Source organism: Scyliorhinus torazame, chromosome 9 (genome assembly GCF_047496885.1).
Source record: "Scyliorhinus torazame isolate Kashiwa2021f chromosome 9, sScyTor2.1, whole genome shotgun sequence".
Taxonomy (NCBI): Eukaryota; Metazoa; Chordata; class Chondrichthyes; order Carcharhiniformes; family Scyliorhinidae; genus Scyliorhinus; species Scyliorhinus torazame.
This window is the reverse complement of record NC_092715.1, coordinates 178905553-178975464: the sequence shown is the minus strand read 5'-3', so window position 1 is coordinate 178975464 and position 69912 is coordinate 178905553. Positions and strand designations below refer to the sequence as shown.

At 48.5% G+C, this 69912-nt stretch overlaps 1 long non-coding RNA gene across 1 annotated transcript; it reads left to right on the top strand.

Annotated features, from left to right (window-relative positions):
* Positions 1 to 33275: 33275 nt before the first annotated feature.
* LOC140430045 (uncharacterized) lies at positions 33276 to 44419 on the top strand. The gene is made up of 3 exons (XR_011949295.1): positions 33276 to 33352; positions 36701 to 36785; positions 43964 to 44419. It is a non-coding gene; the product is annotated as an uncharacterized lncRNA (long non-coding RNA).
* Positions 44420 to 69912: the final 25493 nt, after the last annotated feature.

Here is a 69912-nt window from a genome sequence, read left to right as displayed (position 1 = left end):
TTTCGTAGTCCACCTTTGTTTTCTAGCCATATCTGTCACTTGCCTGCAAGTTGGATAACTTCTTAAATTTCTACCTTCATACTTCAGGCATTAAGCCATAAGCTCGGAGAATAGCACACGTAATTGTGTTGCCGACAAGGTTGACGTGAAAAATGCTACAATGTTTAAAAATTAATTCATGGGATGTGTGCGTCGCTGGCTGGGCCAGCATTTGATGCCCATCCCTGAGGGCATTTAAGAGCCAACCACATTGCAATGGATCTGGAGTCACATGTAGGCCAGACCAGGTAAGGACAACTGATTTCCTTCCCTAAAAGACATTAGTGAACCAGATGGGTTTTAACGACAATCGACAATGATTTAATGGTCATCATTTGACTTTTGATCCCAGATTTTTATTGAAATCAAATTTTATCATCTGCCATGGTGGGATTAGAATCCTGGTTCCCCAGAGCATCATTAGCATGGTATCTCTGGATTACTGGTCTAGCAACAATACCACTATGCCCCTGCCTCCCCATGGAGGCAATAAATATATTGAAACTTCTGTAAATTGTTGACCCACCCAGTACTGGACATGCAGTTAAATCACAAGTATGTACAGTTGTTATAGAAGTACATCTAATGAAAGTCTCTACACAAGGGGCTGAGATGTGGGCATGTTGCCTCCAAAAAATTAGAAAAGGAAAGTTAATTGAGCTGCTTAAAGAAACTTGGAACGACCACCAGGCTAGCTGGGTGAGCTAGTCTGCGGAAGCGGGGTGGGGGGGGTATACAATCAGATTAGGGATGGGGTTAGGTTACAGAGTTTTGTTGCTAGGTGGGGGGGGGGGGGCGGGAAGGATTTGATTTTAGAAGTGGAGAAGAGTAGGGGATGGGTGCTGCCAGGAGGCGGGGCTACAGAGGCGCGGGGCAGGGGCTGGGGGCAGGCCCAGGAAAGGGGATAGCTGACTGGCAAGGGGGAGGGGGCGCGGTGCCCCCCCCCCCCCCCCCAAACTAGGCTGGTCACGTGGAACGTTAAGTGGGCTTAAAGGGCTGGTGAAGAGGGCAAAGGTGTTCGTGCATCTTAGGGCTCTAAAGGCGGACGTGATAATGTTGCAGGAGACGCACCTAAAGGTAGCAGACCAGATTAGGTTGAGGAAGAGCTGGGTTAGTCAGGTATTCCACTTGGGGCTAGATACTAAGACCAGGGGGGTCAGAATTCTGGTGAACATGCGGGTGCAGTTTGAGGTGGGGAGTATTGTTTCAGATGGGGAGGTCGTTACGTTATTAGCGGTAAGCTGGAAGGGAGGAAGGTGGTCCTGGTCAACATATATGCGCCAAACTGGGATGATGCGGATTTCACAAAGAGGGTGCTGGGGAAGATACCCGACCTGGATTCCCACAAGCTGGTTATGGGAGGGGACTTTAATACAGTTATTGATCCAGGCCTGGACCGGTCGTGCACAAAAACGGGCAGAGTGTCAGCAATGGGAAAAGAGCTGAGGGAGTTCATGGAGCAGATGGGGGGGATCGACCCGTGGAGGTTTGGCAGGCCGACAGGGAAGGAGTTCTCCTTTTTCTCGCACGTCCATAGGGTCTACTCCCAGATCGATTTTTTAATACTTAGTAGGGATCTACTGATGGGTGGTGGATGCGCAGTATTCGGCAATCACCATTTCCGACCATGCCCCGCATTGGGTCGAGCTACAGGTGAGTGAAGAGAGCTTCCAGCGCCCGCAGTGGAGGCTGTATGTAGGACTGTTGGCGGTTGGAGGGGTGTGCGAGAGGGTGAGGAAGTGTATATAAAACTACCTGCAGGTCAACGATATGGGGGAAGTCTCAGCAGGGGTGGTGTGGGAGGCGCTCAAGGCAGTGGTGAGAGGGGAGCTGATTTCAATCCGGGCTCACAGGGACAAGACGGACAGGGTAGAAACGGACCGACCGTTAGCGGAGATCCTGCAGAATAACAGGAGGTATGCGGGGACCGCAAGTGCGGAGCTCTTGAGGGAACGGAGGAGGCTGCAGGCAGAGTTTGGGGTAGTGTCCATGGGTAAGGCAGTGGAGCAGCTCAGAAAGGCAAGGGGTGCGGTATATGAACATGGAGAGAAAGCCAGCAGGATGCTGGCTCAGCAGCTCAGAAAGGGAGGTGGCTAGGGCAATAGGTAAAGTGGTGGATGGAGGCGACCCTGGGGGAATTCGGCCGGTTTTCGGTGCACAAATTGAATATGACAAAAAGCGAAATGTTTGTAGTTCAGGAGAGGGGCCAAGGGGACCGGCTGAGGGAGCTGGCATTCCGGTTAGTTGGGGACAGTTTCAGGTACCTGGGAATACAAGTGGTGCGGGATTGGGGTTGACCGTACAAGCTGAACGTGTCCCGGCTGGTAGAGCAAATGCGAGGGGAGTTCCAGAGGTGGGATGCGCTCCCGCTGTCGTTAACTGGGAGAGTACAGACAGTTAAAATGACGGTCTCCTGAGATTCTTATTCGTGTTCCAGTGTCTCCCCATTTTCATTCCACGTTCCTTTATTAAGAGGGTAAGCAAGATAATTTTGGGCTTTGTGTGGGCGGGCAAGTCCCCGCGAGTGAAGAGGGTGATGCTTGAGCCGAACCGGGGCGAAGGGGGGCTTGCAATGCCGAATTTCAGCAACTATTATTGGGCGGCCAACAGCCATGAAGTGGGTGGTGGGGGAGGGTTGGCTTGGGAGCGGGTTGAGGCAGCCTCATGTCAGGGTACTAGTCTGGGGGAGTTGGTGATGGCGCCTCTGCCGTTCCCGCCGGCGCACTTCTCCACCAGTCCTGTAGTGGTGGCGGCCCTTCAGATCTGGGGACAGTGGAGGAGGCATGTGAGAGCAACTGGAGCATTGGTCTTGTCCCCGATATGTGATAACCATCGGTTTGCCCCGGGGAGGTTGGACGGGGGGTTGGGGGTTTGGCGGAGGGTGGGGATTGACCGGATGGGAGATTTGTTTTTGGAAGGGAGCTTCCCTAGCTTGATGGTGCTGGAGGCCAGGTTTGGGTTGACGAGGGGAAATTATTTCCGGTATATTCAGGTGCGGGACGTTTTGCGCAGGCAGGTGCCATCTTTTCCACTTTTGCCACTAAGGGGGATCCAAGATAGGGTAGTGTCTAGAGGATGGGTGGGGGAAGGAAGTGTCTCGGATATTTACAAGGAGCTCATGGGGGCGGAGGAGACGCAGACTGAGAAACTGAGGCATAAATGGGAGGAGGGGTTTGGAAGGGGAGATTGAGGAAAGCCTGTGGGCGGACGCGCTGAGCAGGGTTAATGGGACTGCAACATGTGCCAGGCTTGGCCTGATTCAATTTAAGGCCGTCCACTGTGCCCACATGACAGTGTCCCAGATGAGCAGATTCTTCGGCGTAGAGGACAGGTGTGTAAAGTGTCTGAGAGGACGGGCAGACCATGTCCACATGTTTTGGGCATGTCCAAAGCTTAGGAGATACTGGCAGGGGTTCGACGATGTCATGTCTAGAGTATTGAACACAAGGGTGGCAATGAGTCCAGAGGTGGGGATTTTGGGGGTTTCATAGGCCCCGGAAGTCCAGGGGGAGAAAGAGGCCAACGTTTTGGCCTTTGCTTCCCTGGTAGCCCGGGGACAGATACTTCTAGTTTGGAGGGACTTGTAGTGATCTGTACATACATCTGCACATACACCAGGGACTACAGACAGATGTAACAGCCACAGCATCACTAGAGGGCAGTATATAAAGGGTCCAGCCGAAGGGAGGATCTGCCTCTTTCAGAAGCAAAGGGCTAGTGAGCAGCAGCAGACAGAGACAGCTCAGCATGGGCAGTTTACCTTAGCTTCACTGGTCATACCTCTTGACTATTATATCTAGTTAAGCTCTGGAAACAGAACAAACCTACTGAATAAAGTATTTGTGTTAACTGGAAGTCTACATCTTTATTCAGACTTAGAGAATAACATATGATACCAGGAGTGATTTCAGAAAGCTAGCTAGACACCAGCAAGGGAAGAAAAACTTAAACCGGATATTTGACTGTGGCAGACTTCGCAGCAAATGGATCCTCGACGACTAACTGATTCGATGGAACTTGTTGGAACTCCATGGCAGCTGGATACAACCGGTAATTTAAGTTATAACTGGAAAATGTTTGAACAGATGTTCTAAATATTTATCACAACTAATGATTTAAGCACTGCCTCTGACGCAACAAAAATAACCCTACGACTTTCAACAGTAGGGCATGAAGCTAGAGAAATCTATAATTGCTTTAATTACTTAGAAGGCGAGGACAACACCAAAGTAGACGTTATACTCAAAACATTTGCTGAACGCTGTAACAGTCAATCCGGTGAGATGCTGGAACGAGTTAACTCTTGTCAGAGAAACAGAGGGCCCATCTCTGATTTTATTACAAATCTCAAGTTAATACCACAAAGCTGTGATTATGCTGATTTCAGAGACACTGTGATAATGCATCAATTAATTTCCCGACTATCTGATAATTTGAGGGAAGAACTTTCACAAAATAACTCTGGAAACCGCTATACAAAAATGCCTTGCTTATGAACAAAAAACAAAATCAGTACTTTGAGTCTCTACAAACACAGAATCATCAGTTAGAAAACAAAATCGGTAAAAATGGCGTGTACACTCACCACAAGGCGGAGACAGGGTTGAATCGGAGAAAAGTGGCAGCCATCTTGAGAAAGGAGCTGCACATGCTCAGTTGCGAAAAGAGGGCACAGTACAGGAAACTGGGTATGCGCATGGGTAATCGAGTCCTATGCATGACGTCGCGAGCGTCATGACATTAGAGGACCAAGACCACGCCCACTTAAATGGTAAATGCACGAAAATGAACAAAAAGAAACTTAAAACTTCAAAACTCAATTTCCTTGCCTCAAAAGACAGAACAATGCCCGAACTTACACCAGCAGTTGAAAATAACTTTCACAACACCCTGGAACAAGCAGTTAGCACCGCCCTAGAAGATGATATGGTCTTTGTAAACTACGACTCAGACGAAGATTTAATCTGGGGAGATGGCTACCCCAGTACCAAATCTGAACCGCAACTAGAGGTGTTGTACCGTGGAGACCCCGATGATGAGTTCTTCGGAATGGGAAACCTTCAGCCCAGCAGTTATGACATCCCGACTCGTGAGTGCAGGATTATGCTGCGGCCTGACGCCAAGAAACAGAGAGTGGTCCACGCACCACAAAGGGTCCCAGCCTCCACACAAGATGATTTGTTCATTGAACGATCACAACTCCAAAACAAAAAGGGATGATTTGTCTGTCGAACAATACACACAATACTACTCAGACATGGCTGAGTTATGGACTTCTGGTGACGGCGGGCGGGAGGCGGCCGCACAATGGAGGGCTCCTGTTCGGGAATGGCATTTTCGGGGCTTTAAGCCCGGTCCCAGGGTCCACGGAGATGGCAAAAGCAGGAAGAAACAGTGAAGGCAAAGTGAAGAAAAATGTCGAGGGTGAGCATAAAATCGTCCGTAAGGAAAACAGCTGAAGGTCCGTTGGGGAGTGGAAAGGTCATCGCGAGGTCACCAAGGAAAATGGAGGCTGGAGCACCAGGGGAGGCCTCATTGCTTACGGCTGAAGAAATAACTAAGGTGATGGCTGCGGAATTCGAAAGGCAGTTTACAAGATACATGGAGACAATGAGGAAGGAGATGAGAGAGGATTTGAGTGCGCTGGTGGAGGAGGCGATTTCCCTGGTGATGATGGCGGTGGCGAAGGTGCGAGAGCAAGGGGAGGCGCTGAAGGAAGTGGAGGAGACGTTATTGCAGCACGGTGATCAACTTGCCTCGACGGGGAAGGAGATGCAGAAGGTGATGGACATTAACAAGGATCTGCAAGGAAAAATGGAAGACCTGGAAAACCGATCCAGGCGACAGAATTTGAGGATTGTGGGGCTGCCCGAAGGAGTTGAAGGACCGAGGCCGATTGAGTATTTTGCCGCGATGCTGACAAAACTATTGGGGGAGGGGGAGGATCCCTCCCGATATGAACTGGATCGGGCTCATCGGTCGTGGAGGCCTGTACCAATGGCGAGTGAGCCGCCAAGGGTAGTGACTCTGTGCTTCCGTAGGTACAGTGTGAAGGAGAAGGTCCTGAGCTGGGCCAAGCAGAAGCGGGTGGTGCAGTGGGCTGGAGCTGGTATACGTGTATACCAGGACTTTACGGTAGAGCTGGCGATGAGGCGGGCTGCCTTCAACCGGGTGAAGAGGGCACTGTACATTAGCAAGGTGCAGTGCGGCATTGTATATCCAGCGAAGCTGAGGGTGACTTACAAGCTCAGGGACTTTTATTTTGGAACGGCGGAAGCAGCGGAGGAGTTTGCGAAGGCAGAAGGACTGTGGCAGAACTGACAAATTGAGGAATGGTCATGTGCCGATGTAACCTCATGACTGTATTTTCTTCTTTTTTTGTTTCACTGCGTGTGGGTGTATGGGCTAAAGGAGCCAATGTTGTATATATTTGGACAAGGGAAGTGATGGGGCTTTCACTTAAAATGAGTGCTCTTTGGGGTACAGGTGGATATGCGCGGTTTGTGTGCTAAAAGGGGGTTTCTGGGCTTTCCTAGGGCCGGGCAAGGGGGATAGGGACCCAGGCGGGGGCCTCCACGCTGGCCGGTTTAAGCCGGCCAGTGAACGGGAGTGAGGTGGGGGGAGGGGCTGCGGCCATCGGAGCCTGGCAGAACTGGGTCCGAGTGGTCTAGCCAGGGTGGAAAGTTGGGGGGAAGGAACCGAGGTTGGGGGGAGGAGTTTTACAAGAGGGCGTGGATGGGAGGAGTTGGAGACTGGGGGGTGGGGGGTGTACAACTCTTGGGTATCATGTATGGTACTCTTTCAGGGGTTGGATGGCGTTGAGTGTAGGGGGGGTGGGGGGGGAGGGGGAGTGGACTCTATAGGTCAATGGTGACCATGGGCGGTCCCGGACTCCTTTTTCTTTTTCTCTTTTGTTTTTTGTTTCCACCGTGGGAGGGTTTGTTTTATGGGATGCATATTTGACAGGTGGGCCGTTGTTTGGGGTGGTGGGAGGATGGGATCGTTGGTAATGTTAAGGGGATTGATTTTGTATTTGTTACCATTTACTGTTTGTGGGTGGGGTGTAAATTTGAAGGAAAATGTGAAAATGGAGAATAAAAACATTTTAAAAAGAGACATGGCTGAGTTATTCGGATATGCTGATCACAGCATCAGCAACATGGTTGAAAAACTCAATACGACTCTTCTCATGATAGATGAATCCAATACCATGGTGCAATGGCAGATCGTCGATACATTGGATGACAGCAATACCCAAGACGAAGATGACGCCACACAGAGAGCACAGAATTACTCTGTTGAGAGAGTACAGATCGATTCTACAGCGAGAACACTGCAAAACTCCACAGAGAGAGCGATGAAGGACTCCACAAAGAGAGCGACACAAGCCTCCACAAAGAGAGTGACGCAAGCCTCCACAGACAGCTCGGTGACAGACTCAAAAATGGAAGCAAGCAAACACTCCATAGCGAACGCCATGCAGGAACAAGACCATGAAGATCTATCAAGCTTATTTGAGCCTCCAAAAGAAGACACTAAATGTCTACCCACTGTATGCGAGACAAGTGACGAAGAAATCACAATTCCCATACAGGATGTGCAGGATCACAGTGAGACTGGCATATCTCAGCTCGTCTGCACAGAAGCACTCAATAATCAGAGGACGGCCACCCATGAGTCCAGAGAGACCACGTCAATTGAAATCGTGAAGATTTTGACTCCAGAAAAAGAGCACCACAACCCACAACAAAATGAAATTGTGAAGATTTTGACTCCAGAAAAGGAGCACAAAGAGATCGCAGATGATTCAAATGAACCAGAAATGACTCCAAAAGAGGAGCACCAAGAAATCAATGATAATTCAAGTGAAACAGGAATGACTTTGGAAGAGGAGTACCAAGTAAGCAAAGAAAAGGAATCGAATCCACCACAAATGACTGATGTCACCAACATCAATGCAACATCAGATCATTCTCACAATTCTCAAGAAGATACGCTCAATGTAGCAGATACCACAAAGGACACTGACACCAATAACTGTGACAATGACTCAAATCATCCACATGGCACACTCATTGAGCGCAACAAGAACAAAAAAAAAACGCAAGAAGCACAGCAGAAACAAGAACAACAGCAACAACAAAAACAACATGCAGCGCAACAAGAACGACAAAAGCAACAAGAAACATCCCAGAGACAACAAGCACGACAAGAAAAAGAACAAGAATAAAAGTGAAAACAACAAAAACAGAATCAACAAGTGCGACAAAAAGAACAACAAGAACAACAACAACAAGAACGTCAACGAAAACAACCAAGACAGAAACGACAAAAACAAGAACAATGCAACAACGACCTGTACAACATGGTACAACTTTGCACGTGAAGGACAATGCCACAGCACACTGCGAAACAATGACAAGACTACAAACATGAATGAAATGAAAATGAAATGAAAATCGCTTATTGTCACAGGTAGGCTTCAAATGAAGTTACTGTGAAAAGCCCCTAGTCGCTACATTCCGGCGCCTGTTCGGGGAGGCTGTTACGGGAATTGAACCTGCCGTGGCATGATAAAGAATCTCACAAATTCACATCTGCTCCAGAACAAACAAGCAAAACAGCTTTCACGAACGATGACATACAGAATCAATACCACAAACACAGGAAAATGTCAAGGTCAGACAACAGTGCGACACAGAATCGCTACCCGCAATAAAATGGAACAGGGGAAAAAGGTGTCCACATCATTAAACGGCTTATCAGCAAAGCAGCTAAGTCACGTTCCGACATCAACCTAGCTCTGTTATCGGACCGAGCAACCGCATTGAGCTCAGGACTGTCACCAGAGCAAATGCTCTTCGGCAGAGACATCCGGACAACCCTACCAGCAAAGCAATTCCGAGACCCCGGCAATGCACTGGTTCTCGACGACATGCGGACACTATGCTCCAAACAAAAACTACACTACAATCAACATGCAATCCCACTCAAGCCACTGACAATAAGTGACACCATCAGAATCAGTGACCCAGAAGGTGGACGGTCTGAGTCAGCCAAGATGATCAGGCAGGAGGCACCGCGCGGTCCTACATTGTCAAATTGGCTGCAGGAGTACTTTTTCGCCGTAACCGCCGGGATCTATTAGAGATTCGACCTACAACACCAGTATTTCCCACACTGGACTTGACCGAGTCCATTTGTCCACAGGACGCTCCTCGCCACACAATGCCAGACATCAAACCATCATCCCTATTACCACCGTTAAGACGCTCCAGCAGAAGCCGTAAGGCACCCGACCGGCTAGATTTGTACCGACACTTCAACACACGCACAAGACGAATATGGACATTTCTCACGATGGACTCACAACACAGTTAATTGTTTCTGTATTACTTTTATCATTTTCACAGTGTGCAGATTTGCATAATCTCACCACTTGTTATGTATAGTTTTCTTGAGGCCAGTCTAGAAAACATGTCAAATAAAAGGGGGGGGGGGGGTGTAGTGATCTGTACATCTGTACATACATCTGCACATACACCAGGGACTGCAGACAGATGTAACAGCCACAGCATCACTAGAGGGCAGTATATAATGGGTCCAGCCCAAGCGAGGAGCCGTCTCTTTCAGAAGCACAGGGCTAGTGAGCAGCAGCAGACAGAGATAGCTCAGCATAGGCAGTTTACCTTAGCTTCACTGGTCATACCTCTTGACTGTATTATATCTAGTTAAGTTCTGGAAACAGAACAAACCCATTGAATAAAGTATTTGTGTTAACTGGAAGTCTACATCTTTATTCAGACTTAGAGAATAACGTAGGACTCAAAGCCCTCAAAGTCGGAAATCTGGCTGTCAGACATGGCGAGTTTCCTGGGCTTAGAGAAAATCAAGTTCGCCTTGAGAGGGTCGTTGTTAGGGTTCGCCCGGAGGTGGCAACCGTTCATTTACTTCTTTGCGGAGAATTAATCGTCAGCGGGAGGGGGGGGGGGGGGCAGGGAGGGTTAGGGGAATGTAGTATAGGGGGTCAATAATTAGGCAGATCTGGGTGGGGCGGTCTACGGCAATTGCACTATGTACTTTGTTTACTGTACAGTCCTTTTGTTCTCGTTTTGTAATTCTACTGTTTACAATGCCAAACAATACCTCATTAAAATTGTTTATTTAAAAAAAAAGAGACTTGGAATTTAAAATGTTAAGGGAAATGCAGAACAGATATGAATCAAGATCAAAGAAATATAACAACTGTGGCTAACCAAAATACGGACACCTTTGCTGAAAGATATACACTGGGTCACTGTCTGTGCGGAGTTTGCACGTTCTCCCCGTGTGTGCGTGGGTTTCCTCCGGGTGCTCCGGTTTCCTCCCACAGTCCAAAGACGTGCAGGTTAGGTGGATTGGCCATGCTAAATTACCCGTAGTGTCCATAAGGGTTGGGAGGGGTTATTGGGTTGCGGGGATATGGTAGAAGTGAGGGATTAATGTGGGTCGGTGCAGACTCGATGGGCCGAATGGCCTCCTTCTGCACTGTATGTTCTATGTCTATATGTCTATGTCTACTTCTTTCAGCATGGATTTGAGAGAAAAACTTTGTAATATTGCAGTAACTGTTTTTTGCCTCTAGAGGGCAGTGCAGTATACGTAACAGCTTGTAATCAATAGTGATTGACAGTGAAAACTAGAATTTCAAAGCGCCCTCTCTGTTCACTATTGGTACCACATCGGGCCAGCAAGCTGACTCTTAATTTATTTCATTGGGAGACCTGAATATTTCTATTGATTCATAAAACAACTTTTTTGTGATTTTTAGGACTGCTGAACTTGGGATGAGGATGCCACGTGGAGGCCAGTTAGGGAAGATTTCAAATAATCTGGCCTAGAGATCACAATAGGTATAAGTGCAGGTTTCCGATATGGACGAGTGGAGGCCGGTAATGTTGTGAAGGTGGCCATAGGCTACATTGGTGTTGGAGAAAATAGGGGTTTGGAAGTTCAGCTGAAGGTCAAATACATGGTTGCAAACATTTGGTTTTACCCTGAGACCGAGAGGGATGGAATCAGTGGCGTGAGAACAGTATTCGTGATGGGGATCATAGAATCATAGCATTTGCAGTGCAGAAGGAGGCCATTCGGCCCATCAAGTCTGCACCACCCCGTGGAAAAAGCACCCCACTTAAGCCCACGCCCGTAACCCCACCTAACCTTTTTGGACACTAAGGGCAATTTAGCATGGCCAATCCACCTAACCTGCACATCTTTGGGAGGAAACCGGAGCACCCGGAGGAAATCCACGCAGTCACGGGGAGAACATGCAGACTCCGCACAGACAGTGGGTCAAGCCGGGAAACAAACCTGGGACCCTGGAGCTGTGAAGCAATTGTGCTAAACACTGTGCTACCCTGTTGCCCCTATCAAAGGGTACAGCTTCGGTTTTCCCAATATTTAATTGGAGGAAAAAGATGCTGGATGATGAACAAGCTATGTGGCAATTCTGAGGCAGCGGTGAGACTCAAGATATGGTGCAGTTGGTGTCGCCAGAGTGGATATGGAACCTAATATGTTTTTGGATGATGGCGCTGAATGGTAGCATGTTGAGAAATTGAAGCAGCCGAGAATAGATCACTGGGGATTCCAGTGGTAACGATGTAAAATTAACTATTACAAGTGTAGCTCTCAAGTTTTCAGCTAATCATTGTTTTTGAAAATTTTTAAACTAATTTTTTAAACAAATTTAATAAAAGATACTTTTCCTTTCTGTCATTTTGCTTCCTCTTAATCCAAATTTTCATTCCCGATCTTTACCCCAATATTTACTAAGGCAACATTTCCTAAAGGGAAGGTACAGGTATAGTAAGTAATTATGACTAATGGAATGCTATACTTTACCAAGAGAGGAATTAAGTACAAAAGTAAGGATACTATGGTTCGTGTATACAGGGCATTGGATAGACCACAGGCAGGATTCTCCATTCCTCAGATTAAATGTTGACACTGGGGCAGGATTCGTGGACTTCCACGACAGCAAAACTGGCACTGTACCTGGACAGATTCAGCGACCATGGAGGGGCTAGCACCAGCGCCATGTGGAACATAATCGATTCCATTGAGCAACGGTGCGGGATTTGCCAGGTCCGTGATTGACACTCCAGATCCGGGAAGCTGACATGCTGCAGCCGCATATGCACATTATGCTCATCCCAGCTATCAAGATGGCACTGTTTGTGCTGGAGCGTGCCTATCCTGCTGATGGGTTGGCTGGGGGCAGAGGGCATCTAGGGGGGGTGCCTGGGCAGGACACCCATACGACTTGTGGCCCGAAGTTCACAGTGGGCAGTCAGCGGCTTGCGCAGCTGCATGGCTGTCTTGTAGGCCTTGGCAATCGTGCTCCATGCCTGTCCACCCAACCCCACAGCCCATCTCCTGGCCATTCTCTGCTACTCTTTCCGGCTCTGGCAGAAGCCCCCTAGCCAGTGCCACAATTGTCAGCAAACTATGGAGATGTTGGACACTTTCCGTACCTCCTCTCTCTCCCTCAGCAGCCACCCGCTTGTTACATGATTTTTAAAAGCACAAGTCAACCGTGCCATCAGTAATTCGCCCCAGTGGAAGCAGAGAATCGCAGAGGCCCCGGAGAATACTGGGTCAGGCCCACTAATGATATGCCAATGGCGTTTACTGTGCGTGCGTTCTGGAACGCATTGGCACTGCTGCCGAGGCATTGGAGAATTGCGTTTTGGCGTGAAACTGGTGCCATCATAATTTTGGCGTCAAAGCCGATTCTCTGCCCAATCACTTTGCCCGATGTTAGCTGACAGAGAATCCTCCCCGTACACATCTCGAGTACTGTGTGCTCGAAAGAAGGATATAAATGTTTTGAGGTGGTTCAGAGGGTGTTTACTAGATTGATACCTGGACTGAGCAGGTTGTCTTATGAAGATAGGTTGGAAAGGCTAGGCAGGTTTCTCCTGGGGTTTAGAAGAGTGAGGGGTGATTTGATTGAAGGAGATAAGATCCTGAAAGGTCTTGACAAGGTGGACATGGGAAGGATATTTCCTCTTGTGGGTGAGTCCACAACTCGGGGGCACTGTTTTAAAATTAGGGGTTGCCCTTCAGGACAGAGATGAGGGGCATTTTTTCTCTTGAGAGTTGTGCGATTTTCTCACTGCCTCAGAAGGTGGTGGAGGCTTTTTAAGGTGGAGGTAGATAGAGTTTTGCTGGCAGTGGAATTAAAACATATCGAGAGTAGATGTGAACGTAAACTTAGAAACACAAACAGATAATCTTACTGAATAACGCAGCAGGCTCAAGGGACTGGAATTGACTACTTCTGTCCGATATTTCATTTGTCTGTATTTGAATACCATGGAGTTTTAACTCCACAGTGTTTATGTGCATAAGCTCCCTACCTTGAAGTCAGTCTGTTGATAGATTTGGTTTCCTATCTCGCGGGGAATGCTGTAGAAGAGGCTGAATCCAAGAGTTTGGGGGCAGAAATCATGAGTAAACTGGGCAGTGCATGGTTTAAAGAATCTATGATCATGGATTGAGATGAGAAGCAGTTCAAAAAGAGGGGTCAGGGAGAGATTGGAGGAAACAACGAGGGGATTAAATAGAGAGTCAGAGATCATAAGAGCCATTGCTCGTATGAGGGGATCCAAGGTGAGGTAAGAGTGTATGACCCTTGACATCAAGGCTGCATTTGAGTGAGTGTGACATCCAGGAACCCTAGCTCCTGGGGACAATGGAAATTGGGGTACGGCTCTCTGCTGGTTGAGGTCATGCCTAGCACAGGGCAAGATGGTTGTGTGGTTTCCGTTGTCTCAGCTGCAGGACATCACTGCAGGATTTCCTCAGGGTAGTGTCTTAGGCCTAACCATCTACACCTGCTTCATCAATGATCTTCCTTTAATCAAGGTCAGAAGTGCGGATGTTCGCTGATGATTGTACAGGGCGGAGTCTCCTAAAAATAAGCAGAGGAATGCAGGGGGCAGGTAAAATAGTAAGGAATCCACAAGTCCCAAAGGCAGCTTGCCCACCGTATTGTTCGACACGGTGCCCTATAAAAATGAGAGGATAGGTCATGCTGGTTGGGTGTCACCCCAGCAACATCTTCAGTTTGAGAAGATGAACATGCCAGTTCATCGAACACTAACCCCCACCCCCCCCCCCCCCACCCCCCACACAAGCACCCACACAACCCCCCATGGCAGTCGTCCCCCCCCCCCCCCGGCTCCCACCAACATGAACGGGTAATCTAATGGGGGGATGGGGGGGTTACTGTCGGGAGTAAAGACCTGAGAATCCTATTTAAATGTATTCAAATGGGGATTCTGACATTCAGCATCAGGATCCTGTTACATCATTGGGTGGGGTGGGGACAATTGGAAAGGGAAATCCCACTGATGTAAACAGCAGTTTGAGACTCCAGCGGGATTTCCCATTCCAGGCGCTGATCCGATCCCTTTCCCGAAAACAGAAGTGCAAAATCCCCCCGACAATGTTCAGCACCATTCCCGACTCCTTACATACTGAAGCAGTCAGTGTCCAAATGCAGGTTCTGGGGGGGGGGGGGGGGGGAGAATTTAAAATTGAATTCCAGGGATTCCCCCTGCAAACCTGCCTACCCAAACCCAGATGCAATTTCAAGTCGGGACGTGCAGGGCCTTAGGCCGGAAACCCACCGTTTCACCTACTAAGGTCTTTAAGTGGCTACTTTAGGTCCTTCCCCAAACCCCCAGCCTCGATTGTTAAGCTGGTGGGTAGGATGGGAAACAAAGAAGAAAACTATTCCCCATCATGAGCGGGAAGTGAGTGGGAGGTCTCAAACTGGAGGCCCCTGCAGAGTTGGGGTACTCTTCCCTCCAGGACCTTGAAGCTCCGGGCCTTCCTCCCCCGATGCTATGATCCCCGATGGTGGATGGATGTCTTGTCCACTCCTAATCAATGAGTCGGCTATAGCGGCAATCAGTCGACATTCTTAAAATTGTACCCCAAGATAATATCCAATCTTGGGTTCCATGTACCAGGCAACAAGAGAGAATTTAACCATTGCCCCTTGACATTCAATGGCATTGCTGTCACTGAATCACCCACTATCAACATCCTGGGAGTTACCATTGATCAGAAGCTCAATTGGACTAGCCATATAAATACTGTGTCTGTAAGAGCAGGTCAGAGGCTACGAATCCTGCGGTGAGTAGTGGACCTCCTGAATTCCCTAATGCCTGTCCATAATCTACAAGGCACAATTCATTGTATGATGGGATACTGTCCCCAAGCCTGGATGAATGCAGCTCCAACAACCCTCAAGAAGCTTGACATTATCCAGGACAAAGCATCCCACTTGATTGACACCCCATCCACAGGCATTCACTGCCTCCACCACTGATGAACAATGACAGCAATGTGTAGCAGCTACAAGGTACACTGCAGGAACTCACCAAGGCACCTTCGACAGCATCTTCCAAACTCACGGCCACTATCAGCTAGAATAACAAGGGCAGCAGACACATGGGAAACCATGATCTGCTGGTTTCCCTCCAAGTCACTCACCATCCTGGCTTGGAAATATATCACCGTTCCTTCACTGTCGTTGGGTAAAAATCCTGGAACTCCCTCCCTAATAGCATTGTAAGTGCACCTACATCACAGAGAGTACAGCGGTTCAAGAAGACAGCTCACCACCACCTTCTTGGGGGCGATTAGTGATGGGCAATAAATATTGGCTGAGCCAACAACACTCACATCCCGCAAATACATTTTGAAAAAGATCATGGGGTGAGGGGTCAACGGCAACAGTGGTCAAACATGGAAACCCTCTTCAAATAGTTACACAGCCTCCTTAAAATATGTCAATGTCTGACCCACCTTCTGAGAGTAGATTGGTCAAAGCGGAAGTTAAAATCTTAAGTGTGTGGGCTCAAGGAAGGTTCTGTTTCAGATTTTTTAACAATTTAACTCCCCACCCGACTCAATCCCAACCATTTTGAGGGCCTAAAATGACCCACTTTATTTCTCATTCTGTTCCTGATTAGACATTGAATTCACCCACTCTGATTTACATTTCCTAATTCTCTGTCTGTTAGTTTCACAATCCTTCAATCTAATTGGTTAAGGAAATGTGCAGTTGTTTGCCCTGTTTATTCAAATCTCAGATGCCCGGTTTTGTTTGCTGTAATCTAATAATCTTACCCTTTCAGCAAATTGCCACTCAAAAAATTGAAAAACCTAAACAAGCACAAGGAGGTTTAACCTTCGGCAGATGCTATTTGATGCCCAGATGCACCAAATCCTTGCCCCATACACATCTCTGACATGAAAATAAACTGCAGAGGGTTATCGCATTAAATGTTCTATGGTATTCCCAATTTTACGCACATTCACACAGCACACACATTGTGTGATATATGGCAGCCATTCCAAAGTTCGAAACAGTTGGAATCTTACTGTGCCAGGAGAGTAGTAGCATCTGGATGTGGAGTCTCCCAGACATTCCAGGAAATTTTAATCATTACTGTAATAATTATAGCCTTTGCAATGCACTTGTGTGCCAAGTTATAAAAATGTGTGGCACACAATGAGACTGAATTGGTAGATTTAAGTACACTTCAAGCTATCTATAATGATAAGTTTGACTCCTTTGAAGTTAAGCTTTTAGACAACAATGTTAATTTTTAAAAATAAATTTAGAGTACCCAAATAATTTTTCCAATTCAGGGGCAATTTAGTGTGGCCAATCCACCTACCCTGCACATCTTTGGGTTGTGGGGGCGAAACCCACGCAAACACGGGGAGAATGTGCAAACTCCACACGGACAGTAACCCTGAGCCGGGATCGAACCTGGAACCTCGGCGCTGTGAGGCAGCAATGCTAACCACTGCACCACCATGCTGCCCCACAGATGTTAATTTTGGTTATTGAACAATAATTTGTTGGTGCCTGCACTTGTAGTGTTTCTGATTTCTACTTATTGTTTAATTTCTTCATAAATGCAGTAGAATTGAATTAAGCTAATACATATTTCAGATTGGGAATGTTACTATCTTTACGGTAAGCTTGGTATGAAAGCCTATTAATACAATCTTCCTTTAGTGAGCACAATGCTTGCTTTATCTAGTTCTCCTATTGCCCAATGCATTTCAGGGAGATGCCAGAGAAGCAACTCAAATGGCTCAGTGTTGAGGCGCTTAAATTTCCGTCATCTGAACTGCAAAATTTAAGTTATTAATATTTTAAATAGAAAATTAGATTCTTTCCATTCCCACAAGCCATTCTCAATTGTATGTCAGGAGCCACAATTTATTATGCAGTTTTGGTTTTGATAATCTAGCTTTGTGATACGCAACAGGAGTTCTTTAGAAAAGTGCTTTGCCCTGGGAAACCGGGCACTGTGACCTGATGTATACAGCAGTGTGCAACAAGCCTGGCTTTCCTCAGCCTGGATTAATGCATTATTCATCAGATTGCTGTGGTAGCAAGTGGCTGACCTACACTGTGCCATTACTGGGGTTTAAACGCCTCATTTAATGTGAGCTTCTCTTGTCAATATGTCCCTCAATGGATGGCCAACTGTGCAGACATTGGGTTGGAATCTACCCGTGTATAGTCAGGTCTTTAGCAGCTCATGTCATTTATCTATGAATCAATCAGTTGTTTTCTTTAATCAGAGACTTTAGAACAATTATTTCTGGTTCCTACCTGGCACTGAAACGAGATAAGCTCCAAGATGAGGACGCTGCCCAACATTCTTGGTGCCATTGCAGTTTTCCAAATAAAATATTTATTTGACAGGCAAGACATCTCTCAGAGTAGACTGAACAAGATTAATGATTATCATGTCCATCATCAGAAAAACAGCAAATGCCTGTTTCGTATTGTATTGTTCAATTGAACAGCAAATACATTCTCAGCATGTTGATGGTGTGGTGTTCTTTCTGTTTGTAAAACTCAGGATGGATAAAGGTTGTAGTGTGCACAAAGAACCAGAAAGCTATGTTGAATTAACAAAGCTAATTTTATTACACTGCTCTCAATACAGTTCGAACACTATCCTAAAGCTAGCAACACTATATAATATAATTACTTTCTACACTATAACTAACTTCTGACTCTAACACACTATCTCCCTAACTATCTCTAGACTCTCTGTTCACTATCTGCTCTCCCACTACACTCTCCCAGATGTCTGAGAGGCATTCCCTTTATAGGTCTGCTCCCCAGCTCCATCTGGTGGTAGAATAAAGTATCACATTAACTCTTAATCTGCCAGACATTACACATAATGTCACAGAAGTCAGGTGATTTTCTTAGAATTCATACCCCAGTGAATATACAATGGACAATCATGTGTGGGTGTGACTAAGTGGAAGGCAACAAGGAGAATTGCTGAGCGAGGGAACGAAAGAAGGCGAATTAACTTCTGAAGTACTTAAAAGCATTGGCAGTGCCAGGAATGTGCCACATGTGAATGTGTTACCTTGGCCAGCTAGTGGTACGCGACACAATGAGATCGGGGACTTTTTTTATATACAACTTTGAATATCTGAAAACCTAAGGTAAGTGGTTATATTCATTCATAAAGTGGTTAATATTATTGAACATAATTGCACTCAAAGTAATTCCTTCTGGAAACAAACCCTTCTAACATGTATGTGCATCATCTTGTACTGTACTGAATATCTGGAGATTAAGAAATAGATGATAGGCCTGAAATTACACCATGTGATATTAACTAATTTAAAAGGAGGCCGTCTGCAAAAATAGCAGAGAGAAATTTCATAGTGCTTACAATCATAGAATCGCTGCAGTGCAGAAGGAGGCCATTTGGCCCATCGAGTCTGCACTGACCCTTAGAAAGAGTACCCTCCCTAGGCCCAGGCCCTGACCTTATCCCTGTCGCCCAGTTACCCCACCTAACCTTTTGGACACTAAGGGGCAATTTAACATGGCCAATCCACCTACCTGCACATCTTTGGACATCTTTGCTTGTTAAACATTTGCAAGTTTCTGTCCCACAGCAAAATTTCAGAACCAAGTTTTGTTTTAGACTTCTGTGGTTAGAATTTAATAAAATGTCAAAATTAATCAAATTTAAGATTATGGCTTGTAAAAGGTTAGCCTTGCAATTAAGCTTCACTTTGTTTTAAGCTTGCATTTTGCTCCTTGGCCTTTAGATTTATCGCATATCATTTTAAAAGAAGGCAATTACTTGTAGATACTAAACAATAGCAAGTTCTTCCTCGTATATCACTTCCATGTGTTCTTTTAAAACCTGTTTTCACATTGGGAGCTCTATTTCCTCAAGCACAGTTTGCTGCTATTTCATGCTGTTCATAGTTCAGAGATTCATGTGTTGATGTAAGTCAAAATGACCACTTTGATCCCTCTATTGAGTTGTCACTTTTGTTTTCACTCTCTGCTAAGTATTAACTAAATGATGGAGGAACTCTGTGGAAGCAATTATTTTGAAAAGGATTGCTTAAAAGAGCTAAATAAATCATTGAGGGACATATGAGACAATATTCTGTACTTAGAATGAAAACACTGATGAAATTCCTTCTCAATGAATTGTACAGCACAGAAGGAGGCCATTCAACTTTTCTTGTCTGTTCTGACACTTTGAAAGGGCTATCCAATAAGTCCCTGCCCTTCTCTCCTAGCCCTATTTTATTCCCCCACACAAATCTATCAAATTCACTTTTGAAAGTAATTATTGAATGAATTGAGAGTTTGAGTACAAATCTGTCACGAAGAATCTGTAAATCTGCACAAAACATTGCTGTGGCCTCAGCTGGAATTTTGTATCCAGTTCAGGGCACCACATTTTAGGAAGGATGTGCAGCATTTGAAAAGGTGTAGAAAAGATGCACGAGAATGGATCCAGAGATGAGGGGCTGGATTCTCGGCCGGTGGGATGCTCCGTTTTGCCGGCAGCCGGGGGTTACCCCACCGCGTGGAGCTGTCCCACAATGGGAAACCCCATTGACCAGCCGGCGTAACGGAGCATCCCGCAGGCGTATTGAAACTGAAATGTGGCGCTGCGGGGCGGAGAATCCAGCACATGGAACTTCAATTATGTGGATAGATTTGAGACACTGGACCTATACCCCTTTCAGAAAAGAAGATTGGAAGAGATGTATAGAGGTGTTGGAAATATTGAGGGATCTGGACAGCATAGATAGAGAGAAACTGTTCCCATTGGCAGGAAATTTGGGGACTGGAAGATATTGTCTATTCTGCCAATTACCAGAAAACAATGGGACTTGAGGAAAACTTTTTTTATGCAGCAAGTGGTTAGGATGTGCAATGCACTGCCTGAGAGTGTGCTGGAGGTAGATTTAATCATGGTTTTCAAAAGGATATTGGATAATTATTTAAAGAGAACCAGCATGGACATGATGGGCCAAATGGTCTCCTCCTGTGCTGTAACCCTTCAATAATTCTACAAAGGTTGACAATGAACAGCAGCAGACTAGCTCCAAAAACAAGTGGCTGCACAGATGATCATTCTTTTGAGTGTAGCATTTGAGAAATAAATACAACTTCAAAAACATTGAGCACTGATAACATAGATAAAGGCTTCCCTGAACATTAGAGTACTGGATTCCCACTAGTTAGTGCTGAATAACTTTTGTTCACTGGGTTTATAGCAGCAAGTTCAGGTTTAGATGGTGTCACGCGAGGGAGATATTTGGAAATTGGGTCCAGAAGTGAGACCCCAATGTCGCAGGCAATTTAGGGGTTAAACAGACTGAGGGATACGCCCGCATTTGGCCGAGTTACATTGTCCCATTGAGACTTAAACTCATTTGTGGTGATACACAGGATGGCTCAGTTCAGCAAGGGTGATTCACTTGAGATACATTGTCTTTCAGGACACCCATGTCTGATCGGCTATTAGTCCATTAAAGAGTTTGATGGCTTTTTTGTACATCATTGGGAGGTTAGTTGCATATCAATAGCATGGCTCTGTCCTTTTGTATAAACGGTAGTGGGCAATCAGCCCAGATAAAGATAATAGGTTCAAGCCTGGAAATCCCAGAGACTCTTTGTTTGAGAGACTGGGCAGAGCCTAGAGAGAAAGAGAGAAGGAATACTGATTTGAACAGTTGGAAATTGACCAGAGAGGTCATGAAAGTTACCACCGAGGCAGGTTTTAGATAAGGGTTCTGAACAAATGTCCCTAACAGAAGAAAAATTGCTTCCTAAATGAAGGTATTGCCTTTGCCTGACTGTGTAAGTGGAACGGGAGCTGCATATTTATTTAATGTGATGTTTAATGGGAACTAGTGTTTTAAGGTTAAGAAACTGCATGCGATCTGTTATTGTTAGGGTTGAAGTTTAAAAGTTTAAATGTTGTTTTCTTTTCTTTTAATAAAATAACCAAGCCATATTTCTTGTATGATCACTCCTGGAATGAATCGATCTTTCCACAATGTCTTAAACCTTTAAAAAGTTATGACATCTGATCCAGTCTCTTAGCCATTGTTGAGAGCTGACTAGGCATCTGTTACAATGGTGCAGGTGAGAGTGGAAAAAAGGCCAATAAATAGAAGGCAGAGAATGTGCAACAATATGAATAGAACAGTAGAAGAGAAATAAAGACATGGAAAATTGTACACTTGAAAATACTGCTGCTCACCACCAAGTCAGAACAATTTAAGACTATATTAATTTTCTAATTCGCAAAACAGAACAGCAAATGTAATGTTTCCAAATTTTAGATGTCGTTTAGTTTCTGATTCTTGAAAGAAAAATGAAAAAGACTCATTTCATAGCTGTACACAAACACATTTAAACTTTTCAGCAAATGCATGATGAGGCCAGGAGCCATTTCAATTGACGATTGTTGCTCCGTAAGGCAGACTTTTTCTCCCTCTTTTAATCTCTTTTAATTATTAGTTATATTGTCACAATAATTGAAAGAAAGGTGCGATATAGCTGAATTATAATTCAGATTGCAGTGGAATCTGAGAGAAATATAGTATAATAAATATTACTGAATTATTGTAATGATGAGTGATTCCTTATCAGTTTAATCATGTATTAATCATGGTGGAAACAAAATGGACAATCTCACCTCATTCATATAGGTTGGCATTTCTCCGAGTCTGTACTGCACGATGCACTGGAGGTGTTGACATCGTGGGGACAAGGTTTATAAGTGGCTTTTGGTTGTCTTTAAATTTGTAATTGTCAACAAACAGCTGGAATGTCTGAGTGCCGAATGGTGTGGTTGAGCAGTCAGACAGTGGAGGCCGTGCTTTCGGAGGCCCCACATCAGGGAGACCTATGTGGAGGATGCGGACCACCCAGCAATAGAAAGTACAGCCGGAGCAGCATAAATAGAGGTGGTGGACTTATGTTGAAACTATCTGACCCTTAACCTTAACCTAGACGTTTCTGAGGAAGAAATTCTTTGGTTTATCCAAGGTTGTCAAGATAAATGAGCAAACACGTGATGACATCTTAATAGATCGTTTTGCCAACATTGTTTATTGCTCCTCACGCTAAACTTGGAACAGCATCAGAGAGGTAGAAATCAGAGCACTTTGCCAACTGCTGATCCAGGCATGCTCATTGTTTTCTATTTCACTGGGCCATGTTGACATATCAGTGTGCTGCCCATGTTGGTCATTAATGGGTCAAGATTCAAACAACAAGTATTATGACAACTCCGGATTGCTCACAGCTGGATGTTCAGAAACTTAAATAAAGTGCCAGTTGTCCTTTGCACTTTGGCAACAACTCATCCCACAGTCCCCTTTCCTAATATGTTGCTTTCACATCTGCTTGCAAAAGATTGCACAAAAGAGTAAGTAGTACTTGGAGACCAAAGTGAAGGGGTCCAGCTGCGCTCAGAAAAAGCAATTCGAAATACAACCTTACAGTCAGTTCTTAAAGGAACTGGTACAGGCTGCAATTGACAATCAAAGTGTTTAAAATATATTTACCGGAATGTGAAGCTTTGAGGAGTATATCGGGTAATTTTGATTTAATGTGAAATGAGTGCTAGAGATTCAACAGCCTGGTGTTCACCTCGCCCAAATATCTGAACTGGTGTAGGCTTCTGGTTTGCTCTCAGCTGTATTATTCTGGAGCCAAAGCAAAAATTACCCCGGCTGCGCTTTCCTGGACCCACATCCTGGGTCATGACTATAGCTCATTTTCACTACTCCTTTCCCCCAATCACTGTCACCATCGTATTATCATTAACATTCCTTGTTTCTACCCTCCTGGTTGACAGCTACCCACCCTTCCTGATCCCTCCCCATCGGCCACTGTTTCTCTCCTTCTTGTTTCGCCTCTTTAAGGTATCATTTTGGCCTGAATGTTGAGTCCCATTCTCTGTCCAGATGCTTGAGCATCTGTTCGCTTCCTCGACACTTCTGACACGGAGATAATGAGGTGCACCACCCAGTATTACCTGTGCCTTGGAACTTCCTGATCAAAAAGCCCATTTTTCAGCATCTACTGGTTTAAGCCCTTGTTTTCTGTTCAGTTTCCAGATTTCATCCTTTAACTAGTCATTTATCGTTTAAAACGTGTACTTCCAGCATTTTTTTATATTTCAGGTTTCTAGGTTTTTTGCGTATACCATTGGATGGAACTTCTTCAATTAAATCAATGAGGTTTGAAGTTATTTTCCAGGTGAGGTAATCAAGGATTGTCACATCTCAGGTTAAAAGAACAACACTTGATGTCACCGATTTAACTGAAGGGCAACATCATTTAATCTGCCATGCTGGGTAACTCTCTAACATGTACTATCTGACCAGTCCCAATGTTAGATAACTCTATAAGGAGTACGGAGTGTACTTTACAGTATCTTATCAAAATATAGAAAGAGGAGGGGTGAAATCAAAAAGGAAATTGCAAAGCAAAGAGAGGGCACGAAAGTACATTGACAAATAAAATCAAGGAGAACAGAAAGATATTTTATCAATATTCTTCTTCTACTTGGCCTCCCTGTCTCGAGAGACAATGGGTGCGCGCCAGTGGGTCGCTGATTGGTTTGGCTGCATCTGGCTCCTTCTTTGCAGTGTTGTCTCATGTCTTGCCAGCTGCTGCATCTCTTCTCTTTGCCTTTTTTCACTTCCACCTTCATTGCTGTCCACAAGCTCTGACGATCACTGGCAACCTGCTGCCAAAGCTTCTGGGCCATGTCACAGGACTTCACGTCATGTTTTCAGATGTCTTTGAAGCAAAGGGATGGCCAGCAAGTGAGTCTGGTGCCAGTGGCAAACCCGCTTTGCATTACATCCTTGTGGATCCTGCTATCCTCTGTGTGGCTCACATGTCCAAGCCATCTTAAGCACCACTGACACAATATGGCAAAAATGTAGCATGTTAGCTACCTCAAAGACCTCTATGTTACAGATGTGTCCTGGCACCTGAGGCCAAAGATTCGTCGGAGGCGGTGAAGATGGAGTGCGGTGAGGCATCGTTCTTGGCTGGCATACATTGTCCAGGCCTCACTGCCATAAAGCAGGATACTGAGGATGCAAGCTTTATACACTCAAACTTTGTGTTCCATGTGAGTACACTATTTCCCCACACCCTCTTGGTCAATCTGCACATAGAAGCGGACACTTTTCCAATGCTTTCCAATGCTGGATCTCTCTGCACGAAGGCTGCACTGTTCCTCAGAGTAGACCTGATCAGCCAGCTTCTGAAGTCTGTTTAAAATGACTCAGGCAAAGGCTTTCCCTACTGTGCTGAGCAGGGAGATTCCACGGTAGATGTTGAACTCACCGCGGTCGCCCTTGTTCTTATGGAGGATGATGATGTTGGCTTTGTGCATGTCCTGTGGAATTGTTCCCTCATCCCTGCACTGGCAAAGCAATTCGTGGAGTTTTGAGTGTATAGCTGGTTTGGCACAATTGATTATCAGGGATAATGCCTTCATTTCCAAGCACCGTTCTGCTGGCTAGAGAATTGATGGCGTTGCTGTGCTTTAGTTCCATTGGTTGCCCGTTTAGCTTGTCCATGACTAGCAGAACTGCATAAAGGGCACCATCAATGACAACATTTCCCTGGAGTACAGTTTTAGCTAGTGCTCCACCCAGCGGTTCATTTGCTTGCTTTGGTCAATGGTTGTTTCCCCTGATTTAGACCTGAGGGGGCGGTCTTCTTGATGGTTGGTCCAAAAGCTTTCTTCATTGTGTAATGAAAAAGGAATCATTGGCAATCTAGTTTTGCGAGACCCCTTAGGGCTGAGTGACAATAATAGATTGATTGATTGATTTGATTTATTGTTACATGTACCGAAGTACAGTGAAAAGTATTTTTCTGCGGCCAAGAGAACGTACACAGTACACACATAGAAGACAAAAAATGAATAATCGACAGAGTACATTGACAAATGGTACATCGACAAACAGTGATTGGTTACAGTGCGGAACAAGGGGCCAAACAAAGCAAACACATGAGCAAGAGCAGCATAGGGCATCGTGACTAGTGTTCTTACAGGGAATAGATCAGTCTGAGGGGGAGTCGTTCAGGAGTCTAGTAGCTGTGGGGAAGAAGCTATTCCTGGATGTGCATGTCTTGAGACTTCTGTGTCTTTTGCCTGATGGAAGGGTCTGGAAGAAGGCAAAGCCTGGGTGGGAGGGGTCTCTGATAATGCTGTCTGCCTTCCTGAGGCAGCGGGAGGTGTAGATGTGAGGGTGGCAGGCTTGTGTGAGGCATTGGGCTGAGTTCACCACACTGTGCAGTTTCTTGCAATCTTGGGCCGAGCAGTTGCCATACTATGCTGTGATGCAGCCGGATAGGATGCTCTCTATGGCACATCTGTAGAAGTTTGTGGGAGTCGATGCAGACATGCCAAATTTCTTTAGCTTCCATAGGAAGTAGAGACGTTGTTGGGCTTTCTTGACTGTTGCATCAACTTGAGTGGAACAGGACAGACTGTTGGTGATGGTGACCCCCCAGGAACTTAAAGCTATCGACCATCTCCACTTCAGAGCCATTAATGCAGATGGAGTGTGTGTCGTACTACGCTTCCTGAAGTCGATGATCAGTTCCTTGGACTTTCCGACATTTAGAGACAGGTTGTTTTTGGTCCACCATGCAACTGAGTGATCTATCTCTCTTCTCTAGTCCGATTCGTCATTGTTTGAGATACGACCCACCACAGTTGTATCATCCTCAAACTTGTAGATTGAGTTTGAGTTAAATCTTGCCACAGTCATGTGTGTATAGGGAGTACAGTAGAGGACTGAGCACACATCCTGGCGGGGCCCCGGTGTTTAGGACTAATGTGGAGGAGGTGCTGTTGCCTATCCTCACAGATTGCGGTCTGTTGGTGAGGAAGACGAGGATCCAGCTGCACAGGGCGGGGTCAAGTCCAAGATTGCAGAGTTTGGGTATAAGTCTTGTCGGGATAATGGTGTTGAAGGTGGAGTTGTAGTCTATGAACAGCAGTCTCAAGTAGGTGTTTGAGGGTTGATTGTAGAGCCAGGGAGATAGCATCTGCTGTGGACCGGTTGCGGTGATAGGCAACACAAGGCAAACTGCAGTCGATCGAGACCGTCTGGGAGGCTGGCAGTGATCCGTCTCATGACTAGCCGCTCAAAGCATTTCATGATAACAGACGTCAGGATCACCGGTCGGCAGTCGCTGAGGCACTACCTTGTTCTTCTTTGATACTGGTATTATGGTGGTCTTCTTGAAGGAGGTGGGGACATCGGAGCGGAGGAGTGAGGTGTTGAAGATGTCTGCGAATACACGCGCCAGCTGGCCTGCGCATGCTCTGAATGCTCGCTCAGGGACTCCGTCGGGGCCTGTCGCTTTCCGCAGGTTCACTTTCAAGAAGGCAGCTCTTACCTCTGAGGCTGTAATAATTGGTATGGGTGTGTCCAGGGCTGTTGGGGCGGGTGACACTGATGTATTGGCTGACTGTTCAAAGCGGGCATAGCACTTATTTAGTTCATCGGGGAGGGACGCTCCAGTCCCAGATATTCTGCCTGGCCTTGCTTTGTAACCTGTGATCTCATGTAAGCCCTGCCATAGACATCGTGGGTCTGTGTCGTTGGCCTGGGACTCTAGTTTGATGCGGTATTGACTTTTGACGTCCCCGAAGACTTTCCGCATGTCGTATCTGGATTTCTTATATAGGTCTGATGATATATATGATAGAATTCTTCGTTAAGGTGGAGAGTGACGTAGTTGATTCTGAGACTAGGGTCCTGAATAGAAGTAAAAGAAACTATGATGGAATTGGTGAGAGTTGTCTATGATGATTAGGGAACGTTACTTAAAAGGGCGACGATGGATAGGAAATGGCAAACATTCAAAGAGCGCATTGGTGAACTACAACAATTGTTTATTCCTGTCAGGCGCCAAAGTAAAATGGGAAAGGTGGCCAAACCATGGCTTACAAGGGAAATTATAGATAGTATTAGATCCAAGGTAGAGCATACAAATTGGCCAAGAAAAGCAACACACGTGAGGATTGAGAGCAGTTTAGAATTCAGCAGAGGACCAAGGGATTGATTAAGAAGGAGAACATTGAGTACTAGAGTAAGCTTGCAGGGAACATAAAAGCTGACTTTAGAAGTTTCTATAGTTATGTGAAGAGAAATAGATTGGAGAAGTCAAATGTAGATCCCTTACAGTCAGAAACTGGGAAATTTATAATGAAGATCAAAAAAATGGCTGACCTGGATCGGGTGTCCTCCTCCATACCCCCTGCGTTGCCAGTGCACCATGATCTGGCAGATAAGTTGTACGATCGCCCTGCTCAGCCGGAGTCTTCGACGGCATTCGCGGTCCGGCAGGTCCTCGAAGGACAGGTACTGCCAGTACACTCGAGGCCTGATGTGGTGCCTCATTTCCACCCCCTCCTTGGCCTTTTGGGAGGCCGGCTCTTCATTCTCACTGGCTGGCTGCTGTTCCTCTGGGGCAGGCTCCACTGCTTCAGAGTCCATCCTGAGCAGCTTTTAATCGTACAGCCTCAGTGCATCCCCCAGGGCTGCATTGGCCAGGATGAAGGCCACCATCCCTGGTTGGACTCCGATAGCCATTGGGAGAAAGGCAGATATGTTAGCATGGTGCATACCCTCGTGCCTAACCAAGTCCAATGGGCTACACAGTGGCCCCGGTTTCCACTGCAGCCCCTGCCCACGCATGTCCCCCTTTTGCCTCTCCTCACCACTCCCTCATTCCCAACCCCACCCCCGGCTGCTCCCCCTGCCCTCCGTACCGCACCCCGAGTCCCGTTGGTGCTTGGTACCATGGGGTCTCTGACTCCGGCACCTGTCCCTGCTGGCAAGGGTACTGGCGGTTGGCAAAACCCATGCCAGCAGTAAGCTCTGTGGCCTCTGCCCTGCGCCCTTCTCTGGGATCTCCTGTGGGTGTCCAGCTTGCGTGGGCAATCTGATGACCTGCCGGTGGGTGGGGGGGGGGGGCGGGGGGTGTTGGTTGGTGGGGTGGAGAGGGCTGGAGTGCAGGGGGCTGGGGTGGGCGGTGAGGTGTGGGTTGGTGGGGTGCAGGGCTGGTAGGGTAGAGGGTGGGGGCTGTGGTGTGGGGGGTAGTGCAGTGGGGGCACTCTGCGCAACCACGTGCCACGGAGGGCAGTCAGTGGAGTGCGCAGCAAGTTAGCTGTCTTGCAGACCGCGGCAATGGCAGCCTGTGCCTGGATGCCCTGGTCCCGTGGGTGGTCACCCCCTATCAACCCACCCCGGGACCGGCAGCCCAAAGTCATGCCCCTGCATGTCCTACCTCCTCTCTCTCCCTCATCAGCCAGGGCGCCTGTTTCCCGATTTATAACCCACAAGTGAAATTTGCCGTCGGTAATTCCTCCTGGTGGTGGCGGAGCATCGCGGAGGCCCTGGAGGATACCGGGTCAGGCCCGTTAATGATATGCCAACGGCGTTTACTCTATGTGCAGAGTAGAACGCATTGATGCCGCGGTTGAGGCACCAGAGCATGGCATTCTGTTGGGCACCCAGCGCTGGCCACGATTTTCACCTCATGCGCGATTCTCCGCCCAATCGCTTTTCCTGGTTCCGGCAAGGCCGACGGAGAATCCCGCCCTATGTCTTTCAAGATGCTCCAAATTGTATTCTAAATTCTTGAGGAGCTGCTTTTCAGTTCTGCCATTAATTAAAATGTTGTCCAAATAACATTGTGGACCGTTGAGGCCACTAAGTATTTGGTCCATGCTGCTGATGATGTTATGGTGTTCCTCGTAGAACTACAGGTGAGGAACAGAGTGTTGTGGCATAGATACTGTGCAGACGTACAGGTCGAGGAGCAGCAGACAGCGGATGGACAGAATGCATTCCAAGCCATTTGTGGGCGTCTCTGTCATACTAAGCAAGGTGTTCCTGGTAGCAAAGCCTGCTCCATGCTGCCTTGCCTCTTTTGGGTTTACATGAGTTGATGCGGTTTACATGGATTTTAGTATGGTTTTGACAAGGTCCCATGTGGCAGACTTATTCAATTAAATAAAAGCCCATGGCTGAGTGACCTGCTCTGAAATAGACGGCATTTAGTCGTCAACTACATTACTCTGGGCCTGGAGTGATAAACAGTCCAGACTAGGAAAGAATGGCAGATTTCCTTCCCTACGTTCGAGAGAATGTGCCTGTCCAGCCCCCACCTTCCGCCTTGCGTGGTGTGCTCGCGCCTTCCCTTCACCCCAAACCTCTTGGGGAGTTCGGTGGTCGTCGTCTCACAAGCTTGGCTTGGGGGGATGGGGGGGAGGGGGTGAGCAGTACCCCTGCGGTTGCACCCGACTCAGTTCCGTGCCGCTTCGGCTCGCACGTTGTCTCGTTCTCGCTCGGCTCGCTGGCAGCCAGTGGCTGCAGAGCACTTCCATCAATTAATGAACCACATGGGTTTTTACAAAATTCTATGATAGTTTCATGGCACCATTACTGAGACTTGCTTTCAATTCCAGATTTATTAATTGAATGTAAATTGCACCTGCTGCTTTGCTGGAATTGGAACCTATGTACACAGAGCATTAGCCCAGGCCTCTGGATTATTAGCCACCATCTCATTCTATGAAGACAGATACAAATTACTTGTCCAAAGTCTCTGCCTTTCCCCCCCCCCCCCCATTATTATTTCCCTGGTCTCATCCTCTAAGGGGTACACAATTACTTTAGCTACTCTCCTCCTTTTTATATACTTGTTGAAGATTTTACTTTTTTTACATCCCTTTCTAGTTTTCCCTCATACTCTCCTTTATCCCTCTTTATTTTTTCTTCATCATCCTTTATTGGCTTCTAAATGTTTCCCAATCTACCAGCCTGCCACTAATCTTTAGAGCATTGTACACCTTTCTTAACTTCCTTGGTTAGCATCTGTCCCATAAATCCCTTTCTCATTGGAATATATATTTTTTTGGGAACCATGAAATATCTATTTAAATGTTTACCGCTACTTCTCTATCATCTTATCTTTTAAAGTATTTCCTCAGTTCACTTGAGCCAACGCACTCTTCAGGCCCTTGTAATTTACCCATTTTCAGACCCACATATCTCGGCCTCAAACTGATGGTGATCATTCTTGCCTCAAGAGTCCTTTACAATCATGTCATTAATTAATGCTGGGTCATTTCACATTGCCAGCTGTAATATACCCTACTCTCCAGTTGGTTCCCGAATGTATTCTTCTAAGAAATTGTCCCAAATCCACTCTATGAACTCATCCTCCAGACAATATCTGCCACTTTGATTCTTCCAATCTGTTTGGAAATCAAAATTGCATTTTTTTCAAGCTCCCATCATTTCTTAATTTATACTCTGTCCTCCAGTGTAGTTACTCTTCAGGTGCTTATAAACTGCTCCCACCAGTGATTTCCTTCCTTTGCTATTTTTTATTTCCATCCAAAACTATTTCTATGTCTTGATCTTCCAAGATAATTTCTCACTATGGTACTGATCCCATCCCTCCTTTATCATTTATTCCTGTCCTTCCAAAATCCCAATACCCTTGAATATTCAGGTGCCAGCCTTGGTCATCTTGTAGCCATGCCTCTGCAATGGTTATCAAAACATGCTCATTTATTTCTATATGTGCTATCCATTCACCCATCTTGTTATAAATAGAATGAGTATTCAGATCATAGAATCACAGATGTTACAGTGCAGAAGGAGGTTATTGAGCCCATCAAGTATACACCAGCCCCTGAAAGAGCTCCCTACCTAAGCCCACACCTCCACTCTATCCCCATAACCCACCAACCCCACCTAACGTTTGGACACTAAGGGCAATTTAGCGTGACCAATCCATCTAACCCGCACATCTTTGGACTATGGGAGGAAACCAGAGCACCCGGAGGAAACCCACGCAGACACGAGGACAATGTGCAGACACTGCACAGACAGTGACCTAAGCCGGGAATCGAACCCGGGTCCCTGGCGCTGTGAAGCAACAGTGCTAACCACTGTGCTACCGTGCCGCCCCAAATATGAGCTTTTATTTCTGCCTTTTTACCATTTTTCATCACTATGACTGTGTTTGCTGGTGCACTCTCATGTTTGCTGGTGCACTCTCATGTTTGCTGGTGCACTCATGTTTGCTGTGCACTCTCATGTTTGCTGGTGCACTCTCATGTTTGCTGGTGCACTCTCATGTTTGATGGTGCACTCTTGTGTTTGTACACTCTGCGCCTTCCTGTCACACTGGTTATCATTACCCACTTCACTACACTGCATCATTGCCTTGTCATTTCTCTTTAACCTTCCAAATTCCCCGACATGTGATCCCTCCCCCTGTCATGATATGCAGACATGCACATAATGAGATACAAACAGGCAGCTAATGAATACAGAGAACAGGACATAACCAATCAGCATGCAGAACACTTGGGGGTGTTTTCCAACTAGAAAAGGCACGAGGCACTCACACTCCGCCTCTTTCCACTGGTGACATCTACAGTGTGAGTCAGGGTGTACATAACATATAACTCCTACAGCACGTGGCTAAGAGCTAGTCTGGTTCAGTCAGACAGATTAATCACACTAGGTTAGCAGAGAGTCAAACTCACAGAGGATTGAGCTAACTGTGCGACAGGTTCAATAAAACATATTGAACTAACTTCAAGGTGTGGAGTATCTCTCAGGTAAAGCTGCATCCAGTTGCAGCCCGTGTTGTCTTACTGTGCTTAACACGACACCCCCCTCACCAATATTTTGTTTGAAGCCTTCTCTACAGCCCTTGTTATACTATTCGCCAGGACTCTGCCCCCAGTTAAGAAGAGAACAGCTCCTTCTTTCCCTAGTACTGGCGTAGGTGCCCCATGAATCAAAGATGACTTCTCCCACAACATTCTTTGAGTCATGCATTCAGTTCTCTGATCTTAGTTACCCTATGCCAATTTGCTCATGTCTCAGGTGGCTGCTTAAAGCCCCTTAGTAGAACCTCTTTCTTTGTTCTACCTTCATTGTTGGTATCCATGTGGATCATGCCAACCGGATCTTCTCCCTGCTCCAAGTTCTTCTCCAGTCCCTGGGAACTGTCCTTAGCTGTGGCACAGGGCAGGTAACACAGCCTTTCGGTCTTATGCTCTAAGCTGTAGAGAACAATGTCCATCCTACTAACTATACTGTCTCTTCCTACAACTGCATTCCTTTTTATCTGTTGCACAATGGTGACCCACCATGGTGCAATGGTTAGTATGTTCATCCTCCCTGCAATCCATGCTCTTGTCCAAGCAAGCTGCAAGCACATCAAATCTGTTGGACAATGGCTGAGACTCCCTCATTGGATCCTATACCAGTCTCACTTGTAGTCACACCCTCCAGTCCCTGATGCTGGACCATATCTGAAGTCCCTGGCCTAAGGAGTGTGACTGCCTCCTGGAACAAAGTATCCAGGTAACTCTACCCCTCACTGATGCATTGCAGCACCCGGAAATCACACTCCAGCTCATCAACTCTGAGTTGCAGTTCCTGGAGCTGCTGACACTTACTGCAGATGTGGTTACAATGGATCTCACTGGTGCCCATCAACATCCACATATTACAGCTGCAACAAATCACCTACACTATCACCGTTAGTGTGTTTTATTTACCGAATTAGATTTCAAGCTTAGAAATATTACTGAATAATTATTCATAGTTTTTTAAAAGTAGTTTAACTAGTTAAGCTGTAAATGAATGTAATTCCCTGTATAAAAATCCCCAGTACCACTTCTGACCTATTAAATTCAATCACTCTAGGCTGGCTCTGTGCTAATACTCTTATTAACTCACTTCCTGTTATAATTACTCGATTGACATTTTGAATGTATCCACTTAGTGTTAGAGAGAGCAGAGGAAAACTATTCACCATTGATGACTTACCTCCGTCTCTCAGGTGAGTGACAGACTCAGGTTTCTTCGAACACGGTCGGTTGGCCCTGAACCCATGCACTTCCCTGCTGGTCTGCTCTCAGTTCTGCTTCTGCAGCTCTTTTACCCTCTCGCTCTGTTCAGTTGTTTATCTCTGCTACACAAACAGGAGGTAATTAGAATAAATTGGAATGGAGACGTCAGTCGATAACATTGCTCTGTTTCTGCATATATCTTTTATGTCTGACTGAGGTCGTGTTCAAAACAAAAATGAAATATGGAAATTGAAACGTACAAACAAAAAAGCTTTAAAGCTCAATTAAACAAAATTCCATTTTCTTTTCCACTGAAATTGACATGAAGTCTTAATTGGTTTCAAAGAGATCAGTGAAGGTGTGATCGGTTTCATATGTGACAAATTTACTGGGCATTTGGAAAGATAAGCCTATAAAACGTTGATGAAAATGTTTAGATTGCTTCTATAAAGGTTCATAGCGTTTCATTTAAGTTGCCATGTAACATAGATAAGAATTGTCTAATTGTGGTGTGTTAAACTCAACATATACATATATTACATTTTTTGGTTATGGTGGCTGACACCGAACTATAGAGGGCGCACTCACCACAAATATAGCCGTAGTGCCTGTGACATCACGGCTAGTGATGTCACAGGTAACTAACTGCCTAATACCATGGTTAAGGATGCTGTTTTCACAGAACATTTATCTCCAAAACACCAGTTAAAAAAGTTGGACTCGTGTAGTAAAATTGCATTTTGATCTGGCCGGCTTACTCACCATCTCGCTCGCCATTTTACTGGCTGCCCTGCTCCTGACCTCTCAGTACCTACTGCTTGCCATCTGGCTCAGAAGAGGGCAGCCAAAGATGTGGATTGGAGCAGTGGGCAGGAGTCAGCAAGTGGGTCAGTGGCATTTCTCCTGCCCGATGGAAGAAGTTGGAAAAGTGAGTAAGCCGGGTAGGAGGGGTCTTTGATTATGCTGCCCGCTTTCCCCAGGCAGCGGGAGGTGCAAATAGAGTCAGTGGGTGGGAGGCAGTTTCGTGTGATGGACTGGGCGGTGTTCACGACTCTCTGAAGTTTCTTGCGGTCCTGGGCCGAGCAGTTGCCATACCAGGCTGTGATGCAGCTAGATAGGATGCTTTCTATGGTGCATCTGTAAAAGTTGGTAAGGGTTAATGTGGACATGCCGAATTTCCTTAGTTTCCTGAGGAAGTATAGGCGCTGTTGTGCTTTCTTGGTGGTAGCATCGACGTGGGTGGACCAGGACAGATTTTTGGTGATGTGCATCCCTAGGAATTTGAAACTGCTAACCATTTCCACCTCGGCCCCGTTGATGCTGACAGGGGTGTGTACAGTACTTTGCTTCCTGAAGTCAATGACCAGCTCTTTAGTTTTGCTGGCATTGAGGGATAGATTGTTGTCACTGCACCACTCCACTAGGTTCTCTATCTCAGAGTATTCTGACTCGTCATTATTCGAGATCCAGCCCACTATGGTCGTATCGTCAGCAAACTTGTAGATGGAGTTGGAACCAAATTTTGCCACACAGTTGTGTGTGTACAGGGAGTAGAGTAGGGGGCTAAGTACGCAGCCTTGCGGTGTTAAACAAAGGTCCAGCCTGCACACTTTAGGTGGCTGTTAGCGATCACGTGGCATTATTTGAAGACGATTAGGGGAGCTGTCCAGGGCAGGTTAAATAGTAATTTATTTCATTGCTGTTTGCGGGACATTATAGTGTATAAATTGGCTGCTATGTTTATCCACCACCAGTTATTAGCACAAAATTGCAAACAACATTGCGACATCAAACATGAGACATCAGAGCAGCACAATAGCACAGTGGTTAGTGCTGCTGCCTCACAGCGCCAAGGTCCCAGGTTCGATCCCGGCTCTGGGTCACTGTCCGTGTGGAGGTTGCACATTCTCCCCGTGTTTGCGTGGGTTTCGCCCCCACAAGAAAAAAGATGTGTGGGGTAGGTGAATTGGCCAAGCTAAATTGCCCCTTAATTGGAAAAAATGAATTGGGTACTCTAAATTTAAAAAAAACATGAGACACCAAAGATGTGCAGGTTATGTGGGTTGACTGTGCTAAATAACCCTATAGTGCCCATAGACGTGCAGGTTAGGTGGGGTTATGGGGACAGGGCGGGAACTTGTGACACTAATAAAGATTATTATCATTGCCTAGGTAGGGTAACTCTTTCATAGAATCATAGCTTCCCTAAAGTGTAGAAGGAGGCCATTAAGTCCATTGAGTCTGCACTTACCCTTGGAAAGAGCACCCTACCTGCACTTACCCTTGGAAAGAGCACCTTGGAAAGAGCGGCCCATGCCTCCAACCTATCCCCGTAACCCACTAAACCCACCTTTCGGAGGGCAGGTGCAGATCTGATGGCCTCCTTCCGCACTGTAGGAATTCTATAATAAATTCTATGGTAATTCTATCCTAAGGATGTACAGAGTGCTATATAAATATCATGGGCGAAATTCTCCCGAAACGGCGCGATGTCCGCCGACTGGCGCCCAAAACGGTGCCAATCAGACGGGCATCGTGCCGCCCCAAAGGTGCGGAATGCTCCACATCTTTGGGGGCCGAGCCCCAACATTGAGGGGCTAGGCCGATGCCGGAGGAATGTCCGCCCCGCCAGCTGGCGGAAACGGCCTTTGTTGCCCCGCCAGCTGGCGCGGAAATGACATGTCGGGGCGGCGCATGCGCGGGAGCGTCAGCGGCCGCTGAAAGTTTCCCGCGCATGCAGTGGAGTCTCTTCCGCCTCCGCCATGGTGGAGACCGTTGCGTCAGCGGCCGCTGAAAGTTTCCCGCGCATGCGCAGTGGAGTCTCTTCCGCCTCCGCCATGGTGGAGACCGTTGCGGAGGCGGAAGGGAAAGAGTGCACCCACGGCACAGGCCCGCCCGCGGATCGATGAGCCCCGATCGCGGGCCAGGCCACCATGGGGGCACCCCCCGGGGTCAGATCGCCCCGTGCCCCCCCCAGGACCCCGGAGCCCGCCCGCGCCGTCTTGTCCCGCCGGTAAGGTAGGTGCTTTAATTTACGCCGGCGGGACAGGCAATTTATCGGCGGGACTTCGGCCCATTCGGGCCGGAGAATCGAGCGGGGGGGCCCGCCAACCGGCGCGGCGCGATTCCCGCCTCCGCCGAATCTCCGGTGCCGGAGACTTCGGCATCCGGCGGGGGCGGGATTCACGGCAGCCCCCGGCGATTCTCCGACCTGGCAGGGGGTCGGAGAATGACGCCCCATGTGTGCTATATAAGTCCCTTCTTTATTTCTCAAGTAAGTATTAATATAAATTGCTATCTGATTCAAAATTGACAATGTATTCTGTATTTTAAAATAGGAGTATCAAGCATGGAATCATTTCTCAGAACTAGAAAGAGCAATTGTTGCAGCCAGAATAACACTGCGGCACGGTGGGAACCACGGTAGGGATTTTATGAACACTGTGAAGGGAAATGTCCATTCATCCTATCAGAGTTCTCGTAAGACAAGTGCAATTTAAAGTGATCTTCTTGTATTTAACGTAATCCTCCAAAATATAATCCGGTCAGAAACGGTAGCACAGTGGTTATCACTGTTGCTTCACAGCTCCAGGGTCCCAGGTTCGATTCCCGGCTTGGGTTTCCTCCGGGCGCTATGGTTTACTTCCACAAGTCCCGAAAGACCTGCTGTTAGATGAATTGGACATTCTGAATTCTCCCTCCGTGTACCCAAACAGGTGCCGGAGTGTGACGACTAGGGGATTTTCACAGTAACTTCATTGCAGTGTTAATGTAAGCCTACTTGTGACACAAATAAAGATTATTATTATAGTACCAGATTGGATGGACTGAATGTCCTTTGAATCAATTAGATTGAATGGGCACAATGTGCAAAATGGCTTTTTCTTGTTTCGCTGTTCATTTTGGTTTTTAAAAAAATAATATTTTATTAAGGTATTTGAAAATTTTTATAACAGGAACAAAAACAATGACATCTACATGGTCAAATAAACATTTCCCCCCCAGCCCAATCTTTACACACATCAACCAAACAACAACATCCGTCCGCCAGCCCCTCCCCCCCCCATCCTTGGAATAAATACTGCATCTGCTGACATTTTTAATTTTCCCCGAGAAAGTCGACGACCAGCTGCCACCTCCGGGAGACCCAAACATTGACCATCTGAAGGCAAACTTTATTTTCTCAAGACTTAGAAACCCAGCCATGTCACTAACCCAGGTCTCTACACTCGGAAGCTTCGAGTCCTTCCACATTAATAAGATCCGCTTCCGGGCTACCAGGGAGGCAAAGGCCAGGACGTCGGCCTCTTTCACCCCCTGAACTCCCGGATCTTCCAACACTCCAATGATCGCTACCTCCGGACTCGGCACCACCCGTGCTTTTAGCACCGTGGACATTGCCTTAGCAAAATCCTGCCAAAACCCTCTAAGCTTCGGGCATGCCGAAAACATGTGGACATGATTTGCTGGGCTTCCCGCGCACCTCGCACATCTATCCTCTACCCCGAAGAACTTACTCATCCTAGCCACTGTCATGTGTGCCCGGTGAACTACCTTAAATTGTATCAGGCTAAGCCTGGATGAGGAGGTATTAACCCTGCTTAGGGCATCCGCCCATAGACCCGCCTCTATCTCTCCTCCTAGCTCGTCCTCCCACTTGCTCTTAAGCTCCACCACCGGAGTTTCCTCTGCCTCCGAAAGCTCCTGGTGAATATCCGATACCTTCCCCCCCTCCCACCCAGGTACTGGAAACTACTCTATCCTGTATCCCCCGTGGGAGCAGCAGCGGAAAGGCCGTCACCTGTTTCCTCAGGAAGTCTCACACCTGCAAATATATAAAACCATTCCCTGCTGGCAATTTAAATTTATCCTCCAGCGCCTTCAAGCTAGGAAAGCTCCTGTCTATAAATAGATCCCCCATCCTTCTAATTCCTGCCCTCTGCCAACTCCGGAACCTGCCATCTAACCTACCTGGTACAAACCTGTGGTTGTTATAAATTGGGGTCCAAATCGATGCTCCCTCCACTCTCTTATATCTCCTCCACTGCCCCCAGGTCCTCAGAGCTGCCACTATCTCCCGGACTTGTGGAGTATCGGGCCGGCGGTAATGGCAGAGGTGCCGTTACCAATGCTCCCAGACTGGTGTCTTTACATGACGCCGTCTCCATCCGCTCCCATGCCGACCCCTCCCCCACTACCCACTTCCTGATCATGGCGATAGTAGCCACCCAGTAGTAATTGCAGAAGTTCGGCAGCGCCAACCCACCCTCCCCCCGACTGCGCTCCAGCAACACTTTCTTCACTCGTGGGGTTTTACTCGCCCACACAAAGCCCAAAATAATCTTATTCAACCGCTTGAAAAAGGCCTTGGGATGAAGATGGGGAGGCACTGAAAGACTAACAGAAATCTGGAGAGGACCGTCATTTTCACGGTCTGTACCCTCCCCGCCAGTGATAGCGGGAACATGGCCCATCTCTTAAACTCCCCTTCCATTTGTTCTACCAACTGGGATAGGTTTAGCTTGTGGAGTACCTCCCATTTCCGGGCCACCTGGATTCCCAGATATCCATTCTAAGCGGCAGCTCTCCCAGTCTCTTCTCCTGCCCTCTTGCCTGAATCGCAAACATCTCGCTTTTCCACATGTTCAATTTATACCCCGAAAAATTGCCAAATTCGTCCAAGATTCGCATTACTTCCCCCATCCCCTCCAATGGGTCCGAAATGTACAAGAGCAGGTCATCTGCGTAGAGCAAGACCCAGTATCCGCCCCCCCCCCCCCCCCAACCAGCCCTTTCCAGTTCCTAGAGGCTCTTAACGCCATGGCCAATGGCTCTATGGCCAGAGCAAACAGTAACGGGGAGAGGGGGCACCCTTGTCTCGTCCCTCGGTGTAGTTTAAAATACCCCGACCTCAGCCGGTTCGTACGCACACTCGCTACTGGTGCCTGATAGAGCAACCGCACCCAGTCAATAAAGTCCTCACCAAACCCAAACCTTCCCAGCGTTTCCCACAGGTAATTCCACTCCACCCGATCAAAAGCCTTAGCGCATCCATCGCTACCACCACCTCTGCCTCCGATCCTTCTGAGGGCATCATAATAACATTTAGAAGCCTTCGAACATTGGCCTTGAGTTGCCTGCCCTTAACAAATCCCGTCTGGTCTTCCCCTATCACCCCCGGGATACAGTCCTCTATCCTTGTGGCCAGTATCTTAGCCAGCAGTTTGGCATCCACATTCAGTAGAGAAATCGGTCTGTATGACCCGCTGGGTCCAGGACAGTATTACCGTCTCTACTCTTTACTTTACCTATCTCCCTAGATGCCTCTCTTTTCCTGGGCTGGTGCACCAACATTCTGCTTGCCATTTTCCCATACTCATAGATCACCCCCCTTGCCTTCCTCAACTGTTCCACTGCTTTCCCTGTGGTCAACAGTCCAAACTCCATCTGTAACCTCCGCCGCTCCCTCAGTAGCCCCGCGTCCAGGGCCTCCGAGTATCTCCTGTCCACCTGGAGTATCTCCTCCACTAATCTATCCCTCTCAGCCCGTTCCACCTTTTCTCTGTGGGCCCATTTCGAGATTAATTCTCCTCTGACAACTGCCTTCAAAGCTTCCCAGACTGTCGCTGCAGAGACCTCCCCCATATCATTTGTTTCCAGGTAGTTCTGGATGGACTTGTTAACCTGCCCACAGACCGCCTCGTCCGCTAGCAACCCCACATCCAGTCTCCACAGCGGGCGTTGCCCTCTCTCCACACTAACCCGTAGATCCACCCAGTGCGGGGCATGATCCAACAATGCAATTGCCGAATACTCAGTATCCCCCACCTTCGGTATTAGCGCCCTGCTCAGAACAAAATGTCGATGCGAGTGTATACCTTGTGGACATGTGAAAAAAAGGAAAACTCCTTTGTCCTCGGCCGTGCAAACCTCCATGGGTCTACTCCCCCCATCTGTTCCATAAGACCCTTCAATTCATTTGCCGCAGCCAGCCTCCTCCATGTCCTGGATTTTGACTGGTCCATCCAGATCAATGACTGTGTTGAAATCCCCTCCCATGATCAGGTTATGTGACTCTAAGTGTGGATTCTTGCCTAATACCCGCCTCATAAATTCCACGTCGTCCCAATTCGGAGCACATATGTTCACAAGTACCACTCGCACCCCCTCCAGCTTCCCATTCACCATTATGTACCTACCCCCCTTGCCTGACACGATTCTCCCTGCCTCGAATGCCACTCGTTTGCTGATCAAGATCACTACCCCCCTGGTCTTTGAGTCCAGTCCTGAGTGGAACACTTGGCTAACCCACCCCTTCCTCAATCTCGTCAGGTCTGTAACCTTTAGGTGTGTCTCTTGTAGCATTGTCACGTCTGCCTTCAGTTACCTCAAATGCGTGAACACGCGAGCCCTCTTGACCGGCCCATTCAGTCCTCTCACGTTCCATGTGATCAGCCTGGACGGGGGGTTTCCAACACCCCCCCCTGCCCCGCCGACTAGCCATCACCCTTATTAGGCCAGCCTCGAGCTCGCGCCCTCCACTTCCTCGTGTCCCCACTCGGGCTGTCGCAGTTCCCGACCTCCCATTTGTCCCATAGTAACAGTACCTCCTCTGTCAGCAAAGCAGCTCCCCCCCTCCCCCCTCTAACAACAACACTAAAAACCGAATCCCCCAAGTCAAGCTCCAGCTTAACACCTGCCCACACCCCACTGCGCTACCGAGAGTCAGCTGACCAATGCTGACTCAATAGCCCCCGTCCCTGGCACCAAGCAGTCTGTCTCCCTATTGTACTCTCCTCTCCCCCCCCCCCCACCCCCCCAACCACCCACATGATGCTTTGAGGGTTTTGAAGAGGTTTATTGCTTATTGGAGGTTTATTGGAGCAAAAGATTGTTTTGTTTGTGCAGAAATAATAATTAGACTCACATTCATTGCTTAGTTTGTGTTTGTGGTCCAGCACAAGAATACAAAATGAGGTGACTTCCGGTGGGGGCCATGAAGGGGTAGGTCGCACATTTGATAGCTCCCGCCTGTAACGGACTTTTGGACCTTTTTCCCCCGGTTTTCTTCGGATTTTATGGGATAAAGCAGTGAAGAGTGATACGGTAAAGAGAAATCCCCCTCTTTAAAAGCATCACATTCCCCAGTAAACAAACAACAGAGAAAAAAAAACAGTGAAGAAACAATCACGTTAGAAAAATAGTCATCCAAAAAACAGAACTAAATTCAAAGCCCACTGCTCTGACAAGGTCCCTGCAAGACAGATCAACTTTTAACTATCCACACAGCCCATTATTTCACATAGAACTACTTAAATTTTTACAATCCAGCACGACAAATCGCTGCCACAGTACTTCTCCAAGGCTTAAGTGTCTTTTAATTCGCCTCCAGCTTTATTTCATTAATAAAGGTCCATACTTCGTCTGGCGTTTCAAAGTAGAAGTCCCGTTCCTCATGTGTGACCCACAGGCGGGCTGGGTACAGCATCCCGAACTTCACTCCCTTCTTAAAGAGGGTTGTTTTTGCATGATTGAACCCAGCTCGTCTCTTGGCCAAATCCGCTCCCAGGACCTGATCAATGCGCAACTCACAGTTCTCCCACTTGCTGCTCCATTCTTTCTTGGCCCACCGCAAAACGTGTTCCTTGTCCATGAAACGGTGAAAACGTACCACCATGTCCTTCAGTGGTTTGTTCGCTCTGGGCTTCCTCGCGGGGGCTCTGTGCACTCTGTCCAATTCCAGGGGCTGAGGGAACGCCCCAGCCCCCATCAACTTCTCCAACAAGTCTGTCACATAGGCCCTCACATCCGATCCCTCACTGTCTTCAGGGAGGCCAACAAGTCTGAGATTCTGCCTCCTGGACCTATTCTCCAGGCCCTCCAGCTTCTCCTGCATTCTTTTCTGGCAGTCGTTCATCATCCCCACCTTGCTTTTCAGCACTGTTATATGCTCCTCATGCTCGGACAACTTTTGTTCGACCTCCTGGATCACTCTCCCGTGGGTTTCCTGATTCTGAACCACTTGATCAATCGAAGCCTTAATCGGGTCCAGCGTGTCCTTCTTCAACGTGGCAAAGCAATCCTCAAAATCTTCACCAGCTGCTCCGTCGACCACTGTGCCGTCTCCCTGTGGCCCTTGCCCTCCGCCATGCTGTCCCGTGTTACCAGCTCTGCTTGCGTCTCCCTTGGAATATGCCTTTAACCATTTTGCAGTGGACACCGATTTTAAAAAAGAATTTAATTCCATAGCAACCTCTCAGAAGGACAGAAAACCTAGCTATAGCTTTGAACTGCCACACCACTAAAAGCGAGACCAACGGATTCTACCTACTGCCAAACTACAAGCTGCGCTTATTTTTTTTCATATGAGCTCCAACATGACCAAGCCTCCCCTACTCTAATTTGATTTTGCTTTTGTGCATGCGAATATATGTGCAGAATTCAGAGTGTATCTTATTATTTTACATAATGCCTAACCTCTTTCTTTGTTAAAACAGATCTGTCTGATTGGTTCTTTTATTATCACAGTCCATCAGTAGTTAAGTACATACTGAATTGGCAATTAAATGTAACCTTTTATTAAACAGAAAAACATGTTGCAGTCAAAAGAGGAGAGGGATAAGTGGAGAGCCATTCGACCCTGTCGTGATATCATTATTATGTTGTAATTCACCAACTGACCACCAGGAGTCTCATTAGTATATAAGTGAATGTCAGACTCAGACTGACTGGAGAGCAGGAGCGAGAGGTTGCTTGTGCATGTTAATACCGTCATTCATCTGTTGTTTTGTATGTAGTTGACCCACAGCTAATATTAATGAATTGTTTATAACTTTAGCTACAAGTGTTCTTGTAATATAAATCAGGCCATCCGACAAGAACATTACAGACCCCTCCTTTCCTGGTAGTAACAAATATGAATTAAGACCTGCAGTAACCAGTTAATCAGGATACAGTGACGGTGCCCAGGAGAGAGTGAGTGTACGGAGTGGACGTCAGGAGATTTTCCAAGGTCTGCTCATTTTAATGATTGCTCAACATTCAGAGTGCAAATTCACCAATATCCCTCAGAACAAAATTGTAGCAACGGCATGGTACAGACCATTAACCTGCTACTACCTATTTTGCCTTCTGCCAAAGTGAAATTAAAGTCCCTTGCTGCTTCAGACCTTTGGAAGTGTATTTGGATTTTACGACATGCAGCGGTGAAGCAGTGATTCTGGAGCAAAGCATAAAGAGAAGGGGATAGCTCAGCACTTATTTCCATAACTTCTGTACTCTGAATGAAATCCATGCATGCCATGCACATCATTGACACAAATGCAGCCAACACAGAAAATAATGAGCAGCATCTGCCTCGAGCACGTTCAGGAAAATAGCCTCGGCCAGACTTTCCACCTCAAATCTCATCCCCATTCCAAGTGTTTACATTTGCGCCATCAATGATGACTGACATTACAACAATTTGTGACTTTGATATTTAATCTAATTATCCTTCAGATAACAGATTCAGTTGAGTTCTACTTTGACAAAGAGATATCCAGACTTGAAATGCTGTCAAACTTGCTGAGATTGTCCAGTATTTTCTGTTTTTGTTTCAGATTCCAGCATCTGCAGTAATCTGTCCAGTGGTTCAGATGACCATTAAAGATCCAATGATGTAATCAGAACAAAAGCAGGATGTCCTGCGAATGTCCTAGTCAATATGTCCCTTAATATAGCTAATGCTACCAATTCAGGGGAACTGGAGATTGATCTCATTTAATGTTTATGTAAAGTTGCCGGAGCAGAATGACTGCCTTGTTTGATCAGTAGACTTCAAAACAAACGTAATTAAATTTGTGAAGTGTTGAGATGTTTCGATGTGATAAAGGCACTTTGTAAAAGGGAGCATTATTAACAGAGTTAACTGTTGAAAATGCTCATATATAAAATGCCTTCAGGCTATGCCAATGTCAGGTTGATCTACCAAAACATGAGAGACAAACAAATCTGAACACTCGCTAACATGCAGCAAGTACAGGACTCACTTCATAAAAACAAGAGACTCACTTAAATCAAAACAAAAGCAATTGAAGAGAGATATGAGCTAATACTGAAAATTAAATTACAAATTTAATAAAAGTAAACTCCATTAAACTTGACAGTTGTGTTATTACAAGCTACTAGCCAGTTATATTTGCTCATATGCCTAACGATTTATATTGGTCAAAATTGGGTCAAACCCTTTGCTAATTAGGAACTCGAAGAAAGACTGGCACAACTTCAAAGATATATGTACAACAGAAACCCCAAACAAAGGCATTTAGGCTCAGAAAACTAATGGGCATACTCTCAACAATTTATCTGGGATTACACCCATAATGCATGATACAAACAGGTGCCCCCTTCAGCAGCAGGCATATCCCAGTGCCCATCTGCATAACATAACTGGAAAATCTTTGAGGACCACCTCCAGATCACCCTCTGAAGGGGACCAATCCCAGTGAAATGATTTTCTTTAAAACCAACAGTTTTGGAGGATCTAGATCAGCCCCTCTACCTGTCGTGTTAATCGCCCTGGGGTAACACAGACTGCAACTGGATGAAGTTGTACTTGAAAGTAGACTCCAAACTTTGATGTTGGTTCAATACGCTTTATTGAACTTGTTAAGCAGTGCACACAGTTCGCTGTGGGTTTGACACTCTACTAATCTAAGTGTGCTTACTATAACTAACTAGACCCGACTTGCTCTGAGCCATGTGTAGAAGGTGCTAACTGATATATACACCCTGACTGTCACTACAGTTGTCACCAGTGTAAAGAGTCAGAGTGTTGATGCCTCGTGTATTTTATAGTGCGAGACCACCTTCTAGTGTTCTGCCTAGTGATTGGTTGTGTTCTGTCCTGTGTGTTGATTGGCCGTACTGGGTGTCTGTCACTGCCTGTCTGTATCTCATTATGTGCATGAGTGCATATCATGACACTCCCACACTCTAACCCTCCATGAGCCTACTTATGCCCATTCATAGGTCATTAGGCATTATTGGCCTCCAATCCAGCACTGAAGAAGCTGAAATTCCCAGTATAGCAAGTTCTTATCCTTCAGACAACATTTGCCTTATAAGGAACACTAGACATTCCAGCACAATTTTCCATGGGTCTAAGCTGCCTTCTCACTTGAACTAGAGTGAACGAATGGTGAAACATACTGCAGATTTTAGGGCAGTGGTGGGCAACCTGAGGCTCAGGGGGCCACATGCGGCCCATCAGGGTTCTGAATGCAGCCCACAAGACATTTTGTTGACCATTGTCCACACATTGGGTTGCCACATTCTACTGATTTCAATCTGCATAGATTTTTCCTACCAGTATGACTGAAGTGATACGTATATAAAGCAAGAGTAAGTGAAGTGAGGTGCGCGCTGATTGCATACAACATTGACCGTGGGAGTTGTGCATCCAAAGTGTAAATACTTCTTTTGTTTTTACCATTTGAAGTTGATGGTAGTTCTTTTGATATGCAAATAATTAAGTATATTTTGTAAATTGGTATGAAATGTTAGGCGTGTATTAGACGTATTTAATCTTATTCATGAGATCATGGTTAGTGACAAGCCTGATTTCGATCTTGCAGCCCACTGAGATGAAGGGGGCCACTCATGATGCCAACTAGCTTAGGTTGCCCATCACTGATTTAGGGCATTTCTGCTTTCAAACATTCAAACACATTAGACTCGTAATTACTGCAGGCAATAAAAGCAACAAGTGCTGGATATAGTCATGTCACATTACACTGTCCACTCGTAGGCATTCCAGTTGGAATTGAACTGGGAGAATAAACAAAGGCCATGCAGAGCAGGATAAACTGCTGGACAGGAAGATGTGGGAAAGGGGACAATGGTTTCCTGTTGGAGCCCATACATGCCAACATTGTCATTGCCTGAGGCCCGCCCCCCAATGCTCCGTCCCCAACCAGCCAAGTTACACGCCGTGGGTCTCTCATGGCCTCACCCTCGGGAAGCTGGCCTGGTGGCTGCGGACTCAGTCCAGGGCCGCCACAGATGGGGGAGGGCTGATCCGCAGGCAGGGTGGGACATTATTCGGGCTGGGGGTACTGTGGGGGGTGGTCCGGGGCGCGCGAGCCGGCCAAAGGGGGGGGGCACTATTTTGTGGGCCGGGTCCGCGAGTGGCCTCCGCCATGTAGCACGGCGCAGCCACTGCAGGCCGCCTTTGTGCACATGTGCAGCCATGGACCCGGCAATTCTCCAGGGCGTATCGGCAGCTAGAGCCGGGTGGTCTATGCTTCTGGCATGCTAGCTCCCAGCAAAACGGGGAATTGGTAGCCGTTTTGCGCCATTTTCTCTGGCGTAAAACGCCACCGATCCCACGCCGGCGTGGGAACATAGCCCCAGAATCGGGGAATCTAGCCCTGTACCTTTTAAATAAATTCTCAGCAGCTCATATTAATAGTATTATGATCCCAGTTGGTGTTATAACTGGTCGGGAAGATCCCAGGATGGAACTGTGGCTGCAAGGACTGTAACTTTTAAAATTTTAAACATGGAGGAACAGAGTCACAGGACCACTAATTAGTTTTAACAACAAGAAACAAAACATTTTTAAAACATGAGAAAGTTGGATTCCCACCCCGCCATTTTAACAATTACACTCAGATTTTAAGAATAACACGGATTACATATTACATCTCAAACTACAATGGTCTCATTAACACAGGAAGTCCCTTTTAAGCATACACGATGATTGTGGTAAGGCAGGCTCTTCTCTGAACCCAAGTGAATGTCTGTGGATTTCCCCTCAAAATTCCCCCAGATGATTCTTACACTGTGAGCCACCTTGTGAGAGCTGTCTGCTCTCTCACTACCTACCTCCAACTTCTGTCAAATTATCTAAACTAAAACTTAAAAGCGTCTCTACCTTACAAGACCCCAGTTGCCGAACAACCACTGGTGGTTTATTTACTCTTCATGCCCTTTCTAAGTACAATAGAATCACAGTTGGAATTGAAACCAAACCCCACATACAAACCCCTTTGTCCAGAATGAATCTAACCTCCAGGCACTGAAACATTAAATTAAACCCACTTAAAACAATTTCTTAGTTTGTCTAATGTGAGTCACCTTGTCTCACTGAAATCTGGCTTCCACACAATGGATTTCAAATTCTGCTTTCAAAAGTCACATGTTCAAATCTACTCTTAAATTATGTTTTCCTTCCACTTCTTCCATTAAGGTTTTGCTTTCAGGTTTTATACCTCTCTCTTCAGGTTTCCTTTGTTTTTTGCACAAAGGAGTTCCAGCCACCGATTTCCACAATTATTTCAAATAATGGGCGGGATTCTCCGACCCCCCCGCCGGGTCGGAGAATCGCCGGGGGGCGGGAATTGCGCCACGCTGGTCGGCGGGCCCCCCCCCCCGGCGATTCTCCGGCCCGCGATGGGCCGAAGTCCCGCTGCTGTAATGCCGGTCCCGGCGTGAATTATACCACCTCCTTTACCGGCGGGACCAGGCAGCGCGAGCGGGCTCCGGGGTCATGGGGGGGGCGCTGGGCGATCTGGCCCCGGGGGGTGCGACCTGGCCCACGATCAGGGCCCACCAATCCGCGGGCGGCCTGTGCCGTGGGGGCAGTCTTTCCCCTCCGCGTCGGCCATCGCAGGATGCAGAGGTGACTCCCCCCTTGCGCATGCGCGGGGATGGCGTCAGCAACCGCTGACGCACCCGCGCATGCGCGGACATCCGCCGGCTGGCGGAGTCCCTTTGGTCCCGGCTGGTGTGGCACCAAAGGCCTTCCACGCCAGCCGGCGGGACGGCAACCACTCCACCGCGGGCCTAGCCCCTAAAGGTGAGGGCTTGGCCTCTAAAGGTGCGGATTCTCCCGCCTGAGTGGTTCACGCCACTCCATCCCGCCAGGACCCCCCCCCCCCCCCCCCGCGCCGGGTAGGGGAGAATCCTGCCCAATGTCTCCCAAACTGCAGTAATTGCGCACAATCCTTAGCACAACTGCATATATATTTCTGGCCTCTCACGATCCAATTCCTTTTCAACTCCCTGTGACTTTACTGAACAGTAATTTGTTCTGGTTCATAGTTTCCTCTGTTCCATTAACTCCAGACTTCTTGGCAAGCTCTCTTCATTTCTCTAGTTTCCTTAACTAGCTGGACTTTGGGTTTCCGGCATATGTTTTCATAAAGGCTACTCCATAGTACGTTTTTTCTTCTAGCAAGGCTGAGAGAGTTTTAGTCTTCTAAAACAAACTGCTTCTAGAAAACCTGTGAGAGCTGTCTTCTCTATCATTACCTATTTCCAACTTCTAGCAAATTAGCTAAACTGAAACTTAAAAATGTCTCTACCTTACAAAGCCCCAGTTGCCAAACAACCACTGGTGGTTTATTTATTCTTTATGCACAGCACAGTGGCCCATTGGTTAGAATTGCTGCCTCACAGCACTAAGGTCCCAGGTTCGATCCCGACTCTGGGTCACTGTCCGTGTGGAGTTTGCACATTCGCCCCATGTCTGCATGGGTTTTGCCCCCATGCAGATGTGCCAAAGATGTGCAGGATAGGTGGATTGGTCACGTTAAATTGCCCCTTAATTGGAAAAAATGAATTGGGTACTCTAAATTTTTTTTAAAAAATTATCTTTATGATGTAGCCCTTTCTAAGTACAATAGAATCACAGTTGGAATTGAAACCAACCCCCCCGCACATACAATCACCTTTGTCTAGAATGAAGTTAACTTCCAGGCACAGAAACATTAAATTAAACCCACTTAAAACTGTACCTTATTTGTAATGTTTACCACTAGAAATATAAACCGCTTAAAACTACCTATATTTTCCTAACAATAGAATTACAGGTAATTCGTTGGCTACTTTGACTGTTGGGATAAGGCAGAATGGATTGCAATCTCCACCCCATCCCCTGCTTGATTATTGAACCTATCCAATTTTCTTACCATTCAGTTCTAAAGCAGGATGCTGCATCGTACCACCAGATTATTGCCCAGGTAGTGAAGATGGAAAATTTATCCTTCAGTTTGAAATAAATCCAGCAAGTAATGAAAAGGCTGAATATGATGGCTGCTGGGAGTCTCAGTAGGCCGCATCTATGGAGAGAAAAACAGGTCAATGACTTTTTGTCAGAACATTGGCATTAATGCAACTCCAATAACACTAAAGAAGCTCAACACCATCCAGGAAAAAGTAGTTTGCTTGATCTGCACGCCATCCACAAATATTAAATATTCACTCCCTCCACCAATGACATACTTTATATGTGTACGATACACAAGATGCAGCAACTCTCCAAGGCTGCTTCCAAACCCTCTACCATCTAGGAGGACAAGGGCAGCAGATGCTTAAGAACACCACTTCCTGCAAGTTCCCCCCCAAGCCACACACCATCCTGACTTGGAACTATATCGCCATTCCTTCATTGTCACTGGGTCAATATCCTGGCACTCCCCACTGTGGGAGCACCCTCACCAGATGGACAGCAGTGCTTCAAGGAGGCTGGTCATTACTAGTGCAATTTGGAATGGGCAACAAATGCTGTCCTTGCTAGCAATGCCCACATCCCGTGAAAGAGTAAAGAAAAATCTAAACATTTTAATGGACGGACAGCTGGTGACCAGATTGATGGAAATTTGATGTACTTTTTCAATTAATAGTGAGAAAGGCAGATTTCCTACTGTGACTTCTAGGCTGCAGCTGGATTTATTGAGACGAAGAAATGTGCTACTGCAATGTTGTTTTGGTGGTAACATCATTATGTTGAATCTTGACAACAGCGGGCATAAACATCTCTATTATATTTTTAGTGACATTATGGTGGCAATGTTATGTTACTTCATGTACACATGCTGGCCTAAAATGTTTCAGGCAATATGTCAATGGATGGAATGTAGGACACCCACAGTGCACTTATTTTACAGGAAGGTTGGTTGTACATTTTAAAACTTAATGTTGGAGAGTAGCTCACTCAACTCAGACCCCTGAGGCTGAGGTTGCAATGTTACAACATCTTAAGATTAAATGAAAACAGGAGAAATAACTCAATTTGTTTTCACACTGCAGTCTTGAAATTCAAATATTTTGGTGCAGAAATAAATGTTTGCAACAAATTAAATAATATCCCAGTTTAAATGTTGTTTGAAAAACAGTTCTCAGCAGAAAGAGCCAGATTTGAAAAGTTGCCGGGTTTCGTGCTTGAAGACATCTCACACATGTTATCCAACTCGTGTAATGACAAAGATCAATCAGCCTCGAAAAAGAACAGGAGCAATGCTCCGGACACTCTTCTCACTGCTTCCTATCAGGTAAAAGGCAGTCAACATTGTTTCATTATTGTACTGAACATCCATACAGTTTGGCAAATCGCAATTCTCCGCCACATCGACGGTGGCGTCAATGCGTTCCAGAATGCCAGTACAGTAAATGGCATTGGCATATCATTAGCGGGCCCGATCCGGTATTCTCCGGGGCTTCCGGGATTCTCCTCCTCCGATGGGCTGAATTTGCAATGGCGCAGTTCACTTGTACTTTTGAAAATTGTGAAACAGGCATTCTAGCTGATGAGGGAGAGAGAAGAAGTAGAATATGGAGTGGGCTGCTGGTCCAGACGCATGCCGGGCTGGATGGGGTGGGGAGGCCCTGCCAGGGCTGGGCGTGAGGGTGGCTGGTGACGGGGGAATGGGCCATGAGGCTGGGTTAACACCTACGGGACTGCGGCGGTGTCCAGCATGGACCGCCATTGCTGCGGCCTGCAAGGCAGCCACCTTGCAGCACACCCCACTGACCACCCACATTGGTCTTGGTTCTGCAGAGTGTGACACCAGCCGTATGGGTGCCTGCGGGCCTCCACCCCCCCCCCATCCCCGCCATCCCCACCCCTCCCCCGGCATCCCCCATACCCCCCCTCCCTCACCGAGCCACCACCCGCCGGCGGGGCATCAGGCGGCCCATCCAAGGCAACGTCCACAGTAGTCCCTTCGGGGCCGCCAGACAGTGGTCGCAGAGCATAATGGTGGCAAGCACAGCGCCAGCTGACAGTACCCCCGGCAGCAGAGGCTGACACAATGGCCAGAGTCCCCATGATGCCAGGTACTGACGGGGCCAGAGATGTGGGGTGGCGGGGTACCCCCGTGCAGCCGGGTGGACCTGGTTGGGCATGGGGGTATGCACCCTGCTAACATGTCGGCCTTTCACCCAATAGATATTGGAATTCAACCAGCAATGGTGGCTTTCTTGCTAGTTGCCACAGCCCTGGGGGATGCCCTGGGGGATACTCTGTGGCTGTATGAGCTGGCGCTGCTCAAGGAGCAGGAAGCTACAGCAGCGGAATGTGCCTCAGAAGAACAGGAGGCAGCCACCCAGGATGGAGAGCTGGCTGCCCAACAAGCCGAGGAGGAGGTGCCTTTAAGACAGAGATAGATAGGTTCTTGATTAATAAGGGGTTATGGGGAGAAGGCAGATGAATGGGGATGAGAAAAATATCAGCCAGAATTGAATGGCGGAGCAGACTCGATGGACCAAGTGGCCTAATTCTGCTCCTATGTCTTATGGAAGCGCCACATGAGACCTTGAGTGCACTATGGGACGGGCATGCCGTCAAAGACTCCAGCTGAGCAGGGAGACAGGGCGACATATCTGCCAGATCTGGGGGGATGGGGGAGGGCACCCACTCCTGGTATCCATCAAGGTGACTGTCGCCCTAAACGTCTATGCAATGGGGTACTTCCAGTTGCTGAGTGGGGACCTGTCCGGGATTTCATGGAGCTCGGTGCAGCCGCACCATCATGGAGCCCCTGTATTCCCAGTCGACACAATACATCCAGTTCCATGTGGACCGAGCCCACCAGGATGCCCAGGCAGTGAGGTTCGGCACCATAGATGGGTTGCTTCGGGTCCAGGGTGTAATCAATGGGGTGCATGTTGCCCTACAAGCACCTGCAGATGACAGGACGCTCTACACAAACCGAAAGGGATTCCACTCAATGAACGCACAGTTGATGTGTGACCATCAGATGCGCATCATGCACGTCTGTGTCCAATATCCGGGCTGTGTACACGATGCCTTCATCTTGGCACACTCGATGATTCTTGACATGCTTGACATGCGTCCCCCCCGTCTCCCCGGCTAGGGGGGTTGGCTCCTGGGCGACAGGGGCTATCCACTGCGACGGTGCCTGATGGGCCACAGACCGACGCAGAGACCCATTACAACGACGCTCATGCGGCAACCGGAGACGTAATCGAGAACTGCTTCGGCATTCTGAAGATGCGGGTCAGGTACCAGGACCGCTATGGAGGAGTCCTCCAGTGTGTTGCTGAGAGGGTTGCCCGCATCGTGGTGGTCTGTCATGTCCTCCACAACATCGTGCAGCAGAGGGGCGACATGCTGGAGGAGGAGGATGAAAGCCAGGCCCCGTCTGATGAGGAAGATGCGAGGGAGGGTGATGATCAGCAGGAATGAGGTCGCGGCAGGAAAGGGAGACCGAACAACGTGTGTGCCAGGGCCAATGTGCATGGGACGCTCTGGTCGCCTCCACATTCACCCACTAAACGGGAGGGGGTATTGGCCAGAGGTATAGGGTAGCTCGCCTGTTCTCCACGCCGTACAGCATGGTCTCCAGCTCTGTGCCTGTGAACGGTGCTGCCATCTTCTTGGCTGGGCTGAGTATGTGTGGGGAGCTAATATGCGGCTGCAGCTCGTCAGTCTCTCGGGTGTCAATCCCGACTCCGGTGAATCCGACACCATCTTTCACTGGAACCACTCGAGTTCCAAATGACTCCGGTGATAGCCCATTAATGGATCATGAATTGCTCCTGGACCTGCGGCAATTCAATTGTCGTGGAAGTCACTGATTCAGTCCCGGCATCAATACTTAAACGGAGAATCCTGCCCTTTACCTTTGGCAAACTTCTGTGCAGAACCATTCTCGTAGAGATAATTTCATCAGTATTAGCATGATCAGATTCACGACAATTATTATTTGATATGTGATTAACATTTCAACATTTCTTTCTTTGAATCATTTAACCCAATGAATTTTCCTAATAACCACATGCCCTGCCAATGACATCTCATATGTTATCCGCTGTGCTTCCTTCAGACTCTCTGCATTCATGGCTGAAGTCACAACCTTCACGTCCATCAAAACATCATCCTGGGATGATTCTGCATGGATTCTTGGAGGGGGGAGGGGTACACAGTGATCGGGAAGGAGCAGGGTGAAGGGGGAGGGGCAGGGTGATGAGGAGGGGAAGAGTGATCGGGGAAGGGGGAGCACGGTGATCGGGGAAGGGGCAGGGTGAAGGGGAGGGGCAGGGTGATCGGGGAAGGGGCAGGGTGATGAGGAGGGGAAGAGTGATCGGGGAAGGGGGAGCACGGTGATCGGGGAAGGGGCAGGGTGAAGGGGGAGGGGCAGGGTGATCAGGGAAGGGGTACACAGTGATCAGGGAAGGAGCAGGGTGATCAGAGGAGGGGCAGTGTGATTGGGGAAGGGGTACACGGTGATCGGGGAAGGAGCAGGGTGATGGGGGAGGGGCAGGGACCGGGGAAGTGGTACACGGTGATCGGGGAAGGTGCAGGGTGAAGGGGCAGGGTGATCGGGGAAGGGGTACACGGTGATCGGGGAAGGAGCAGGGTGATGGGACAGGGTGATCGGGAAGGGGGAACACGGTGATCGGGGAAGGGGCAGGATGAAGGGGGAGGGGCAGGGTGATCGGGATGGGGCAGGGTGATGGGGGAGGGGCAGGATGATGGGGGAGAGGCAGGGTGATCGGGGAAGTGGTACACGGTGATCGGGGAAGGGCCAGGGTGAAGGGGGAGGGACAGGGTGACCGGGGAAGGGGTACACGGTGATCAGGGAAGGGCCAGGGTGAAGGGGGAGGGACAGGGTGACCGGGGATGGGGTACACGGTGATCAGGGAAGGGCCAGGGTGATGGGTGGATGGGGGTGGAGAGGAGACGGTTACACAGCCTCGGTTCATTCAAATTGAGAGATTATGAGAGCCTTCCTGGTCCTCCTGGTATGTCAGATCCTTTCTACCACTTGTTCTTCATCCTCTGGGTCCTCCTCGGACTCATCCTCCAGCCTCTTCTGGTTCTCCTCCTGCTCAGAGGGAGAGGCCACATGTTCCTCCTCCTCATCCAGCGTGTCGCCCCGCTGCTGGGCCAGGTTGTGCAGGAAACAGCAGACCACCACAAAGTAGAAGATCCTCTGTGGGCTGTTCTGCAAAGTACCACCAGAGTGCTCTTGGCAGCAGAACTGAATTTTTAGCAACCCGATGCCCAGGTCAATGACAGCATGGGCGGGCCTCATGTAACAGGTCTCCTAGCGCAGCACGGTGGCACAGTGGGTTAGCACTGCGGCCTCACGGCGCCGAGGTCCCAGGTTCGATCCCAGCTCTGGGTCACTGTCCGCGTGGATTTTGCACATTCTCCCCGTGTTTGCATGGGTTTCATCCCCACAAATGTGCAGGGTAGGTGGATTGGCTAAATTGCTCCTTAATTGGAAAAAATGAACTGGGTAATCTAAATTTAAAAAAAAAACATGTAACAGGTCTCCTCCACCTTTGTCTCAGGTCTGCACACTGCATCATCAGCCATGGGCTCAGCTGGTATCCCTTGTCCCCCATGAGCCAACTAGTCATCCTAGAGTGGTCCTCGAAGAATCTCCGAGCGCTCCAGGATACAGTTGTCATGCATGCTCCCAGGATAGCGTGCACACACATGCATGATTGTGAGATGGAGATGCTCAGGATCTGTACAATCAGGGAGTGGAACATCTTCCCGTTAATATAGGGCACTCCCTGATGCTACAGTGCTCACAGGGCGACATGCGTACCATCGATGTCCCCCTGGATCTGGGGCATCCCGGAAATTGTGGCGAATCGTGCAGTCTGGACACCTTGGTGGGCCTGGTCCAGGTTGATGGTGATATAGGTCGATGACCGGATATACAGACCATCCGTCACCTCCCGGATGCACATTTGGGCTGACGACTGCAAGACGGCACACAGATCCCCGCTTGAAGCCTGGAATGATCCGGTGGCATCAAAATTAAGAGCTGCCGTGACTTTCACAACCACTGAGAGCAGGTTTCCTCCTCCTCTATGGGTTGTCAGTTGAGATGCAGTCTTCTGCGGCACATGGTGTCCATCAGCTCATTAATGACCATCAAGTCCTGTACACCTTTGTTCGTCACTGGTCTCCCCATCTGGCGCCCTCCTCAGCTTGCTCGGCAGCTAGGTCTTGAGAGTATGTGCTGACCCCCAGCAGATGTGGTGCAGGTTCCAGCCTGTGTTGGCTTTGATGCCTTTGGCAACATCTGCCTGCCTTGGCTGTAACAATCAGAACATCGGCAGCCTCCACAGGATCAACTCCAACATTCATCTTTGTATCTGGAAAGAACTGGAGATGCAGAGAGACCAACAATCAATTAGGGCTTCCAGCCTGGGACCCTCAAATCCCCCAACCCTCCCCCACTCATACCATGACAGTCCCGCCTTCTCTCAGAGTGCCAATCAGCGAGCCAGTTGTGCTGGTAAACCTCACTGTGCACACTCACTCCCGGTCATATCAGGAATCCCTAGACCCCAGACCTCTGCCAGCAATGTTAGGGAGGTTATGCTCAGCTGTCACCCGCTCATTCAGATAGCTACCCTTTGGTTGCGAGAGGATCTTCAGTGGCGAAGTCCTGCTTTTTAGTGTTTGATTGTTGGCATCTGCCTCTATGGTGTTGACGCTCCTAGAGTTCAGGCACACTAGTTCAGGTATCAAAGATCGCAGGACATCCAGTCTACTAATCATCCTCTCAGACAGGTCACCTGTTCTTTTGAAGAGGTGCTTGAGAGTTCAGGACTGTGAAGTGCGACCACAACTAACAAGATTAATTCCTCCTTTGAGATGGTCTTCAAGCTAGAGGCTGGTCACAGTCAAAGGGGGCGAAATGGAACGTATAAGGTAGAAAAGAAGGCAGACTGCAACATTGAAATCACTGAGCCTCTTGGAACCTCAAGGGGGGTGAAATAAACTTTCATAAGATAAGCTGCAGCATGACACTGTCCTGTGATAGTTTGGTAGGACAGACAGGCTGCAGTATAGCTCTGTCCTGTGATAGTTTGGTAGGACAGAGAGGCTGCAGCATGACTCTGTCCTGTGATAGTTTGGTAGGACAGACACGCTGCAGTATGGCTCTGTCCTGTGATAGTTTGGTAGGACAGACAGGCTGCAGTATGGCTCTGACCTGTGATAGTTTGGTAGGACAGACAGGCTGCAGTATAGCTCTGTCCTGTGATAGTTTGGTAGGACAGAGAGGCTGCAGCATGACTCTGTCCTGTGATAGTTTGGTAGGACAGAGAGGCTGCAGTATGGCTCTGACCTGTGATAGTTTGGTAGGACAGACAGGCTGCAGTATAGCTCTGTCCTGTGATAGTTTGGTAGGACAGACAGGCTGCAGTATAGCTCTGTCCTGTGATAGTTTGGTAGGACAGAGAGGCTGCAGCATAGCTCTGTCCTGTGATAGTTTGGTAGGACAGACAGACTGCAGTACAGCTCTGTCCTGTGATAGTTTGGTAGGACAGACATGCTGCAGTATGACTCTGTCCTGTGATAGTTTGGTAGGACAAACAGACTGCAGTACAGCTCTGTCCTGTGATAGTTTGGTAGGACAGACAGGCTGCAGGATAGCTCTGTCCTGTGATAGTTTGGTAGGACAGAGAGGCTGCAGCATGACTCTGTCCTGTGATAGTTTGGTAGGACAGAGAGGCTGCAGTATGGCTCTGACCTGTGATAGTTTGGTAGGACAGACAGGCTGCAGTATAGCTCTGTCCTGTGATAGTTTGGTAGGACAGACAGGCTGCAGTATAGCTCTGTCCTGTGATAGTTTGGTAGGACAGAGAGGCTGCAGCATAGCTCTGTCCTGTGATAGTTTGGTAGGACAGACAGACTGCAGTACAGCTCTGTCCTGTGATAGTTTGGTAGGACAGACAGGCTGCAGTATAGCTCTGTCCTGTGATAGTTTGGTAGGACAGAGAGGCTGCAGCATAGCTCTGTCCTGTGATAGTTTGGTAGGACAGACAGACTGCAGTACAGCTCTGTCTTGTGATAGTTTGGTAGGACAGATGGGCTGCAATATGGCTCTGACCTGTGATAGTTTGGTAGGACAGACAGACTGCAGCATAGCTCTGTCCTGTGATAGTTTGGTAGGACAGATCGGCTGCAGTATGGCTCTGACCTGTGATAGTTTGGTAGGACAGACATGCTGCAGTATAGCTCTGTCCTGTGATAGTTTGGTAGGACAGAGAGGCTGCAGCATGACTCTGTCGTCTGATAGTTTGTTAGGACAGACAGGCTGTAGTATGACTCTGTCCTGTGATAGTTTGGTAGGACAGACAGACTGCAGTACAGCTCTGTCCTGTGATAGTTTGGTAGGACAGACAGGCTGCAGCATGACTCTGTCCTGTGATAGTTTGGTAGGACAGACAGGCTGCAGTATGGCTCTGTCCTGTGATAGTTTGGTAGGACAGACAGGCTGCAGCATAGCTCTGTCCTGTGATAGTTTGGTAGGACAGACAGACTGCAGCATAGGTCTGTCCTGTGATAGTTTGGTGGGACAGACATGCTGCAGTATGACTCTGTCCTGTGATAGTTTGGTAGGACAGACAGACTGCAGTACAGCTCTGTCCTGTGACAGTTTGGTAGGACAGACAGGCTGCAGCATGACTCTGTCCTGTGATAGTTTGGTAGGACAGACAGACTGCAGTACAGCTCTGTCCTGTGACAGTTTGGTAGGACAGACAGGCTGCAGTATGGCTCTGTCCTGTGATAGTTTGGTAGGACAGACAGGCTGCAGTATGGCTCTGTCCTGTGATAGTTTGGTAGGACAGATCGGCTGCAGTATGCCTCTGACTTGTGATAGTTTGGTAGGACAGACAGGCTGCAGTATGGCTCTGTCCTGTGATAGTTTGGTAGGACAGACAGGCTGCAGTATGGCTCTGAACTGTGATAGTTTGGTAGGACAGACAGGCTGCAGTATGGCTCTGACCTGTGATAGTTTGGTAGGACAGACAGGCTGCACTATGGCTCTGTCCTGTGATAGTTTGGTAGGACAGACATGCTGCAGTATGACTCTGACCTGTGATAGTTTGGTAGGACAGATCGGCTGCAGTATGGCTCTGTCCTGTGATAGTTTGGTAGGACAGACAGGCTGCAGTACAGCTCTGTCCTGTGACAGTTTGGTAGGACAGAGAGGCTGCAGCATGACTCTGTCCTGTGATAGTTTGGTAGGACAGACAGGCTGCAGTATGGCTCTGTCCTGTGATAGTTTGGGAGGACAGATCGGCTGCAGTATGGCTCTGTCCTGTGATAGTTTGGTAGGACAGACAGACTGCAGTACAGCTCTGTCCTGTGACAGTTTGGTAGGACAGACAGGCTGCAGCATGACTCTGTCCTGTGATAGTTTGGTAGGACAGACAGGCTGCAGTATGGCTCTGTCCTGTGATAGTTTGGGAGGACAGATCGGCTGCAGTATGCCTCTGACTTGTGATAGTTTGGTAGGACAGACAGGCTGCAGTATGGCTCTGTCCTGTGATAGTTTGGTAGGACAGACAGGCTGCAGTATGGCTCTGTCCTGTGATAGTTTGGTAGGACAGACAGGCTGCAGTATGGCTCTGAACTGTGATAGTTTGGTAGGACAGACAGACTGCAGTATGGCTCTGTCCTGTGATAGTTTGGTAGGACAGACAGGCTGCAGTATGGCTCTGACCTGTGATAGTTTGGTAGGACAGACAGGCTGCAGTATGGCTCTGTCCTGTGATAGTTTGGTAGGACAGACAGGCTGCAGCATAGCTCTGTCCTGTGATAGTTTGGCAGGACAGACATGCTGCAGTATGACTCTGTCCTGTGATAGTTTGGTAGGACAGACAGGCTGCAGCATAGCTCTGTCCTGTGATAGTTTGGTAGGACAGACATACTGCAGTATAGCTCTGTCCTGTGATAGTTTGGTAGGACAGACAGGCTGCAGTATAGCTCTGTCCTGTGATAGTTTGGTAGGACAGACAGACTGCAGCTGTGGCCCTGTCCTGTGATAGTTTGGTAGGACAGACAGGCTGCAGTATATCTCTGTCCTGTGTTAGTTTGGTAGGACAGACAGGCTGCAGCATGACTCTGTCCTGTGATAGTTTGGTAGGACAGACAGGCTGCAGTATGGCTCTGTCCTGTGATAGTTTGGTAGGACAGACAGGCTGCAGTATGGCTCTGTCCTGTGATAGTTTGGTAGGACAGACAGACTGCAGTACAGCTCTGTCCTGTGATAGTTTGGTAGGACAGACATGCTGCAGTATGACTCTGTCTTGTGATAGTTTGGTAGGTCAGATGGGCTGCAGTTGGCTCTGACCTGTGATAGTTTGGTAGGACAGACAGACTGCAGCATAGCTCTGTCCTGTGATAGTTTGGTAGGACAGACAGGCTGCAGTATGGCTCTGACCTGTGATAGTTTGGTAGCACAGACATGCTGCAGTATAGCTCTGTCCTGTGATAGTTTGGTAGGACAGACAGGCTGCAGTATAGCTCTGACCTGTGATAGTTTGGTAGGACAGCCAGACTGCAGCATAGGTCTGTCCTGTCATAGTTTGGTGGGACAGACATGCTGCAGTATGACTCTGTCCTGTGATAGTTTGATAGGACAGACAGACTGCAGTACAGCTCTGTCCTGTGATAGTTTGGTAGGACAGACAGGCTGCAGCATGACTCTGTCCTGTGATAGTTTGGTAGGACAGACAGGCTGCAGCATGACTCTGTCCTGTGATAGTTTGGTAGGACAGACAGGCTGCAGTATGGCTCTGTCCTGTGATAGTTTGGTGGGACAGACATGCTGCAGTATGACTCTGACCTGTGATAGTTTGGTAGGACAGACAGGCTGCAGTATGGCTCTGTCCTGTGATAGTTTGGGAGGACAGATCGGCTGCAGTATGCCTCTGACTTGTGATAGTTTGGTCGGACAGACAGGCTGCAGTATGGCTCTGTCCTGTGATAGTTTGGTAGGACAGACAGGCTGCAGTATGGCTCTGTCCTGTGATAGTTTGGTAGGACAGACAGGCTGCAGTATGGCTCTGAACTGTGATAGTTTGGTAGGACAGACAGGCTGCAGTATGGCTCTGTCCTGTGATAGTTTGGTAGGACAGACAGGCTGCAGTATGGCTCTGTCCTGTGATTGTTTGGCAGGACAGACATGCTGCAGTATGACTCTGTCCTGTGATAGTTTGGTAGGACAGACAGGCTGCAGCATAGCTCTGTCCTGTGATAGTTTGGTAGGACAGACATACTGCAGTACAGCTCTGTCCTGTGATTGTTTGGTAGGACAGACAGGCTGCAGTATAGCTCTGACCTGTGATAGTTTGGTAGGACAGACATACTGCAGTATAGCTCTGTCCTGTGATAGTTTGGTAGGACAGACAGGCTGCAGTATAGCTCTGTCCTGTGATAGTTTGGTAGGACAGACAGACTGCAGCATGACTTTGTCCTGTGATAGTTTGGTAGGACAGACAGACTGCAGCATAGTTCTGTCCTGTGATAGTTTGGTAGGACAGATCGGCTGCAGTGCGGCTCTGACCTGTGATAGTTTGGTGGGATAGACATGCTGCAGCAGTGGTTGCACCTGTTATGGGTCTGCACAATATTTAAAGATGGATTTATACCCCTCCCCCCCCCACCCCCACCCAATGGCGACCCGGACCTGGTACCCTTCAGACCCCAAACAACCCCAGCCCCCTTGAAGGGTCACCTGCCTGTCCCGCCCACCCACAGATCTGGGGCATCAGCTATGGTACCCATGAGTTACATGCCATAAATGGGGACAGCTACTCACCCCCTCGCTCCCCCTCAATATCCATGGCACCAGTTCCCCGCTTTAGAGGAGCACTAAACAACGCTCCCGTGATATCTCACTGAGGGGGGTGAGTCCTGGGAAGTCGCTGCATTTGACTTTAATCTTGCTAACAAGATTCAAATGAATGCAAATGAGGTTTAGTCAGGTTCTCGCCCTTTCTGGACGAGAGATCACACCATCAGGAGTGGTCCAGGAGAATGGCAAACTGTTTATTGTCCTGCGTGAATCCCGTTTTTGGCCTCTGACGCTATTTACCTGACATAACGGAATCGGAACCAGGCGCAAAGTGGGAGGAAAATCACGCCCAATATCCCAGTAAAGTAGGAGGAATTTCTTGTATTTCGTGCAGTTATGTAAACCTTTATAAATCTGCAAATTTGGGCAATATGTAGAAGTGCTCAGGGATGAACCAGTTTCTTGCCTTAAGTTTAAGAGTCACTGAGTAGAAATATCTGGTTGAGGCTAATGTGACCTCATTATCTACAGATATAAAAGAGGAGCTGTAACAGCGCCAGACAGCTAAGTACAAATAAGTACAAAGTGTTCAAGGAAAATTTTAAATGATAGATGGGAGAAAGCTATAAATTAAATTTAAAAAATTCCAGTGCAAACCCAAGGAAAGAGCTTTTCAATATGCTGTTTATGGGAGACAGAGGAAACTGAAGGCGACGCTGGTTCGACTGGTACACTGGAAATAAAATGCACTGTGAAATACAAAAATTACCATGAGTTCAATGAAAAATGGAACAATAAAATGATAAAATTAGATACCAGCATTTAATCTACTGTTCCAGACAAAGTGAACCGAGAAAAACTCAAACCTTCAGCCAATACAGGAAAGTGAGGTGCTATTGCAGAAGTATAGGACACGCTATACCGGAATCTGAGCAGGACCCAGCCGGTAAATGCCGAGAGAGGCCTCCTCCAGGATTCCCGACAGCCTGTACGCCTCGCTAGATCTAACCGGATCTAACGGCACAAACTGTCGCCAGGGATGGTTGGGATCACGACTGTACACCATTAAGACACGTTATCCCTGAGACATGTGAAATCTGTCACGTTATTGTGCATTACGATCTGGCCTGCACCTGCCATCTCCTGGTGCCCTCTGTCCTCCCCCAGCCCCAGACACCAGGCACAGTTGCCCTAGATCTGATGCCCCAACCCCCCCCACCCCCCCACCCAGGCCATACCATGTGCAGGTGATGGGTGTGAGCGCGATTGGAAGGGTGGGAATGGTTTCGGGGGGGAAGAATAGGTCGGGAGGGGGAAGGATGGGTGAGCGGCATAGTGGGTAGGAAGGTGCTCTGCTGTGCCATGTTGTGGAGGGCACCGCAGATCATCACAAAGCGGGTGACCCTCCGGGGGCTGTGCATTCAGAGAGTGGAACCTCTTCCTGTTAATGAAGGGTACTGTCCTGGTCCGTCCGATGCGTGTAAGGCGACATGCATGCCATCTATTACCCTCCGGACCTGGGCTATCCCGTCGATGGCAGAGAATCCTGCTGCCCAGAAATCTTAATGGGCTTTGCCCAGGTCAAATTTTATGTAGTCGGCTGTGCGGGCAAACAGATCATCTGCGACTTCACAGATGCACTTGTGGGCTGTTGGTCGGGATATGCCACACAAGTCCCCGCTCGAACCCTGGAATGAACCCATCCTGTAGCGTAAAAGTTCAGGGCTGCAGTGACCTTGATGGCCACCAGGGATGGGTATCCTCCTCCGCCACGTGGTGTCAGGCCCACAAGGGCATGGCACAGGTAACCATCCCCTTCTTGAGGCAGAGTCTCCTGCGGCACATCTCCGCTGTCCAACAAATCCAGCGACGCCTGCACACTTTGGACCATCACCAGCTTCCCCCTCTGGGTCCCTCCCCGGCCTGATGGGCAGATAGATCCTCAGAGTATGGGACGGGCTCCTGTACATGGGGCTGTCGCTTCAAGCCTCCATCGACGCTGCTGCTGCCTTCTCCAGCATCTGTCCATCTGGTGTGCCACGATAACCGCGAGGAAGCTGCTGCGGGGTCCACAATACCAACCATAATGTGATATCTATAAGGGATTGGAGAGGGTGAGAGACCGACAATCGTTTACCCCGCCCCTGAGCCCTCGTGTCCCCCAGGCCTCCCCCACCCTTACATTCCCTGCCTTTCCTCAGGGTGCCATCCAACAAGCCGGTTGTGCTGGTGGACCCCACCCTGAAGATGCACCCCGACTCTGGATCCCAGACACCTGCCGGGAACATTACTTGGACCAGGCTCAAGTTCCTTCCCTGATCCACATACAAGTACCCTCTGGCGTGGGGATATCCCCAGTGCTGAAACCCAGCTCTTGAGAGATTGATTGTTTCCTGCTGCCTCAGTGGTGTTGATGCCTCCAGGGGTCAGGCAGAGTGTCCAGGCCTCACAGCCTAATTAGGATGCTAGGTAGTAACACCCATCTGTATTGTGGCACGTTTTTCACGGGAATCCATTTGGGAGCTGTGAAATGCATGTGTAACTAATAATGCCAAATCCCTATTAGCAACAGCCTTCAGCTGTGTACCCAGAGGCTACCATGGGCAGAGGGAGTTAAAGTGACCTTCACCGTATGACCATGAACAGGGCTCTGTCCTGGGGATGTCCGGTGGGACAAACTGGCAGCAGCTGGAGTTTCCCTGGTATGGGTATACACGATCTGGAGTTGGCCTATTGGAATTGTGGGCGCTGAGCCCCTCACTCGCCCAGCCCAGGAGCAACCCCTCACCAGTGGCAAGGTAGGCAAAGTGGGCTCTCTAGGGCGAATCAGGGACGCCAGGGGATGGGGTTTAGATTAAAGGGAGATGGAATTATTCACCTAATAGAGGCAGTTCTCCCCTTTGAGATGTACTGCGCAGGTGAAAGAGTAATCCTCCACCCCCCCCCCCCCCTCCATCAGGCCACAGGTGTACTCGTAGACCTTGCCTGCCGCTGATTGAATGCCAGTGTTAATGGGTGGGATTCTCGATGTCGCGTTTCACAATGGTGACAACATGCCCTCAGAAGCAGCAATTCTGATCCCTACAGGGGGCCAGCACGGCACTGGAGCGACCCACGCCGCTCCAGCTGTTGATGTCGGCGTCAGCTGGGCGCCGTGGGTCTGCACGTGTGCACTGCAACCTCCACCAATGCACGAATGTGCAGTGGGACCGGCGCCAACACGTGCATGCGCAGTGGCTCCCTTCTCCGTGCCAGCCCCAATGCAACATGGCGTAGTGTTACAGGGGCTGGCGTGGAGCAAAAGAGGCCCCCAGCCTGAGAGGCCTGCCCATCGATCGGTGGTCTCCGATCGCGGACCAGGCCACAGTGGAGGACCCCCCCGGGGTTGGACCCCCCTTCACCCCCACCAGGCCCCCACCGGATGCATGCACGCCGAGGTCCCACCGGGTAAGACCACATGTGGACGGCGCCGGCGGGTTCGGATTTTTTGTGCGGCCGCTCGGCCCATCCCAGGCGGAGAATCGCCGGGCGGGGGGGCCACGTAGTGCGGCCCCCGACCGGTGCCACGCTGGCCGCACCAACGCCAATGGCGCTGATTCTCCGCTTTCCGGAGAATCGGTGTCGGGGTGGCATCGCGCGATTCGCGCCCAGCCCGGCGATTCTCCGGCCCGGCGTGGGCTGAGAGAATCCTGCTCAATGGTTTGAGATCATTAAGTAGCTGGTTGAAGGCCTCAATTAGTTTCTGGGCGGGAAGGCTGTTCTCGGGTCTTCTCACCTCAGAGTCAACAAGGTGATGAGGTCTCAACACCACACTTTCTCACATGATTAAATGGTCCCCCTTACCTGCATATTGGCCTCTGGGGAGAATCAAATCGCACCTCAGGAGAGAGGAGGATATACGTACCACTGTCACAGGTAACAGTCAATTTGAAATTAGAAGGAAAATAAAAGTGCTCATTCGAAGGGTTGGTGCCGCCTCGATGAGCCGAATGGTCTCCTGCACTGAAGGGATTCTGTAAAGAAGATAAACTCACCATTTGCCTGACGTTTCTTACCTTTTTTCCAAATGTATTTCACCTCATCTTGTCATCTTATTCTTTAACTCTTCCCTCCCTCACGGACTCACCTGCCTCCCATTGAATGCTCTTCACCTCATTCACCTCAATATGGCAATGAGTTCCACAAGATAATACCATTTGACGTTTTAACATGTTGTCCCAATCTGATGACAAAATGCTCTTTTTCAGTGTCTGCCTTTGCTAACACTTTTCATTATTATAGTGACCTTTCTCTGTTTTAGAAATTAGATCGCAACTACTCTGAGAGACAGGAATGGAGGATGTTACATTAAATGTCCAATATGAAACAGCCTACAGCAGCTGCAAAAACATAAATGCGGCAAAACATCTTTTGCTTTTTCTTCCTTGTATTGTTGCATGAAATGCAGTGGGAATTGAAAGGTTTACCAAACTCTGCAAGTTAATGCTGTGTCAGATTTAAAGAGTAGTACCGATTTTAGGCAGCTGTGTGCTGTTAGAAGCAGGCATCCAGATATTCGGTCATATATTTGCATAAGTGACACCAGGAAACAAAGCATCAGATGGTTCCAGTCATTCAGGAAAGGAGCAAGAAGGTAAGAGGGGAGAGACAGCAACAGTATGTACAGAAAGGTTAACAATCGATAAACTAAAGAATGGAGTCAAAATAAAATAAAAACAATTTAAATCGGGTTTTTTTCTAGTCAGTGGTGGGACGCTGGGCGGGACCAGACTTTAAAAACTCACTTAACTCTGCGACACCAGATTGACCCAGCGTCCGGGATCGCCTGGCTCACTGTGGAGACCAAGGCTAAGCGTTGTTCAGCACTGGTCCCCATAAACGGGGACCAGGCCGAATGGCACTTGGGGGTGCCTCCCGGACCATTGGAGGCCCCCGGGTGGCTGGTATCTGGGTAGAGTGGTACCCTGGTACTTCTGATGTCACCTGTGCACCTTGGCACTGCCTGTCTGGCATCTTAGCATTGTCACCTGTGCACACTGGCAGTAGCACCCAGGGTGCCCAGGTGACATTACCAGGCTGGCATGGGCACTGCCAGGGTGACAAGCTGGCAGTGTCAAGATGCCCAGATGGCATTTTGCCCACACCAGAGATCGGACCTGGGGATGCCCTATCTGTGTGAAGTAGGGTGCGGAGGGCTCCAGGAACCCCCAACAGGTGAGTTGGGGCATTGCAGGGGTGTTCCAGGGTAGCGACAAGAGGCCTTTGATCTCTTCCTGCACTGAGGTGTATTGGGTCACATATTAATCTGGATAGAAGATTGCCTGGCTGGCAGAAGCAGAGATGGCTCTTTTATTGATTGGCAGGGTGTAACAAGTGGAGTCTCACGGGGGTCTGTGCTGGGGCATCAACTTTTTTACAATTAACGTCAATGATCTAGATGAGGGAAATGAAGGCATAGAAGCAAAGCTTGCAGCTGACAGTAAAATAGGTAGGAAAGTATGTTGTGAAGTGGATATAAGGAGGTTGCAGACAGATGCAGATAGGGGTTAGGTAAGTGGGCAAAAATCTGGGAGATGGAGCAAATGTGGGAAAATATGAGGTTTTTCACTTTGGCAGGAAGAATAAAAGTGCAGAGTATTCCTTAAATGGAAAACAGCTGCAGAATAACGAGGCGCAGAGAGATCTAAGTGTTTTAGAATGTAGTGCATGAGTCACAAAACGTTAGTGTGCAGGTACAGCAATTAATTTAGAAGGTTAATGGAATGCCAGCCTTTATTAAGAGATGAATTAAAGTAAGGATGTTATGCTTCAGTTATACAGGGTATCAGTGTGATTCAACAAAGACATTTCAAAGTGCCATTTTGGGTGTTTTTGGTGAGCCCCCAAAATATTCTCAACATTACTGGCTCCCTCGCCGTCTGAGTCTCTTGACTCAAGCTGCAGCTTCTCTCTGCTAACAAGAGGGAACTTTTTTTCAATGCTCCCTCAGCACTCATTCCCAGTCAACACACAAGCATGGCAGCGTGCAGACCTGCTCCTCGCTGTGGCAATGCTGACCTGGCCAGGCTTCCCGACGCTGTGGGTGAGAGGTGGGCCACCCTATTCCCCCGAGGGAGTCAGAGGACCAGCAGCAGGCTCAGCAATGCAGCCTGGGAAGCAGTGGCAACAGTTGTCAGTTCGGGCAGCATGACCAGGAGGACCACCGTCCAGTGTCGGAAGAAGACCAACAACCTCCACCGAGCTGCAGAGGTAAGCTGCCACCTCTCTCCTGGCATCAGTTCTGCCTGTCACCACTCAAATTCCCAAACCCGCCCTGCCCCCACAAATCAATGACTGACACCTCGCAACCTCCCCACATCCGATTTTCAAGCTTGCTCTTCAGAACTCCCTGACACCCACCAGCATAACCCCTTCATGTCCAGGGTGTGGTGCCCACACATGCCACCTGCTATAGACCCCCCTGGCCCATAAAGCATGTGGCTCACAATGTCCTCTTTTTGTCCCTGTAGGAGAAGATAGCCTATAATAAGTGGGAAAGGGCCAAGACTGGGGACGGGATGTGAGAGATCTGAGTCCTCACCCCCTATGAGGAACGGGCCGTGGAAATCGAGGGGTTGTCCAAGGAGAGAATAGTCACCGATAGCGAGGTTGGTTTGCACCGCAGAGGAAAGGACCCACTACCCCTTTACCCAGATGACCTGTCTCATGTGAGTCATTCTGTCAGACAAAATAATCCTTCCCTCTCACTGACTACATGGCCATTGTCTTGCAGGATCTCCGTTTAATGAGGCCGGACCATCCGGAGTTGTTCCCCCTCCACCCCGCCATCCAAGGGACCACCTCAGAGAAGAGTTCTGAGGAGAACACCGTCAAGGTGTCACAGCTGTCACCCGTACTTCCCACCAGCGCAGAGGCACACACCTTGGTGGGCGACATTAGTGGACAGGCTTCTTGGGCACAATCTGGTGGACATCACACAGTTGCTGATGCAATTCAGGTGAAGGCAGGAACATCCAAGGAAGTCAGCAGTCGGTGGTCTGCTGGATCCCAGGACACAGCTGGGTCCCAGTCAGATGCTGAACCTCTGGACAAGGTTCACACTGAGTTGATGCAGATAATAGGGCACAACCATGAGATTCAGGAGATGGTGCCAGCGGCATCCCAGTGACGGCAAAGACGATTGGAGGAGTCCCATGGGCATCAGGCACAGTAGATGGTGCCAACAATGTGTCTAACCGAGACCAACACTGCTAGGGTGGCGATCACAGTGGAAACCCTGGAGCATGACATCCACGTCTTGAGTGACGGTGCCCAAGACATAGCTCAGTCTGTGACGACAGTAGCTAAGGGCCTCAACATCATGTCCCAGTCGATGAGGGACATGCCCCATACATAGGTGGACACTACTGAGGCACTTCAGAGTGTGCTCCAGTCACTGAGGAGCATCACTGAGGGCATCAGCACCATGGTGCAGATGATGGGGAGCCTCCAGGACTGGCAGCGCCAAATGGATCAGAGGCTTCTTGAGCTGACTCCCGCTGTCCCTCCGTCCCTTGGAGTACCCCAGTGCTCTACGGGCAGCATCAGGAAGGAGGAAGCACTGGAGGCCAACCCAAGACCCAGCACCACAGAGACGACAGCGGTCCCCAGTTCTTCCCCCCTCCTGACATCGGCGCCCTCCGGCTCCAGGCCCATCAGTGGACACCCACCAAGGCCATCAAAGGCACAGGGCATGGAAAGCACAAGGCTGCCTCCACCTCTGATGCGCATTCTAATGACAGACCTAGACATAACAGTAGACCACGAAAGATCAAGAACAGTGATGAGCACTGAGTGGGCACTGGGAGGTTCACTAGCTGTGGCTCGGGGAAATAGAAATGCAAAATGTTCACCATTAAACCACATTGCACCTGACACATGTGAAGCCTCTGTAATCTTCGCAACAGGCCTGCCTGCACCCCCTCTTCCTGGGCGAAATTCTCCGTTATTGGCGCGATGTCCGCCGACCGGCGCCAAAAACGGCGCAAATCCCACCTGCATCGCGCCGCCCCAAATGTCGCTAAGTCTCCGGCCCGGAATGGGCTAGCAGCGATGTGACGCTATCCGCGCTGGCTCACGTGGTTCACGCCATGCGGCGTCATGTACGCCGCATGGCGTGACGGCTCATAAGACGCGCTGCTTCCCCACCCGACCAGAAGACCCGACCGGATGGCCGCCCGCCGCTGAGCCCCGAGGTTCCAGTCCCGCGACTTTGAGGCGCTCCTGGACGCAGTGGAGCAGAGTAGGGAGGCCCTGTATCCCGGACACGGCCGGAGAGTCATCCCACGCCACAGCCGGCGTCAGTGGAGGGAGGTGGCAGAGGCCGTCGCTGCTGTGGCCCTGACACCACGGACAGGCACCCAGTGCCACAAGAAGGTGAACGACCTCGTTAGGGCAGCCAGGGTGAGCCCCCCCCCCGCCCGATATCCATATCCCCACTCCCCATATACCCCCTCCCCCATATCCCCCTTCCCCCATATCCCCCATATCCCCCTTCCCCCATATCCCCCATATCCCCCCTCCCCATATCCCCCCTCCCCATATCCCCCTCCCCATATCCCCCCTCCCCATATCCACCATATCCCCCTCCCCATATCCCCCATATCCCCCTCTCCCATATCACCCTCCCCCAAATCCCCCCTCCCCCATATCCGCCATATCCC